Source organism: Macaca fascicularis, chromosome 16 (genome assembly GCF_037993035.2).
Source record: "Macaca fascicularis isolate 582-1 chromosome 16, T2T-MFA8v1.1".
NCBI classification, from domain to species: domain Eukaryota; kingdom Metazoa; phylum Chordata; class Mammalia; order Primates; family Cercopithecidae; genus Macaca; species Macaca fascicularis.
The window spans coordinates 42,634,668-42,706,104 of record NC_088390.1 but is presented as its reverse complement, the minus strand read 5'-3'; the positions used below and the strand labels follow the sequence as shown (position 1 = coordinate 42,706,104).

At 44.7% G+C, this 71,437-nt stretch overlaps 1 protein-coding gene across 2 annotated transcripts; it reads right to left on the bottom strand.

The window, feature by feature from the left end:
* Positions 1-40,571: 40,571 nt before the first annotated feature.
* LOC135967638 (TBC1 domain family member 3G-like) lies at positions 40,572-49,399 on the bottom strand. 2 transcript variants are annotated; one of them, XM_065531244.1, is made up of 13 exons: positions 49,328-49,399; positions 49,083-49,165; positions 47,750-47,789; positions 47,185-47,265; positions 46,625-46,732; positions 46,186-46,295; positions 44,901-44,949; positions 44,499-44,619; positions 43,692-43,786; positions 43,277-43,342; positions 42,707-42,806; positions 42,190-42,342; positions 40,572-41,213 (listed from the first exon to the last, which is right to left on the bottom strand). In XM_065531244.1, exons 1-13 carry the CDS (start codon positions 49,397-49,399, stop codon positions 40,798-40,800), a joined length of 1,494 nt encoding a protein of 497 aa, XP_065387316.1. In that variant the 3' UTR covers positions 40,572-40,797. The 2 variants fall into 2 exon arrangements, with proteins under 2 accessions (XP_065387316.1, XP_073877254.1); XM_074021153.1 differs by lacking the exon at positions 43,277-43,342.
* Positions 49,400-71,437: the final 22,038 nt, after the last annotated feature.

The window sequence follows — 71,437 nt, the reverse complement described above, 5'->3', positions numbered from 1 at the left end:
GCTCAGAAATCCAAGTCTTACTGGTTTAACTGGTTATTCTTTACTGGTTATGCCTCCCTGTGTGAAATCCAAAACCGGTGTATGTGAACAGCAAGCAGCTTTTCTCCAAGTGGTGATTCCGGGACCAGGCTCCTTCCATCTTGTAGTCTTCACCAGCTTCAACGCGTGGCTTCCAAGACAGCTTGCTTATGTGCTTCATGCCAGCAATAGGAAGGAGAGAGTGGAAGGCTGTGCATGGGCAGCAGGGGAGTTCGGGGTCTCACCCTGGAAGTGGGGTGCATCACTTCTGCTTATATTCCATTAGCTAGAACTCAATTGCATGGCCATGGCAAAGCAACGGCAAAGAAAGCTAGGAAATGTAAGCTGCTGTGTCCTCAGAAAGAAGAAATGAGTCTGCTAAACAGCCAGCCAGCCTCTGCCACTCATATAGAGGCTTGCCTCCCCAGCTGCGGCTAAAGTGAAAAAGACTGACCAGCTAGTTACCAAACTTAGCGGTCAAGCACTCCACAGAGTCATCCTCGTAATGAGAATGTTCTTCTGAACATTCACAGCCTGCGGAGCAGCACAGCTGGTATTTGGAGCAGCTTTTGCAAAAGGAGAAATAAAAACTTAGATATAAAAGATGGATCCACGTTTCTGAGAACCTATAATACAAGAAGACTTAAGTTTTTTTCAAGTTGGAAAGACGAGGTAAAATGTTATTATAATCAAATACGGGATTCTCCCTACATCTGAACATGCCAGGAGGCTTTTTAACCTAGGAAGTCTCTACTTGTTAACGTTTCAGATACTGTGATTGAATGAGGAATTCTAGATAGTTCTGTGAAGATTGGGAGAAGAAGAAAACAGGATACCAGTCCTTGTTCCTAGGCCAAGACCTGAGCCCTGTACAATTTTTTTTTTTTTTCTTTTTTATATGGAGTCTCGCTATGTCGCCCAGGCTGGAGTGCAATGGCTCGCCCAGGCTGGATCTAGGCTCGCTGAAAGCGCCGCCTCCCAGGTTCACGCCATTCTCCTGCCTCAGCCTCCCGAGTAGCTAAGACTACAGGCGCCCACCACCACGCCTGGTTAATTTTTTGTATTTTTTAATAGAGACAGGGTTTCACTGTGTTAGCCACGATGGTCTCGATCTCCTGACCTTGTGATCCACCCGCCTCGGGCTCTCAAAGTGCTAGGATTACAGGCATGAGTCACCGCGTCCATCTGAGCACTGTAATATTAATATTTGCATCTAAAATCAGGTAAACGGCAGTGTGTAAGGAAAAGTAATAAATAGTGTCATGTGAAGGAGAGAAGTTGGGATTTGAAATCGAAAGAATTGGGGAACTAAGTTGTGTAAACCTGGGCAAACTATTGTCTCTTCATGTGTGAAATGAAGACAACCTCTGATAATGTTTTTGATCTTTAAAGGGGGTGGAGATAGGAGATGTGGGGGAGGGGGATAAAATCTGGCATAGAGACGTGTCCAGTATATGCCAGTTTCTTTCTCCCTGTCCCATTTCTCTGTCATTCAATGTGGCCACCATCTTTAGCTGTCTTTATTATTAGGCGGAAGAAGCTGTTTCCCTTGGCTTAGAAAGCTTGTTTGAAAATACTTAATGCTAAACACAGGTCTATAGAATCCAGAAAGGTCAGCTTCCTACTGGGACTTAAGCTTCCAAATACCTGTGTCATGAGCCAGGACGCACATGCTGGGAGGGAAGATGTAAATCTCAGCCCATCTCTGCCCATCTGTGTTGTCATTAGAGGAAACTTCCCCTAGCAACATGATGCTGGGGTTAAATAACGTGTCCTCGGTCACGCAGCTGCTAAGTTGGAGTCAGGATCTGAGTCCAGGTGATCTGGTCCTGAGCTCAGATTCTTAGGCTGACTCGCTACACTCTCTAGGTCTGGTACAAGCTGAAGAGGTGTAGGTGGAAGGACGCATGCTTATTGTGGGGTCCAGCTGTCTCCTGCAGGCCCCTCCCAGCAACCCAGGCCTTGGTCTCATGCTCTAGTTTTGGAGCATGGGGAGCAGCAGAGCTGATATTTGGAAGAGCTGGGTACTCACAAGCCATTGCTGATAATGACCCTCTTATGTTGTAAAGGCTCTCACTGGGAGCAGGAGCCCTTTGGGTGTCGACTGTCTGCTGTAGACAATCGTGATGCTCTTTGTCACCTTGTGAGGAACTTATTTAAGAGAGTGATTTTATTGCCCCTCCCCTGGCTAATGACTCTTGAGGCAGAATTGGTCACATACGAAGCTTCCTGATCTCCATACGGGAATCATGAGCCCACACAGAGCTATGGAAGTGACAGTAATACTAGCTTCAGCCTTGGAGTCTCTTCATGGTTCAGTTTACAATATCCAGCAGAATAAAATAGGGACAGTTTCTGAATTTTCTTTATCTTGAAATATTTCCTTAATGAAATGATACAGTTTGCATGAGCTGTCTGTAGGTACCCCGCTCTAGGGAATAGAAAGACATGCATCCCCTTTCACAGAAATCCACAAGAATAGTAGCTGCCAGTGTTGAGGGCTCTGTGCCAGGAGTATGTACGTGTACATAGATTGTAATTTGGTCTGTCCAACACTGAAGTAGGAATTATACTCCCCACTTTACAGAAAAGAGAAGTGAGGCTCAGAAAGGGAAGTTAATTTTCCCAAGGTCACACAGCGCAAGTAGTGGAGCCAGATGAAAACCAGACCTGTTACACTCTGGGGTCCTCACTCTCAGCCACTGTGCTATACTTCGATCAGGCTTCTTTTCACAAGCTCGAAACGGCTTTAGTAAACAGCCAGCAATAAAGGCCATATGCTGTTCTTCAACTCACTGAAATCCAAAGTAACAGTTTTGGGTGGATGGCACCTATTTTTAATCTGATTGAGCACTCAGAAGCCTCTAGAGTGAGTTGCTTTGCTCAAAGCAGTTATCCTATGCTAATGAAATCGTGATGATGAGTGCCTCACTCGATAAAGCAGAATTCTCTGACCTCAAAAGCTCGTTTATCTGTATCCAGAGATGAGTCCAAATTATTTTCTCAGAATTTGGATGTAGCCTCACAGTCATGTGGACTAGTTTAGACCACTGTCTTTGGAGTTTGATTGTGGTTCTGCATTTAACTATTACTTCGGGCTACTAAAACTCTCCGTGGCTTAGTCTCCTCAACTGTAACATGGCAATAATAATGCCTATCTGTACTGGAAGCCATGTGAGGTGTCTTCCTAATTACAACGGCTCTCTGAATTCTCCTCATCCTCCCAAAACACACATTAGTGAGGACAATAAGTGCCCATGATTGAGCGCTGAGGACGAAAGATCAGTAAGACCCCATGCTAGCCATCAAGATACAGGAGAGAAATGTCAAATCATCACAATAATTAATTACAATAGAGTCTGATAAGCCCTATGACAAGATAAGTACCAAGAGAATGTTACTCTCCTGGGGTGGAGGTTGAGGAAAGTTTTGGAGGTGACATTTAGGCTGGGTCTTGTTAGATAAGAAGGATTTGCAGAAAAGGTCAGCTGTTTGCCCAAAGGACCTCTAACTAATAGCATTTCAGGAACTGTGATACATGAAGTAGAACAGAGGGGGTCTCTTCCTGTAGACCCAGAATTAGGAACCAGAAGTGAAACATCAAGTAGTCTACTTTCTAAAGTGAAGTCAACTTTATCTCAGAGATGGCAATAGCCATCTCTGTCCTTCCTGCTGAGAGGGCAGGCCACCAAAGCTTACGTGAAAGCAGCTGTGGAAACAGTCCCAGTCCATAGGCTTGGCTCCCTGGCCTTAGTTTACCCAGTGATAATGACACCGCCAGTATATTCCCCTCAATGCAGTGGCCATAGTCAGAAAGTGGGTTCAGCTGTGTGCAGTGGCTCACACCTGTAATCCCAGCAGTTTAAGAGGCCAAGGTGGGTGGATCACCTGAGGTCAGGAGCTCGAGAACAGCTTGGCTAACATGGTGAAACTCTGTCTCTACTAAAATTGCAAAACAAATTAGTCGGGCATGGTGGCACACGCCTATAATCTGAGTCACTCGGGAGGCTGAGGCACAGGATTACAGCCACTGACATGCCCGGCTAAGTTTTGTATTTTCAGTAGAGATGGGGTTTCACCATGTTGGCCAGGCTGGTCTTGAACTCCTGACCTCAAGTGATCCACGCACCTCGGCCTCCCAAAATGCTGGGATTATAGGCCTGGGCCACTGCATCTGGCCATCTCTGCATATTTAAAAAGTAATGAATATCCTTAATATCTTTTAAAAATACAATGGTACAAAAATAAGGGAAAACGTTTAAAGATGATTTTGTTCTTTACAATTCTCTTGCTCTTTTTTGATTAGTTTAGGAATTAAATTTTTGGGGAGAGCTCCAAAATGATGAAATTGGAAAATAAACTCTATTAGGTGCACTATTAAGTAGAAAGAGCCTCTCAAGTTTTCTCCTAGGCTATTTGAAGTTATTTTATTTGGGAATTTTTTCTTCCTAATTCTGCCTCATAAGACAAAGTACTAGGAGATACAAAGGATAGTGATGTAATGGCTCTGTTTCCCTAGCACTGAATTATTTTCATTTGAAAGAAGTTGGTCACTTTTCAGAAAAGTAATTATAAAGTTATTTTTACCTTTGGTTAATTTGATTTCTTAAATAGCACTTTCCTTGACAGAAATTTACAGTGTAAAGACAATACGTAACTGGTTCAGTCAGATGAAAATCCAATAATTAGCTTATGTTGAAACTAGATGTTGATTTACTACAGGATTATACACGTGGATTCCATAAAACCAAAGCAAACTTTATGGCAATACGGGAAAGGCAGAATCTCATGGGATCAGTATGAAAAGATATTGAGTAAGTTGCCTTTTATATTATTTTGTAGAATATTCATTCAGATTTGGCTTTAGGATATGTTCACGGTTAATTGCAAATTGAGTGGCAGAACCGTGGTGGCGATTTCACAGTTTCCAATTCCCATTTCACTGTCTTTGAACATCGCTGCTACAGCGTCATCCTAATCTACTTTTCCGTTTTTATCTCATGCTTCCTCTTATTTTACCATTGGCTGCTGCCAACCTTGACTTTCCTGTCTTAATTCAAAGTGCAGCTTAGATGGTATCTTCACGGTATTTTGATCTCTTACCACCCACCCTAAGAATTACAACATTATTTTTATGGTCCTCTGCAGATGTGCTAAAGAAAATAAAATTTTTAAAATTATAGCATTATCAGTTACTGAAGTTCTCCATGTTTGTCTTCCTGTTTATCCACTATCTCTGCCCCCTCCCTTGTCCCAACAATTGTATATTACATTTGTATGTATTACAACAATAATACATAGAAACTCATAGCCTTAATGTTACATTATTTAAGGACCCTCAATGTTTTTATGCTGATCTCAATCTATCATTTTAAATATTTTTTAAGGTGAAGTCATTTCGCCTCTCCTTTAATGATCTATTCTAGCATTTGATACACAATTTGGGAAATTTTTTCACAACTGAACACGACTGACAATGTTAAGTCCCGTGGGCATCTCATTGAAGCTGAAGACTTTCCAGTCTGGAGCCATCGAATGATACCTGTCATCGTGTCACTGGTGATAGATTATGCGATAAGTTTCATAAACTGTGATATACACGATTATCAACTATACATTATGTGTACTCTCAGAAACACTTTCCTAGAGATCCTTTATTTTGTTGTGACAGTTTCAACAGTAAGACAGTTGTCAGATTTCTAGTCCTTCAGGACATGTAAGCCTTTTGTTTAATTTCCGTTCAGTGTATTTACATACACATTTTGAGGAATACACTGGAACCTGTGTACGGGATGCCTTTAATGTACAGACACCGAGCACCCCTCAGGCAATGTGTGGGAATCACTAGAATGCAACCCATTGTAATCACTTGGTTTTTGAAAAATGGGCAGAAAAGATATATTCATCTATTCCTTCAACTAGCTCCTGAGGACCAACTCTGAGTTAGTCACAGTAGCAGGTAGAAATGTAAAGACCAACGTGGCCCTGCAGGAGTTTATAATCCAGGTGCTGGAGGAAAGTAAGGCAGGTACTCAAGTTAGTATAATCCAAGGCAGAATATGATTAGTGAAATGTGATATAGTAATGATACCTGACATTGTGTGTGTGTGTGTGTGTGTGGGTGGGTGGATGGGTGTGTGTATAGTAACTTACACAGTATTTTTTCATGTATTTTTTTTTTTTGGCTCCATAAGGATCTTTCGGTTAAGATAGAAATAATCAGTCTCATTTTACAAATGTAGACATTGACACACTTGTCTAAGGTGAAGCCCCTATGAAAGGATGGAGTGTAGATTTAAATCCAAGTCATCAGTCTCCCGAGTCCAGTGTGTTCTTGCTTATATCATTCTGCCTTCCTCGGTGGTGTTTTCTCCTGTGTTTTGCACGGTAGCCCTGCGTGTCAGCCAGTATTTCCATTTTAACAGCATGACTCTCTTTGGTCTTACTGTAGTATTTGTACAGTTAACTTGAATTTTAAAAATTTGGAGCCAGGCATGGTGGTTCACACCTGTAATCCTAGTACTCTGGGAGGCCGAGGCGAGCGGATTGCTTGATCTCAGGAGTTTGAGACCAGACTGGGGAACATGACGAAACCCCATCTCTACCCAAAATACAAAAATTAGCTGGGCATGGTGGCGTGCTCCTGTACTCCCAGCTACTTGCGGGCCTGAGGCAGGAGGACCACTTGAACCTGGGAGGTTGAGAAGGCTGCAGTGAGCTGAGACTGTGCCACTGCACTCCAGCCTAAGTGACAAAGAGACCATGTCTCAAAAAAAAAAAATTGTTGGTTTCCTAAGCTTTCCGTTGGTGGACCGCATGTATTACTGTTATGGAAAACATTCCATTTCAACGGCTTTCCCTCCCCATATGCTACATACTAAATCAGTGCTACGGTTTACTTCCGCTTGGACAAAATGAAGATAGCAGAGAAGGAAAGGAAAGTAAAAGTAAGATATTTTGTTTGTTTGTTTCTGAATGTTGAGTTATTTTCGTGAAAAACATAGTAAACTGTTAGGCCTAAAATAGAGAGGCGTTAATACTTATCTGTTTATACTAGATTCCATTTTTGGGGGTGAAAGGGAAAGGATGACGCACTTTTGTTGTTCATTCAAAACTATGAAGAGACTCCATGCATCTACTTTCAACATCACTGCGGTCACTCAGTTCCTCAGATTTTGTATCCTCTGCCAAAAATGTTTATAAATGTTCTCTTTTGTCCCAGATCATATAAAAGTGGGTCTGGAGTAAACAACAGACGAACTGAGCTATTTTTGAAAGAACATGACCACCTTCAAAAGTAGCTATTATTGAATGTACGTGCATGATGTGGTTTTCCGTGTTTATTGATTCATTGACTTATGTAACAAACATTTTATGATGTTTATTTTAGTAAGTGCTTTATCCATGCTAATTCATTCTACTCTCCTAATGACTCTTTTCCATAGAAAAGGAATTGCAACTCTTCCGACCATAATGAGAAAAGATCCTGTGCCAATCACTTAATTGTTACCTTAACATGTTTTTTTATTGCCTTAATGTGCTCTTTTCCTTAGCAAGTCTTGCTCTAAAGCTTTTGTCCAATACTACAGGTTATTAGTTAAAAAATCATGCTGATAATGAATTATGTTTGAATGGCCTGTTACCTCTTTTTTTTTTTTTTTTTTTTGAGACGGAGTCTGGCTCTGTTGCTCAGGCTGGAGTGCAGTGGCCGGATCTCAGCTCACTGCAAGCCCCGCCTCCCGGGTTCACGCCATTCTCCTGCCTCAGCCTCCCGAGTAGCTGGGACTACAGGCGCCCGCCACCTTGCCTGGCTAATTTTTTTTGTATTTTAGTAGAGACGGGGTTTCACTGTGTTAGCCAGGATGGTCTCGATCTCCTGACCTCGTGATCCACCTGTCTCGCCCTCCCAAAGTGCTGGGATTACAGCTTGAGCCACCGTGCCCGGCCTGTGATTGTTTCATAGAAGTACTGTCTGATTTATGGGCATGTCATTGATCACAACTAGAATTACAGATTGGGTACATTAAGCACATCAGCGTAAAAATCCTTGACATTTTGGCCGGGCGCGGTGGCTCACACCTGTAATCCCAGCACTTGGGGATGCCAAGGTGGGTGGATCACGAGGTCAGGAGTTCGAGATCAGCCTGACCAACATGGTGAAACCCCGTCTCTATTAAAAATACAAAAATTAGCCGGGTTTGGTGGCACGTGCCTGCAATCCCAGTTACTCGGGAAGCTGAGGTAGGAGAATGGCTTGAACCCGGGAGGCAGAGGTTGCAGTGAGCCAAGATCTGGCTGTTGCACTCTAGCCTGGCGACAGAGGGAGTCTCCGTCTTAAAAAAAAAAAAAAAAAAAAAAAAAGCCTTGACATTTAAAAAATACCTCTGGCAGGGTTTCAGTGTAGTCATAATATTTAAAATATTACCATGATTTTTCAGTTTCTTACACATAATTTTGTTTAGTCACATGAGTGATAAGAACATATAGACTTCTTGCTGGGGCATTGGCTCATGCCTGTAATGCCTGTAATCCCCTCTACTCAGGAGGCTGAGTTGGGAGGATTGCTTGAGGTCAGGACTTTGAGACTAGCCTGGACAATATAGCAAGACTCTGTCTCCTACAAAATACATAGCCATAAATAGATTTCTTGGTTTGTAGGGTTAACTTTTAATATTTTCCTACCATTAATTGCCCCCCACTTTTTTTTTTTTTTTTTTTTTTTTGAGATGGAGTCTCGCTCTTTCACCCAGGCTGGAGTGCAGTGGCATGATCTCGGCTCACTGCAACCTTTGCCTCTCGGGTTCAAGTGATTCTCCTGACTCAGCCTCCTGAGTAGCTGGGACTACAGGCATGTGTCACCACGCTGACTAATTTTTCGTATTTTTTTAGTAGAGTTGGGGTTTCATCATGTTAGTCAGGATGGTCTCGATCTCTTGACCTCGTGATCTGCCCGCCTCGGCCTTCCTAAGTGCTGGGATCACAGGCCTGAGCCACCGCGCTCGGTCTAATTTGCCACTTTTATCTGACTAAGATACCTTAACTTTTTCCTTGGATTGGTGATATAGTGAAATGATTAGGGCAGGGTTTTGAAGCCAGAGAGATTTGGGTTCCTACCCTGCTGTGGGCTGTAGATTTTGGGGGCAGTGGACTTTTTGAGATGGAGTCTCCCTCTGCCATTCGGGCTGGAGTGCAGCCGCGCGATCTAGGCTCCCTGCAAGCTCCGCCCCTCGGGTTCACGCCATTCTCCTGCCTCAGGCTCCCGAGTAGCTGGGACTACAGGCGCCCGCCACCATGCCTGGCTAATTCATTTTTGTATTTTTAGTAGAGACGGGGTTTCACCGTGTTAGCCAGGGTGATCTTGATCTCCTGACCTCGCGATCCGCCCGCCTCAGCCTCCCAAAGTGCTGGGATTACAGGCCTGAGCCACCGCCCCCGGCATCCAGTGACTTTTAAGTGGGTAAAATAACCCTTACTTTGTAGAATGTTGCAAAGATTAGAAAGGATGTATGTAAAATGTTTACCTATTCCAGTGCTTGGTATGTAGTAGACGAATTCTAAAATTACACTGAGCCCTTTTGCCCACTGTGGCTTTAGAATAGAAAAGTATACTCATACATTAGAATTGTGCACCTAGAGCTAAGTGACTCCAGCCCTGGGGAACCCTTCAATGCCAAAATGGCATGTAGGACTAGATAGACGAATGTCACCTGTCCCTGTCTATTAAAACTCGCTGTATTGGGCCGAGGACATCGCTTGGCGGATGAGTAAGCCTCACCCATCTGGACAGCAGCATTTATACTTCAACGTTACTTTTATCTTCATATTTGCTGCTTGTTGTTATTTATGTGGTAACTAGCATGAATGATTCACATACACACATACATATTCTCTGTCTTGTTGTGAAATATTACACCAAGGAGAAAACACCATTGTGCAGTTAGTGACAGTGAAGTAGCCCCAGACACAGCGCTCTTCAGTGGAAACATGAGAAGTTTACGGAAGAAGCTCTGTGTCATAGTGATAGCCGTAAACTTTGGAATATGCAAAGATCTTGAAGTGTATCTCTCACCTATACCAGGGATTTTGGTACAGTAGAGAATTGCATTTTGAGCTTATGAGAACTGGTAGCATTGGATTATTTCACTTTATGTCTATCACTCCGTTCATGGGGTATTTTCAGATTTCATGTCAAGGCTCCATTTGGCTCAGATGGTACAATTGTCTGCCATGTTGAAATAGGTGGCAATGCAAATTAATATTACCCTGAAACAAGACTTTATTTTTTTTTATTTTCAAAATTTTTAAAAATTATAGTTTAAGTTCCGAGATACATGTGCAGAACATGCAGGTTTGTTACACAGGTATACATGTGCCATGGTGGTTTGCTGTACCTATCAACCTGCCATCTAGGTTTTAAGCCCTTCATGCATTAAGTATTTGTCCTAATGCTATCCCTCCCCTTGCCCGCCGTCCCCTGACAGGCCCTGGTATGTGATGTTTCCCTCCCTGTGTCCATGTGTTCTCATTGTTCAACTCCCACTCATGAGTGAGAACAGGCGGTGTTTGGTTTTCTGTTCCTGTGTTAGTTTGCCGAGATGATGGTTTACAGCATCATCCATGTCCCTGAAAATGACATGAACTCATTCGTTTTTATGGCTGCCTAGTATTCCATGGGGTACATGTGCCATGTTTTCTTTATCCAGTCTATCCTTGATGGGCATTTGGGTTGGTTCCAAGTCTTTGCTGTTGTAAATAGTGCTGCAGTAAACATATGTGTACATGTGTCTTTAGAGTAGAATGATTTACAATCCTTTGGGTATATACCCAGTAATGGGATTGCTGGGTCTAATGGTATTTCTGGTTCTAAAAGTCTTAAAATATCCTCTAAAGCAGATTTCAAAATACAACATCCATGAGTCCACAAGAGACCTGCTCACAGACGGCATCTGTAATTTACAGGAAGATGACGCTGACACTGGCTTAACCATGCACTTAGCACACCACAGTTACAATGAAAATCCAATTTTGTGCCAAAAGTGGGAAATAAATGGAGGTGTAAGTGTTTGCTTTAGGAGACTTTGATCCATGTAAATAGAAAATGGTTTTATTACATGTAAAATAAGATTTAAAGTGGTCACTGTGAGGAATCGCCATACTGTCTTCCACAATGATTGAACTAATTTACACTCCCACCAACGGTGTAAAAGCATGCCTGTATCTCCACATCCTTTCCAGCATCTGTTGTTTCCTGACTTTTTAATGATCGCCATTTTAACTGGCATGAGATGGAATCTCATTGTGGTTTTGATTTGCATTTCTCTAATGAGCAGTGATGATGAGCTTTATTTCATATGTTTGTTGACCGCATAAATATCTTCTTTTGAGAAGTGTCTGTTCATATCTTTCACCCTCTTTTTGATGGGGTTTTCTTTCTTGTAAATTTGTTTAAATTCCTTGAGGATTCTGGATATTAAATCTTTGTCAGATGGATAGATTGCAAACATTTTCTCCCATTCTGTAGGTTGCCTGTTCACTCTGATGATAGTTTTTTTGCTGTGCAGAAGCCCTTTAGTTTAAGTGTTTATTTTAATATTTGTGTAATAATGTCCAGTTTTATCAAGCAGAATGATCTACATAGGAGCTTTTATACAGAACTCATTGTTCTTCACTTAGAGCTTGTTAGTCCCATAGTGAAGTCAAATCCATCTTCAGTTGCTACGTGCCTTTGTTACACAGTTAAACTTGAGTTGGAGATGCTCTGCCATAGGGAGGAATTTTCACCCCCCAGATGTGTTTGTGTAATATAATGTATTTTTCCCCTTTCTCCTGTGGAAACTTTGTGGAGGATTATTTCAGTGTTAACCCTGATGGATAGTTTAGTAATCGAACAAGTGTCTGTTACTCCTTTATTCATTGATTTATCAAGCACTTAATGTGTGTCTTCTGGGTGCCAGACACTGCACTAGACTCTGGGGAGTCAAAGGTGAATCACACTTAGTCTCTACCCCCTGGGAATTCATTGTGGTGAGAGAAATTGCAAACAAACCATTATGATCCTATGGGATATTTTTTAAAGTACGAAATGAGATAACGTGTGTGAAAAACTTTGTAAGCTTTACACATTTAAGATTTTTTTCTCCAGTGCATAGCATGATGCCTGACATATTTTAATTGCTCTTTATACCCTTGAATGAACTGGTGAAGGGCCAAGAGTTATGAGAGCATAATACTAGAGTGGAGACGGATTCGTTCCGCCTGATGGACAGGTGGGATGCGGAGGCTTCTAAGAATATCACTTTTGAACCGGACTTGGAAATATAAATTATTTATTTTAAGAATGGAGAAAAGAGATTCTGGGGGGGCAGCTGTCAGTCGTTAAAGTGCCTTGATTAAGATGAACCACATATCTACAGGCTTATACAGTTTACAGGACGCTTTGTTTACAGTATCTCTTTTGAGCCTTATGACAGGTGCATGAGGTGAGTTCATACAACCAAGAGAAGCCTTGACCAGACCTGGGTTCTAGTGTGTAAGAGACAGCATCTGGCCAGTTTATTCTCTTCAGTTTCACGGATGCTATGATTGCTAATATTATTGTATTTCAATTTGTGAAAGCATGATTTTCTGAGTTACAAGTATATGAAAGACAAATGTATACATGTAATAAAATGTATAGTTTTCTTTTTCTTTTTTTTTTTTTTTTTTTTTTGAGGCAGAGTCTCGCTCGGTCCCAGGCTGAGTGCAGTGGTGCGATCTTGGCACACTGCAAACTCTGCCTCTGAGGTTCAAGCTATTTTCCTGCCTCAGCCTCCCAAGGAGCTGGGATTGCAGGTGTGCACCACCATGCCTGCCTAATTTTTGTATTTTTAGTAGAGAGGGGGTTTCACCATGTTGGCCAGGCTGGCTTCGAACTGCTGACCTCATGATCTGCCTGCCTCGACCTCCAAAAGTGATGGGATTTTAGACCTGAGCCACCGCACCCATAGTTTTCTTTTTATTTCTGTGTAGCAGTTTAGCTTGTATTGATACATGAGGAGGTTTTTTTCAGAGGTTTCAAAAACAAGCTAGAAAATGCTTCCATAATATTTCATAGATTCTTTATGATTCAAGCAGTTTTTCAGGATTTTCAGTCCATTTAAAGCATTTCTCTAATGAACACTAAAAATTATGAGCTCTACATTCTCTTGTAAGCTTTCTTTTTCTGTTATAGTTGAGCAACTTTGTTGACATTTTTACTTTTATTTTTATTTTTTATTATTTTTTTGAGACGGAGTCTCCCTCTGTCACCCAGGCTGGAGTGCAGTGGTGCGATCTCAGCTCACTGCAAGCTCCACCTCCTGGGTTCACGCCATTCTCCTGCCTCAGCCTCCCAAGTAGCCGGGACTACAGGCGCCCGCTGCCACGCCTGGATAGTTTTTTGTAGTTTTAGTAGAGAGGGTGTTTCACCGTGTTAGCCAGGATGGTCTCGATCACCTGATCTCATGATCCACCTGCCTCAACCTCCAAAAGTGCTGGGATTACAGGTGTGACCCACCATGCCTGGCCCAGTTGTAGCTCTTATGTTTAGATCTTCGATCCATTTTGAGTCAATTTTTGTGTGTGGTGTAAAGTAAGTGTCCACCTACATTCTTTTGCATGTAGATAATCCAGTTTTCCCAGCATTATTTGTTGAAAAGACTCTTTCCCACGGAATGATCCTGGCACTTTGTTGCAAATCACTTCCCCATATAAGGGAGAGTTTATTTCTGAACTCTCTATTCTCTTTCAGTGCTCTGTTTTTATGCCAGTACAACACTGTTTTTTATTTTATTTATTTATCTTTTTGAGGTGAAGTTTCACTCTTGTTGCCCAAGCTGGAGTGTAGTGGCCTGATCTTTGCTCACTGCAACCTCTGCCTCCTGGGTTCAAGCGATTCTCCTTCCTCAGACTCCCGAGTAGCTAAGATTACAGGCATGCACCACCACGCCTGGCTAATTTTTGTAGTTTTAGCAGAGACAAGATTTCTCCATGTTGGTTAGGCTGGTCTGAAACTCCCGACCTCAGGTGATCCACCCACCTCGGCCTCCCAAAGTGCTGGGATTACAGGCATGAGCCACCACAGCTGGCAACACTATTTTGATTACTGTAGCTTTGTAGTAAGTTTTGAAATCAGGAAGTGTGATGTCTTCCAATTTATTCTTCCTTTTCAAGATTGTTTTGACTATTTGAGGTCCCTTGAGATTCTATGTGAGTTTTGGAATGTATTTTTTTTTTATTTCTGCAAAAAAGCATTCTTGGGATTTTGACAGGGATTTGATTAAATGCGTAGATTGCTTTGGAGTAGGAACTCTTAGCAACACTGAGGTGTTGCAGTCCAAGAACATGAAATGTCTTTCCATTTATTATGTTGTCTTCAGTTTATTTCAGAAAAGTTTTCTGATTTTTCTGTGTAGAAGTCCTGCATCGTCTTCATTGCTGACTTATATATATACTTGGTTTATTTGTTTTTTCTTTCTTTTTTCTTTTTTTTTGAGGTGGAGTTTCGCTCTTGTTGCCCAGACTGGAGTGCAATGGCAGAATCTTGGCGCACTGCAACCTCCGCCTCCTGGGTTCAAACAGTTCTCCCACCTCAGCCTCCCAAGTAATTGGGACCACACATGTGCACCATCACACCTGGCTAATTTTTTATTATTTGTAGGGACGAGGTCTTGTTATGTTGCCCAGCCTGGTCTCGAACTCCTGGGCTCAAGAGACCCTCCTGTGATGGCCTCCCAAAGCTCTGGCATTATAGGTGTGAGCCACCATGCTTGGCTTTAGGTTAGTTTTTAAAATCCAGTTTGTCAATCTGTCTTTTTTTTTGAGACGGAGTATCGCTCTGTCACCCAGGGTGGAGTGCAGTGGTATGACCTTGGCTCACTACAACCTCCACCTAGTGGGTTCAAATGATTCTCCTGCCTCAGCCTCCGGAGTAGCTATTACAAGTGCCTACCACTACGCCTGGCTAAATTTTTTCTTTTTTTTTTTTGTATTTTTACTAGAGACGGGTTTTCACCATGTTGGCCAGGTTGGTCTCGAACACCAAACCTCAAGTGATCTGCTGTCCTCGGCCTCCCAAAGTGCTGGGATTACGGTCGTGAGCCACTGTACCTGGCCAGTTTTTGTCTTTTATTTGCTGTATTTAGGTATTTGGGGCATTTACATAGTTACAGATGTTGTCAGAGTCCCATTTATTTGCGGGGGACGTGGGGGGACAAAGTCTTACTCTTGCCCAGGCCGGAGTGTAGTGGCTCAGTCTTGGCCTATTGCAACCTCTGCCTCCCGGATTCAAGCAATTCTTGTGCTTCAGTCTCCCAAGTAACTGGGATTACAGGCATGTGCCACCATGCCCAGCTAATTTTTGTATTTTTAGCTAGAATTACAGGCCTCAGCCACCATGCCTCTTTTAAGTTTTTGTTTTTTGATTGCTCTTTTTCCTGCTTTCTTTTGGGTTACTTGAACATTTTTGGAATTCCATTTTTCTTGTATTTTTTTTTCTACCCCAATTCACTATGCCAAAACCATTTTTCTTTATTGTGTTTTATATCTGTTTATTTTAGTTCGTTGATATTGTTTGGATATTTGTTCCATTGAATTATTTTTTCTTCTTTTTTGAGACAAAGTTTTGCTCTTGTTGCCCAGGCTGAAGTGCAGTGGCATGATCTCGGCTCATCGCAAACTCCGCCTCCCAGGTTCAAGCGATTCTCCTGCCTCAGCCTCCTAAGTAGCTGGGATTACAGGCATGTGCCACCACACCGGCTAATTTTAGTAGAGATGGAGTTTGTCCATGTTGGTCAGGCTGCTCTCGAACTCCCGACCTAAGGTAATCCACCCACCTCAGCCTCCCAAAGTGATGGGATTACAGGTATGAGCCACCGTGTCCGGCATTATTTTGGGGAGGCCAAGATGGGTTAGTCACCTGGGGTCAGGGTTTGAAATCAGCCTGGCCAACATGGCAAAAGCCCGTCTCTACTAAAAACACAAACATTAGCCAGGCGAGATAGCGGCACCTGTAATCCCAGCTACTCAGGAGACTGTGGCAGGAAAATCGCTTGAATTTGGGAGGTGAGCTGAGATCATGCCAGTGCGCTCCCGCTTAGGCAACAGAACAAGACTCCATCTCCAAAAACAAACAAAAAACAACCACAAACAAACAAAAAAAGTTTTTTTCAGTTAATTCTGATTCTTATTTCTAATATCTGTGAGATATTTGAAATAAGATATATCGATGTTTGCATTTGTTTATTGCCTTTTTCCATTCAATTTGAAATCTTCCCAATTCTTGGTGTCTTTTTGGTATCACAAATAACTTTTGATTGAAACCTGCACATTTTTGTGTTGTCATGAGACTATGCAGCTTAAACAACTGTTTTAACTCTTACACTGATCTAACAGGGGTAGAGTGTTGGTGCCACCTTGTTAAGCCACGTAGGGGATGAAGTTCAGGTTCTCTACCTTGTCTATGTTGACGTTTGAGGTAAACTCCCTTTTAGTTCCTTTTTTTTTTTTTTTTTGAGACAGAGTCTCCCTCTGTCACCCAGCCTGGAGTACAGTGACCCGATCTCGGCTCACTGCAAGCTTGGCCTCCTGGGTTCACGCCATTCTCCTGCCTTAGCCTCCCGAGTAGCTGGGACTACAGGCGCCCGCCGCCACGCCCAGCTAATTTTTTTGTATTTTTCTTAGAGATGGGGTTTCACCATGTTAGCCAGGATGGTCTCGATCTCCTGACCTCGTGATCCGCCCGCCTCGGCCTCCCAAGTGCTGGGATTACAGGCGTGAGCCACCGCGCCCGGCCTCCCTTTTAGTTCTTTGCAGAGGTGGAAGTCGTGGCTCCCCACCTGCCTGATCTCCGTGGTGGATGTGGCCTCATTTGTTACTGTGTGTGGGTGAAAGTTCTGACTCTCTCCTAGGTCTTCTCTGCTACCGCTCCAGTGGGAACAAGGAGGGATGTCTTATTACTGGCAGATGGTGGTGAAGGCCAGGCTTCCCCACGTTTCTCCACTGACACGGTGGGGAGAGGATGCTCATTAACTAGCATTTGGCATGAAAGTTCCAGTGCCCTGCTTAATTGGCTCTGACACCACCTGTGGGAATCTTGGATTGTTTTCATGACAGTCTCACGAGGGTGGATATCTAGGTTCCCCGTGTGATCATTGCTGGTATGGGTGGGGCTAGGTTTTCTGTGGTGTGATGCTGGATTAGAGCAGTTCTTCTTCAAAAGTTTTCTTTCTGGTGAACATACCACTTCACTGGTAATTTGGTCCGGAGAGAGAAGGTTTTCGTTGGGGCTTCTTTTTTTTTTTTGGAAACAATCTCTTTCACCCAGACTGGAGTGCAGCGGCGCGATCTCTGCTCACTGCAACCTCCACCTCCCGAGTTCAAGCGGTTCTCGTGCCTCAGCCTCCGGGGTAGCTGGGATTACAGGCGCCGGCCAACACGCCTGGCTAATTTTTATTTTTAGTGGAGACGGGATTTTGCCATGTTGGCCAGGCTGGTCTCCAACTCCTGACCTCAGGTGATCCACCCGCCTCGGCCTCCCGAAGTGCTGGGAGTATAGGCGTGAGCCACCGCGCCCCGCCCTGTTGGGGATTGTTTTGGTCTGTGCCCATCGGTGTTCCTGATGTACTCACTTCTTGCATTCCAGGAGTAGGATACATTAGTCAAGAAGAATACCCAGGGAATTTACTGCTATACTGTGCCTTGTGTCTTGTGATCCTGAACTAATTTGCCTTCTCTCCACCTTTCAGAGAATATTCGTTTCATTTATAATATTCACTTTTTAAATTTGTACTTAGTGGGAGGAATAGGGAAAAGTATGTCCGTTCCATCCTCCCAGAAGTGTAAGTCTAACCTTTGATTTCATTGAGTGTGCCCTATTTTTCTGTTTCTGTTTCATTGACTTCTGCTCCATCTTTCTTTTGCTCTTCTCGTTTCTTAAGGAAAAGATGAAGTCACTGATTTGTTTCTTTTCTAATACAGTCGTGTAATTGTATAAATTTCTCTCTCAATTACTGCTTTAGCTGTCTTAAAAATACTTGATATTTTTGTCTTTTTTTTTTTACCCGTTGGTTATTTTATTTAATTAATTAATTTATTTATTTTATATTTTGAGACAGATTCTTGCTCTGTCGCTCAGGCTGGAGTGCAGCGGCTGTGATGTTGGCTCACTGCAAACGCCACCTCCTGGGTTCAAGCCATTCTCTGCCTCAGCCTCCTGAGTAGCTACGGTTACAGGTGCCTGCTACCATGCCCGGCTAACTTTCGTATTTTTAGTAGAGACGGAGTTTCCCCATCTTGGCCACACTGGTCTTGAACTCCTGACCTTGTGATCCACCTGCCTCGATCTCCCAAAGTGATGGAATTACAGGCGTGAACCACCGCTCCCGGTCCCCATTGGTTATTTTAAAAGTATGTTTTGATTCCAAATATCGGGATTGTCGATTGATTTTTTTTTCTGTCACTGATTGCTAAATTAATAACACAGTGGTAAGAAAAAAACTCGTGATAAGACCTGAAACCTTTTAAATTTACCAAGAGTTGTTTTTCTGGTTCTAATATAGTATATCTTGGTAAGTGTTCCAAATGCACTTGAACAGAATTTTTATTCTGGTAGTTTGTGCAGAGTATTCTATAGTTAGGTCAGTTTGCTTAATGATGTTATTCAAGCTTCTGTATCCTTACTCATTCTCTGTCTACTGGTCCTGTTATTATGATTATCATTCCTTTGTTTTGAACATGATGTCGCTCTGTCACCTAGGCTGGAGTGCAGTGACATGCACAATCATAGCTCACTGAGCCTCCACCCCCTGGGCTCAAGTGATCCTCCCACCTCAGCCTCCCCAGTAGCTGGGTCTACAGGCATATGCTACTACACCTAGCAAAAATTTTTTTTTTTTTTTTTGAGATGGAATCTCGCTCTGTCGCCCAGGCTGGAGTGCAATGGTGCGATCTCTGCTCACTGCAACCTCCGCCTCCTGGGTTCAAGTGATTCTCCTACCTCAGCCTCCCGAGTAGCAGGATTACTGTTGTACGCCACCACGCCCAGCTAATTTTTGTATTTTTAGTAGAGACGGGGTTTCACCATTTTGGCCATGCTGGACTCAAATTCCTGACCTCAGGTGATCCGCCTGCCTCAGGCTCCCAAAGTGCTGAGATTACAGGTGTGAGCCAACATGCCCGGCTCACCCACTTAGCTTTTTAAAATCTTTTTGTAGAGACAGGGTCTCCCTTGTTGCTCAGGTGGGTCTTGAACTCCTGTGCTCAAGCAATCCTGTCTCAGGCTCCCAAAGTTCAGGGATAACAGGTGTGAATCGCCACGCCTGACCTGGTTCTATCACATAGAGAGGTTTGCTGAAATTTTAAAATATAATTGTAGACTCTGGCCGGGAGCGGTGGGTCAAGCCTGTAATCCCAGCACTCTGGGAGGCGGAGACGGGTGGATCACAAGGTCAGGAGATGAAGACCATCCTGGCTAACACGGTGAAACCCTGTCTCTACTAAAAAATACAAAAAACTAGCCGGGCGAGGTGGCGGGCGCCTGTAGTCCCAGCTACTCGGGAGGCTGAGGCAGGAGAATGACGTAAACCCGGGAGGCAGAGCTTGCAGTGAGCTGAGATCCGGCCACTGCAATCCAGCCTGGGCGACACAGTGAGACTCCATCTCAAAAAAAAAAATAAAAAAATAAAAAAAAATTGTAGATTATTTCATTTCTTCTTACAGTTCGTACTTTCATTTTTGCTTTATTTATTTTGAAGCTCTGTTATTAATAGGTAAATAAATGTTCAGGATTTGCATGTGTTCTTGATGAATTAAACCCTTAATGTTTATAAAATGATGCTCTTTTTTCCTCATAAAATTTTTATTTTTGTCTACTTTACATGATAGTATTATAACGATTTCAACTTTCTTTTGATTTTTTAGTGTGTAATAAGATCTTTTTCTTTGGCTGCATTAGAATTTTAATTTCTGATTTTAGTCATTTTGGTCGTGGTTTACCTTATTTTTTGGAGATACACTTTTACTCTATCGCCTGGGCTGGAGTGCAGGGTCACAATCATGGCTCACTATGGCCTCAACCTCCTCCTGCCTTAGCTGGAAGGACCACAAGTGTGTGCCACTACCTGTGGCTAATTTTTGTGTGTGTGGTTTTTGTTTTTTTGTTTTTTTTTTTTTTTTTGAGACGGAGTTTCCCTCTTGTTGCCCAGGCTGGAGTGCAGTGGCACAATCTCGGCTCACTGCAATCTCCGTCTCCATGGTTCAAGCAATTCTCCTGCCTCAGTTTCCCAAGTAGCTGGGATTACTGGCATGCACCACGATGCCTATCTATATTTGTATTTTTAGTAGAGACAGGGTTTGTCCATGTTGGTCAGGCTGGTCTCGAACTCCTGACCTCAGGTGACCTGCTGGCCTCGGCCTCCCAAAGTGCTGGGATTACAGGTGTGAGCCACAGGGCCAGGCCATTTTTCGTGTGTGTGTGTGTGTGTGTGTGTGTGTGTGTGTGTGTGTTTTGTTTTGTTTTGTTTTGTTTTTTTAAGAGACGGTGTTCTGCAGTGTTGCCCACACTGGTCTCAAACTCCTGGCCTGAAGAGATTTTCCCATCTCGGCCTCCCAGAGTGCTGGGATTACAGGCGTGAGCCACTGCACTCAGCCACTTTTCTTCATGTTTCTAATGACTGATAGTTGATTAATAGAGTACTGTGTTATATATGCTTATAATTTCCATCAAACGTGAAAGTTTTTGGCCATGATTTCTAAAGTTTTTTTTTCTATATTATCTCCTGTTTTGTGGCTCTGGTTACAAGTATGTTTGGCCTCTTGAAGTTATTTCAATTATCACATATTACATTTTTTAGTGTGTTTTTTTCTGTTTCATTTAGGTTAGCAAGTTTGGTTTCACGGGTTGTAAATTTCAAAGTGTATTTTTCATCTTAGACTTTGTAATTTTTCATCTTTAGAAGTTCAAATTTTAAAAATATTTCATATTTTTACTTGTTTGTTCTAACCTTCTGATCACATGAAATAGCATCATAATTGTTTTAAAGGACTTGTGTACTAATTCTATTTTCTGTTTCATTTCAAAATTGGTTTGTTTTTTTGTTTCATTGTGGGGTGTAATTTCCTGCTTCTATGTAAGTCTTATAAATTTTGATTGACTTTTTAACCAGTGGGAATTTTACCTTGTTTTCTCGTTTCTTTAGTTTTGCTCGCCTTTTAAAAATATTTGTGGACTTTGTTCTGTAGTATTATTCAGTTGCTTGAAAACAGTTTCTTTCTGTTGGGTCTTTTATGTTTTCTTTGACTGGACCAGGGCTGTGTTTAGGGTTAATTTTTTCCTCCTTCTGAAGCCTTTTCTTTCCTAGTACTCCGATGTCATATCTCCAATGTGATATAAATTACATCACATCATTTGCTTTTGGATTTTGGGTACGGGTACTATTCACATCCTTATGTCAGTTCTGGATGCTATTACTTCTAATTCTTTCGGTGATTTCTCACCTTGCCCTTGGATAGTTCCTTTACATTGCAAGTGCTGATTTGTCATTCAACCAAAAGTTCTAGGGTGAGCCTTTGTAGATCTCTTCATTTCTCTCTCTCTCTCCAGCTGTCTACTCAGTGCTGGTCTCCCTTGTGAGCTCTAGGCACCTTGGTCTCCTTGGACTTCCAGCTTCATTTCCTCAACTTGGGGAGACCACATGCTCTGCCTGGGTTCCTCCTCCCTGTTCCACGACCTGGAAACTCTCGAGGCAGTAAGCTGGGCACGCCTGCAGCCCGTTTGTTTTTGTCTTCCAGGGATCACTGTCTTTTGTTACTTGTCCAATATCTTCAGTGTTGTTGTTTCATTCATTTTATTAGATTTTTATTATTTCATGCAAGGAGGCTAAATCTGGTCCCCTTATTCATGCCGTCTTGACCGGAAGTAGTATCATTGTGGTTTCAATCTACCTTTTCATGAGAACTGGTGATATTGAGCACATTTTAGCTTGTGTGTTGACGATTTGTGTGCTCTCATTGGTGATGAGTTTGTTCATTTAGCCTTTAGTGTTCTTTGTTTTCTTTTTTTCATCTGTTTGAGTTGCAGAAGGTGTTTTCTATGTCCTAAATACTCATCCTTTGTTAGATAAATGTTTTGTAAATACTTTCCCCAAGTCTATGTGGTTTACCTATTTATTTTAACTGTACCTTTTGATGAGCAGAAATATTTATATCTGATAAATTTAATTTATCCATGTTTTCTTTTGTAGTTATTGCTTACTGTGAGCTAAGACACTTTTGCCTAACCTCGAAGTCATGAAGGTAGTTTCCTTGATTTCCTCTAAAGGTTTTGCTTTTGCTAATTTGTATTAGGTCTGTGATGCATCTGCAGTTATTTTTGTAGGTTTGAGTTTTTTGCATATGGCTGTCCAGTTGTTTTTCACCATTGGTTGAAAAGAGTCTCCTTTTCTCGCTGGGTTGCTTTGGGAACATCCTGTGGCTGCATAAGTGGGATCTCTTTCAGAAATCTTCCTTCTGCTCCAAAAATCTGTTTGTCTAGCTCAGTTAGAGTATTCTGATTATTTTGTAACTTTATATTGTCTTGAAGTCAGAATTGCAAGTCCTTAAACCTTTTTCTTCTTTTTCGAAGTTCTGCATATTCTACGTCCTTCACATTTCCGTATCAATTTTAATAATCTCTTTTCTCTCTTCTCCAAAACAGGCTGATGGGATCATGATTGTAATTGTCTTGAATCTGCTGATCAGTTTAAGGAGAACTGACATCTTAACAACCATTGAGTCTTAATCATTAGTATAGTATATCTCTCCATTTATTAGGTCTTTTTTGTTTTGCCTGAGCAGTTGTTTGTTGCTTTTAGCCTTTGGTCTGTTTTTAAAATTACTTATTTTTTTTCCTTTTGTTGAGACGGAGTCTCACTCTGTTGCCTAAATGGAGTGCAGTGGCACAGTCTTGGCTCACTACATCTCCTGGGTTCAAATAATTCTCCTGCCTCAGCCTCCCAAGCAGCTGGGATTACAGGCATGTACCGCTAAGCCCAGCTAATTTTTATAATTTCAGTAGAGATGGGATTTCACCGTGTTGGCCAGGCTGGTCAACTCCTGACCTCAAATGATCTACCTGCTTTAGCCTCCCAAAGTGCTGGGATTACAGGCATGAGTCACCACGCCTGGCCTAAAATTATTTTTATTTTTAAGTATTTTGTCCCTTTTTGATGCTATTTGTATTTTAAAATATTAAATACATTTTTCAGCAATTATAAATTTTTGTATATTAACCTGTTTCTTACAACCTTACTTAAGTCCTATTAATTCTACTAGTTTTTTAGGTAGATTTCTTAGATTTTCTAATAGATGATTGTCATAAAACAGTTTTCTCTCTTTTTTCCCATTGTAATTCCTTTTCTTCTCTTCCCTTAGAGAATGGACTTAATCTTGTTTTCATTCTTCAAGGATAGCATTCAGTGTTACACCATTAATTATAAGTCAGCTGTAGGGGTTTTATTGATGAACTTTATCAGATTGTTTTCAAATATAGGTTTTATTACTATTTAGATATGACAAGGCCAACAGAAGCCACTGTGACTCCTATTGAAAAGATAGTTACAGTCACAGACCCCAAGAGGAATAGTCATGCCATGCCATGGAGAATACACAGTTGAGTAAGGTCTAGCCCTCGCTTCCTGAGGGTTTATGTCATGAATGCATATTGAGTTTTCTCAAAAGCTTTTTCTGTATCTATTGAGATAATGCTATATATTTAAAGATATTAATGTAAATTTCATTGTTTTATTTTCAAATGTTATATACTAAATGCCATTTGGTGTCATGGTGTATTATTATTATTATTATTTTTTTTGGAGATGGGTACAGTGGTGCAATCTCTGCTCACTATAACCTCCGCCTCTTAGGTTCAAGTGATTCTCCTGCCTCAGCCTCCCAAGTAGCTGGGATTACAGGCACATGCCACCCTGCTCAGTTAGTTTTCTTTTTTGGAGACAGGGTTTCACCATGTTGGCCAGGCAGGTCTCCTGACCTCAAATGATCCTCCCTCCTTGGCCTCCTAAAGTGCTGGGATTACTTTCGTAATCCATGTGGGCCTCCGCAACTGGCCTATTCTTCTTATATATTGTTGGATTTAAATTGCTAATAGTAAATACGTCCAGTGAATTTTTTGTATTTTTAGTAGAGATGGGGTTTTACCTTGTTGCCTAGGCTGTTCTTGAACTCCTAACCTCAAGTGATCCACCCGCCTCAGCCTCCCAAAGTGCTGGGATTACAAGTGAGAGCCACTGCAGCGGCCAGACTTTTATAAAAGTTTTATGGTTATAAATGGTTATATAAAATATCTTTGTACATATATTTTCGTGTCTTGAAGATAAAGTATATAAATGTTAAAAGACACAAAGGTAATTTATAAATGCTGTATCTTGTATTATTTGCTTTGGCTCTCTATAAGTTTTTCTCAATTCTTATTGCTTAATTGCTGTCCAAAAGAATAGGATTATGGTGTCATCGAAATTATATAAAAATGAATGTTGAGTTTTTTTTTTTTTTTTTTTTTGACAGAGTCTCTCTTTGTCACCCAGGCTGGAGTGCAGTGGCGTGAGATCTCGCCTCACTGCATCCTCCACCTCCCAGGTTGAAGTGATTCTCGTGGCTCAGCCTCCTGAGTAGCTGGGATTACAGGTGCCTGCCACCACGCCTGGCTAAATTCTTTCTTTTTTTTTTTTTTTTTTGAGATGGAGTCTTGCACTGTCACCAGGCTGGAGTGCAGTGGTGTAATCTCAGCTCACTACAACCTCCGCCTCCTAGGTTCAAGTGATTCTCCTGCCTCAGCCTCCTAGTAGCTGGGACTACAGGCATGCACCACCATACCCAGCTAATTTTTGTATTTTTTATAGAGATGGGGTTTCACCATGTTGGCCAGGATGGTCTCGATCTCTTGACCTTGTGATCTACCTGCCTTGGCCTCCCAAACTGCTGGGATTATAGGTATGAGCCACTGTGCCCAGCCTAGGTTTTGTATTTTTAGTAGTGATGGGGTTTCGCCATGTTCGCCAGGCTTGTTTTGAACTTCTGACCTTACGTCGCCCGCCTGCCTTGGCCTCCCAGAATGCTGGAATTACAGGCATGAGCCATCGAATCTGGCCTATTTTTGAAAATTAAAATTTTTCTTTCTTTTTTCTTTCTTTGTTATAGCAGCGATGGGATGTTTGTAGTTTTGTTCCTTTTATCCCTTCATCATGTAGTTTCTGAGTTACTGTGCCTGGAGACTGTGCCTGATGTTAGGGGTAGCTACAGCCATAAAATGGAGCTTATAATCTAGCAGAGGAGTTAACTTAATTGCATAAATAGTTAATTGTAATTGTAATATATCCCAAGAAGGAAGCATAGTTAAATCATCATATGGCACCTGACCTCATCTGGAGATTCAGAGACATTGTCTTTCATGAAGTGACTTTAAGCAAGGACCAGAGGGATGCACAGAAGTTATCCAGCTGCAAAAGAGGGTACAGTGAATAATAATATTCCGTTTAGAGTAAAAACAACCCGTTAAAAGCCTTTGAAGTGGGAATGAGCTCTGTAGAATTTATAGAATTGAAAGAAGAAAAAGCCAGTGTTGCCCATAAAGTGAAATGTTGGAAGGAGGGAAGGTTGTGGAGGTAAGAAAGGGTTATATGATATAGGGAAACTATCGAAGTGGTTTTCTTGTTTTGTTTTCTTTTTGTTTTTGTTTTTGAGACAGTGTCTCACTCTGTTGCCAGGCTGGAGTGCAGTGGTGTAATCTCGGCTCAGTGCAACGTCCTCCACCTGGGTTCACGCCATCCTCCTGCCACAGCCTCCCGAGTAGCTGGGACTACAGGTGCACACCACCACACCCAGATGATTTTTGTATTTTTAGTAGAGATGGGTTTTCACCATGTTGGCCACGATGGTCTCGATCTCTTGACCTCGTGATCCGCCCGCCTCAGCCTCCAAAAATGCTGGGACTACAGGTTTGAGCCACAGTGGCCGGCCTATTGAAGTGTTTTTAAGTGGGCAGTGGTGCATTTGGATTTCCATTTCTGAAGTTCATTTTCTTGTGAAAATTTCATTCTGCAGATTGGTGATAGTTGGTTAAGAGTGAATATTAAGAGACTACAGTCATTTTCCATTATCTGTTGTGTTTCTTTCCTTGATTTTAGTTCCCCATGATCAACACCTCTGAAAATAGGTGAGTAGAATACAGTGAGGTAGAATCATGTGTTGTGTCATGCAGGAAGCAGGTATTTTCTTAGAAATACCTCATTAGGTGATTCTGTCATTGCACAATCATCTTAGAATGTTCTTAAACAAAGCTATATCGAGGCCGGGCGCGGTGGCTCAAGCCTGTAATCCCAGCACTTTGGGAGGCCGAGGCGGGCGGATCACAAGGTCAGGAGATCGAGACCACAGTGAAACCCCGTCTCTACTAAAAATAAATACAAAAAATTAGCCGGGCGCGGTGGCGGGCGCCTGTAGTCCCAGCTACTCAGGAGGCTGAGGCAGGAGAATGGCGTGAACCCAGGAGGCGGAGCTTGCAGTGAGCCGAGATCGCGCCACTGCACTCCAGCCTGGGCAACAGCGTGAGACTCCGTCTCAAAAAAAAAAAAAAAAAAAAAAACAAAAAAAACAAAGCTATATTGTATAGCCTACTACACACCTAGGCTACAAGGTATAGCCTATTAAGTATTTGTGTTTTTAAACATAGAAAAGGGACAGCTAAAATAATGATATGAAAGAAAAAAAAAAACGCACTTGTATAGGACTTTACCATGAATGAAGCTTGCAGGACTAGAAGTTGCTCTGGGTGAGTGAGTTAGTAAGTGGTGAGTGAATGTGAAAGCCTGGGACATTATTGTACATTACTGGTAGGGTTTGGCTGTGTATCCCCACCCAAATCTCATCTGGAATTGTAATCCCAATGTGTTGAAGGAGGGAGGTGACTGGATAATGGGGGCAGTTTCCCCCATCCTGTTCTCGTGACAGTGAATGAATTCTCTTGAGATCTGATGGTTTTGAAAGTGGCAGTGTTTTCCTACGTACAGATTCTCTTTCTCTTGCTTGCTGCCATGTAAGACATGCTTGCTTCCCCTCCCACCGTGATTGAAAGTTTCCTGAGGCCTTTTCAGCCATGTGCAACTGTGAGTCAATTAAACCTCTTATCTTTATAAATTGCCCAGTCTTGGGTAGTTCTTTATAGCAGTGAGAGAACGGACTGCTACAACTACAATAGACTTTATAAACATTGTGCACTTAATGTACACTACATTTAGTTTAAAATTTGCTCTGTCATGTTACTATGGCTATTACATCACTATGTCACTAGGCAATAGGAATTGTTCAGTTCCATTTAATCTCACGGGACCACCACTGTGTGTATGGTTGTTGTTATGCAGACTGTATTTTGAGAGAGACCACATTCACGTAACTTTTCCATAGTAAATTGTTATAATTTTTTTTTTTAATTTTTAAATTTTTTTGAGGTGGAGTCTCTCTTTGTCGCCCAGACTGGAGTACAGTGGGACGATCTCAGCTCACTGCAACCTCCCGGGTTCAATTGATTTTTTGTGCCTTAGCCTCCTGCTTAGGTGGGACTGCAGGTGTGCACCACCACACTCAGCTGATTTTTTTGTCTTTTTAGTAGAAATGGGGTTTCACCATTTTGGCCAGGCTGGTCTCGATCTCCTGACCTGAGGTGATCTGCCCCCCTTGGCCTCCCAAAGTCCTGGGATTATAGGCGTGAGCCACTACAGCCGGCCTGTTCTATTTTATTATTGTTGTTAATCTGTTACTGTGCCTAATTTGTAAATTAAACTTTTTTATAGGTATGTATGTATAGCAAAAAAACAGAATCAAGTGCTCAGTACCATTTGTCATTTCAGATATCCACTGGGGTTCTTAGAACGTTTCTCCCATGGATAACTGGGCAACTGCTGCATTTAGGAGGTGACTGAAGTGGTCCTGATGAAAGGCGATGCTGGCTTTAAGTAGGGTAATAGTGGAGATGGAGGGAGATAGGCAGATCTCACCAGAATTGAGGAAGAGGAAGGGCACAATAGAGTTATGGATTAAAAGTGAGGTTAGGGCCGGGCGTGGTGGCTCACACCTGTAATCCCAGCACTTTGGGAGGCCAAGGCGGGCGGATCACAAGATCAGGAGATCGAGACCATCCTGGCTAACACGGTGAAACCCCGTCTCTACTAAAAATGCAAAAAATTAGCCGGGCATGGTGGCGGGTGCCTATAGTCCCAGCTACTCGGGAGGCTGAGGCAGGAGAATGGTGTGAACCCGGGAGGCGGAGCTTGCAGTAAGCCAAGATTTAAGCCAAGATCGTGCCACTGTACTCCAGCCTGGGCGATAGAGCAAGACTCCATCTCAAAAAAAAAAAAAATAATAAGGTTAGGGAGTAAGGTTTGAAGTGGTCAAAGATTATGTATACTAGGTGTGTTGCATGAGCCATGTGTCATTGAAAATATCATTACCAATATATGGAAAGAGCAGGAAGAGCAGGTTTTGTCATAAATTGTGGAGCGTTTCAAGTGTCTATGTAGGCTGCGTGCAGTGGCTCACACTTGTAATCCTAGCACTTTAGGAGGCTGAGGTCGGTGGATCACTTGAGGCCAGGAGTTTGAGACCAACCTGGGCAACATGACGAAACCCCATCTCTACTAAAAATAGAAAAAGTTAGATGGAAGTGGTGGCACACACCTGTAATCCCAGCTCCTTGGAAGGCTGAGGCAGGAGAATTGCTTGAACCCTGGAGGTGGAGGTTGCAGTGAGCCGAGATCGAGCCACTGCACTCCAGCCTGGGCAACAGAGCGAGACTCTACCTCAAAATAAAATAAAATAAAGTGTTTAAGTAGCATATAGAGTTTTATACTTGAACCTGAGGACAGATACAAATGGATAAAATTTGGGATTCTCTGTTTTATTTTTATAATTTAGTTAGTAATGGAAATTTGGACAATGAATAAGATTGCCTAGTATTTCACGTGAAATAAGATGACATCTTAGGCCAGAGACTTGAAGAACTTCACCATTTAAAGGTTTGATAGGGTGATCAGAAAGGTGCTGCCAAAGAGGTAATAGGAAAATCAGGAGAGTGAAATACTGAAAGGCAAGAAATATAGCGGTATTAGTCTGTTTTGTGTTGCTATAAAGGAATACCTGAAACTAGGTAGATTATTAATATAAAGAAAAGAGATTTATTTGGTTCACAGTTCTGTCGGCTGTACAAGCATAACACCAACACCGTTGGGCTGAGGAAACTTTTACTCATGGGGGAGTGGGAATGGGGACCAGGAGTGTCACGTGGTGAGAGAAGGGAGCAAGATGGCCGGCTCTTTTTACCAATCAGATCTCACGTGAACTAACACCAGCAAGAAACTCACTCATTACCACGAGGAAAACACCAAGACATTCATGAGGGATCTGCCCCCATTACCCAAACACCTTTTGCTAGACTCCACCTTCAACATTGGGAGTATATTTTTACACGAGATTTGGAGGCACAAATATCCAAACTTTATCAATACGCTCTGTAATTTCTTTTTCTTTCTTTCTTTTTTTTTTTTTTTTTTTTGAGAAGTTTAGCTCTTGTTGCCCAGGCTGGAGTGCAGTGGCGCGATCTGGGCTCACTGCAACCTCTGCCTTCCAGTTTCAAGTGATTCTCCTGCCTCAGCCTCCCAAGAAGCTGGGACTACAGGCACGTGCCACCACACCCAGCTAATTTTTTGTATTTTTAGTAGAGACGGGGTTTCACCATGTTGGCCAGGATGGTCTCGATCTCTTGACCTTGTGATCTGCTTGCCTCGACCTCTCAAAGTACTGGAATTCCAGCCATGAGCCACTGCACCTTACCAATAGACTCTATTTCTTAAAAAAATTATTTTTTGTGGAGATGAGGTCTCACTTTGTTGCTTAGGCTGATCTTGAACTCCTGACCTTAAGTGGTCCTTCCATTTTGGCCTCCCAAAGTGCTGTGATTATATGTGTGAGGCACTGCACCCGACCTCAGTAGGCTTTTATGGCTTATGCCTTCTGTCCTTTTAAAACTATTTCAACTTAATTTTCTACTCTAATTGTTTGTTGTAGTTCATATATGTATGTAAGTGTATATATATATGTAGGGTGTGCAAATATAGTGTGTATATATATGTAGTATCTGTGTGTATGTGTGTATATATAGTGTGTGTGTGTGTGTATATATATATACATTTTTTGTTTATTTCGAGATAGGGTCCACTCTCTTATCCAGGCTGGAGTGCAGTGGTGCAATCATGGCTCACTGGAGCCTTGACCTTCTGGGCTCAATTGATCTGCCCGCCTCAGCCTGCTGAGCAGCTGGGACTACAGGTGCGCCACCACCACATCCAACTAATTTTTTTTTTTTTTTTTTTTTTGTAGAGGTGGGATTTTACCATATTGCCCAGGCTGGTCTCGAACCCCTGGGCTCAAGCGATCTGCCTACCTCAGCCTCCCAAGTGTTGGGATTACAGGTGTGATCCGCTGTGCCCGGCCTATATTACTATGTCGTATGCTGCAGAACCTCTTTTGGAAACAAACTGGGATATAAAAAATACTCAAGTGCGACTTTCAGGAACTTATTCTTCATAGTAAGACAATGCCATTGAAACTTACTGTGTTTCATAAGAAGCAGAAGTACTGGCTCTACATTTATTTTTGCTTTTCCATTCTGAGGATGGGAGGCAGAGGGATCTAAAATAAATTTTGAGTACCATTGCGTTTGAACAATAATAGCTGATTAGCCTAATTCCTTTCAGAAGGGAAATCAGCATGCATGAGATCATTTCTTGCCATGTAAATTAAAATTCTAAATTCGTGAGTTTGGCTCTTTAAGAGAAACCAGACCTACTTGACTGCAGTCGTCCTAGATGGCCATAAGACAGGAAGTAAAGGGCCAGGCGCGGTGACTCACACCTGTAATCCCAGCACTCTGGGAGGCTGAGGCGGGCGGATCACAAGGTCAGGAGAAGGAGACCATCCTGGCTAACACGGTGAAACCCCGTCTCTACTAAAAATACAAAAGACTTAGCTGGGCGTGGTGGCGGGCACCTGTAGTCCCAGCTACTCGGGAGGCTGAGGCAGGAGAATGAACCCGGGAGGCGGAGCTTGCAGTGAGCCGAGATCGCCCCACTGTGCTCCAGCCTGGGCAACAGAGCGAGACTCCGTCACAAAAAAAAAAAACAAAGAAAAGGACAGGAAGTAAACAGGTAACAGGCAGATGTTAAAAGCTTTGCTTCATTCTTGTGTCGAGAGGACCTTTTTGATTTTTTCTCCCTCTCCCCAGGTAAATAATCCCAGCATCCTTGTGTTTTCATTAATGTGAGATTTAAAAAATTGTGGCAGGAGTTTTTTGTTTTGTTTTGTTTCTTTTAGGTGGAGTTTCGCTCTTGTTGCCCAGACTGGAGTGCAATGGCACGATTTTGGTTCACCGCAACCTCTGCCTTCCGGGTTCAAGCAATTCTCCTGCCTCAGCCTCCCCAGTAGCTGGGATTACAGGCATGCTCCGCCACTCCTGGCTAATTTTTTATTTTTAGTAGAGACGGGTTTTCTTCATGTTGGTCAGGCTGGTCTCAAACTCCCGACCTCAGGTAATCCACCCGCCTCGGCCTCCCAGAGCTCTGGAATTGCAGGCATGAGCCACTGAGCCTGGCCTGTGGCAGGAGTTTAAAAGTTAAAATGTACTTTATTTATTTGTTTATTTTATTTTTTTTGAGATGGAGTCTCGCTCTGTTGCCCAATCTCAACTCACTGCAAGCTCCACCTCCCAGGTTGTTGCCCTTCTCCTGCCTCAGCCTCCCGAGTAGCTGGGACTACAGTCGCCCGCCACCATGCCCAGCTAATTTTTTATTATTTTAGTAGAGATGGGGTTTCACCATGTTAGCCAGGATGGTCTCGATCTCCTGACCTCGTGATCCGTCTGCCTCGGCCTCCCAACGTGCTGGGATTACAGGCGTAAGCCACTGCGCCCAGCCTAAAATGTACTTTAAAAAAATAGCTTGTCCTCTGAAGAAGATCACATGTCGTCGGGAACAACTGTTTGTGAAGAAAGTTCTGAAATATTCTTGGGGGGCAGCTAGTACAAATGCTGCTCTCCCATTTTCAGGAGTTTTGAAGTTGTAGGGAAGATACTACGTTTTTGATCGTCTGAAATGTTTCTTCATTACCTGTTTCTTTTTTTTTCTTTTTCATAGAGATATGAACTGTGTCCCCATCAGGATGGAGCCTAAAATAGAATAGATAATGGGGGTAAGTGCAGAGATTTCTTGAAAAAAGTTTTATTGAAAACTGGGCCGGTGGAGTATCTTCAAATACCTGGCAGTTTATTTTATTTCATCAAATTAAACAGCGTTTTCTACTCATGTTTAACAGTAGTGGCTATAATTTATGAATCCTTATTGTATTGACTCACAATTTTTCTACTTTGTGTACAAACAAGCATTGGATATTTTATGCAGAATGATCTATTAAATACATACTTCTAATTAAAATTCTTATTTTTTTGTCTGGGCAAGGTAGCTCACACCTGTAATCCTAGCACTTTGGAAGGCTGAGGGAGGCAGATCACCTGAGGTCAGGAGTTCGAATCCAGCCTGGCCAACATAGTGAAACCTGGTTTCTACTAAAAATAGAAAAATTAGCCGGGTGTGATGGTGCGTGCCTGTAGTCCCAGCTACTTGGGAGGCTGAGGCAGGAGAGTCGCTTGAAGTCGGGGAGTGGAGGTTGCAGTGAGCCAAGATTGCACCATTGCCCATTAGCCTGCTATCTCAAAAAAAAAAAAAAAAAAAAAAGTATTTTTGAAAATGGATATAGCTTCTTGTGTTAGGAATTTTTTTTTGAAAAATGAGCCACATTTTGTTGTTGTTAGACCTAAAATCTGTTGTTTTAGATTATTTTTTCTCTTTTGTACATCTCTAGACAGATGATGTTCCTAGTGAATATTAATTTTATTTAACTCTGAGGATCTTTGTTGCTTGAATATAAGGAAATGTTGACTTTTAGGCGGGGTGTGCTGCCCGACATCTGTAATCCCAGCTCTTTGAGAGGCCAAGGTAGGAGGCTCACTGGAGCATAGGAGTATGAGACCAGCCTGGGCAACATAGGGAGACCTTGGTCTCCGCAAAAGTAAATATAAAAAATAAAAATAAAAAGACTTAGTTACACATGGTGGCAAGCGCCTGTAGTTCCAGCTACTTGGGAAGCTGAGTCAGTAGGATGACTTGAGCCTGGGAGGTCGAGGCTGCAGTGAGCCATGGTCATACCACTGTACTTCAGTCCCTGGGACTGGTGAGAGTGACACTCTGTTTCAAGAAAACAAACAAAAAAAAGAACGAAAGAAAGAAAGAAATGCTGACTTCTGTATCACGTTTTGGTGTGCTTTCCTATGGACTCTTGTGTATTCCTCATTTTCTTCTCCACTTTTAGTTATCTTTGCCAGATAAATCATATTTTTGTACAACTCAGTACTATTCTGAAATGCGTACATGTGAATTTATTAGACCCTGGCATATGTGATGAGGCAGCTAAAAAAAGGAGAGGTTTAGCTATTATTACTATACTCTTCTCCAGTTTGGGTAGCCACCTCTAAAGTAGTTTTGCCATTGACTAGAGTAATGGTGTGAGTAGATAAAAGGGAAAAATACAATGATTTTGGCTAGCTATATATATTTTATGGTTTAATTTTCAGACTATGTTATAGAGTCAGATTGTACAAAATTTGAAAATATATTCAAAATCCTTCCTGTTACTCCTCTTCCTCATCTGCCCAGTTTATCAATAGCATTCCTGCTACCATGTAATTATTACTTTCTTGCATGTCTTTCTAGGTTTCTTTTGCATATTCAAATGTGAATAGACAAATGTTTACTCCCTCCATCTTTATACAAATGGGTTAATATTATATACTCTTCTGCATCTTAACTTATTTCACTGAACAATTTACCTTGTTTTGTTTTGTTTTGTTTTTGGAGATTTTTCTTTTCTTTTTTCTTGAATTTTCTTTTTTTATTTGAAGCTTCGCTCATTCGCCCAGGCTGGAATGCAGTAGTGCAGTCTCAGCTCACTGCAACCACCACCTTCTGGGCTCAAGCGATTCTCCTGCCTCAGCCTCCCAAGTTGCTGGGATTACAGGTATGCGCCACCACGCCCAGCCAATTTTTATATTTGTAGTAGAGATGGGGTTTCCTGATGTTGGCCAGGCTGGTGTTGAACTCCTGACCTCAAATGATCCTACTGCCTCGGCCTTCCAAAGTACTGAGATTACAGGCGTCAGCCTCCGCACCCAGCATGAACAATTTATCCTGTTATCAGTATAGAGCTTTCTTTTCCTTTTTAAGCATGTTATCTAATTGATCAGTTGTTGATGCACTTTCTGATCTTCTACTTTGATGACTAACTCTTGTATATGTTTCATTTGCTTATATACAAGCATATCTATAGGATTATTAATTTCCATAGGTGGAAACATTGGGTCAAAGGAGTGTTGCAATTAATTTTGATAGATAGTGCCAAATTATTCTCCCTATAGTTTTACGAATATGTTTTCCCAGTTTTACCAATATATGAATAAAAAAGCTGTTCTTCATACCTTTGGTAATCTAACAACAGGTAAAAGTTTGTATATCCAACAGTAGTTTTGCATTTCTGTTAGTATTAGTGAAGGTGACATTTTTTAATAGTTTGAAGAGCAATTTGTTCTTTTCTGTGGTCTGCTTTTTGACTTGGTTGTTGATTTTTTTTTTTTTTTTTTTTTGAGACAGGGTCTCCCTCTGTCACGTAGGCTGGAATGTAGTGGCTTGATCTTGGCTCACTGCAGCCTCTGCCTCCCCCGTTCAAGGGACTGCCCTGTCTCACTCACCCGAATAGCTGGGAATATAGGCGCAGGCCACCATGCCCAGCTGATTTTTTTATTTTTAGTAGAGACGGGATCCACCCACCTCAGCCTCCCAAAGTGGTGGGACTACAGGTGTGAGCACCGTGCCCAGCCACAGTTGTTGATTTTTTTAGTGTGATTTATTGGAACGTTCATAAGGAGCCCCTCATATATTATTATGCTGTTTTCATATGAGTTGGACTAATTTTTGCCCATCTGGCTAGTCTTTATTTATATTGTGCTTTTGAAAAAAACTTTTTTTTTTTTTTTTTTTTTTACTATGCATGGGTTTTTTACTTCATTTTGTTCAATTTATTAATCTTTCACGGTGTCTGTATTTTGAGTTATTAGTTAGAAAGGCCTTCACTATTCCAAACTTCTGTTTTGTTTTGTTTTTAAATGACAGGTTTTCATTCTGTTGTTCGGGCTGGAGTACAAGTAGCAGGATCCTAGCTCACTGTAGCTTTGTAGTCCCGGGCTCAAGTGATCTTCCTGCCTCAGCTTTGAGAGTGTTGGGATGACAGGAATGAGCCACTGCACCTGGTGTAAACCTTCCATCTTATTACATGTTTTGCATTTGTCTTTCCTATTCTGGTTTGTTTCACTCATTCCATTCTACCCTCTCTATTAGCTTAAAAAAAAGTTAATGTTGCTATATACTTTTTTCCTCCTTCTGAATCCTCTGAAACTCTTAGGATACTGTAAATTCACTTGTCCATCTCCTGACACGTATTTTATTTTTGTCATGTACTTTCATTCTCTGTTTCTTTAAGAATTATAGTGGTTTTGTCTGGTGTTTGTTGAGGATTATGCTTGTCACTTAAAATGAAACAGTTTGTGTAAATTTGATGTCATTTTTCTTTGAATTCTATATAGAACTTCGTGAGAAACTGAAACTTTTCTGGGAAAATTTCTGATAAATTTGTTTTTTGGCAAAATTATAGGGACATTCCTTTTTCTCTCCTTTCTCTTTTCTGTCCTCCCTCCCTCCCTTCCTCTCTTTCTCTCTTTCTTTTTTTTTTTTTTTTTTTTTTTAGCAGTGTATCACTTTGTTGCCCAGTGAGCTAGGATCAATAGGCAAGATGGCAGTGATGTGGTCATAGCTCACTGCAGCTTCAAACTCCCGGGTTCAAATGCTCCTCCTGCCTCAGCCTCCTGAACAGGTGGGACCACAGGCACACCATGCCTGCCTAATATTTTTTTCTTTTTCTATTTTTTGTAGAGACAAGCAGTCTCGCTTTGTTGCCGAGGCTGGTCTCGAACATCTAGGCTCAAGCTATCCTCCTGCCTCATCCTCCCAAAGTGTTGGGATTACAGGCGTGAGCCCTTGGGCCCAGCCTATTTTTATATACTTAAGTCAATTTTGGTGCGCTCTATTTTTCCAAGACTACTTTGTACAAGTTGCTGAAACTGTTGGACTAACATTGCCAATAGTATTTGTTTGTTTATTTATTTATTTATTTATTTATTTTTGAGATGGAGTCTTGCTCTGTCACCCAAGCTGGAGTGCAGTGGCACGATCTCGGCTCACTGCAGACTCCACCTCACAGGTTCAAGTGATTTTCTGCCTCAGCCTCCCAAGTAGCTGGGATTACAGGCAGGCACCACCACGCCCAGCTAATTTTTTTATTTTTAGTAGAGAGAGGATCTTGCCATGTTGGCCAGTCTGGTCTTGAACTCCTGTCCTCAGGTGAACCACCCGCCTTGGCCTCCCAGAGTGCTGGGATTACAGGCGCACACCACTGCACACGGCCGCCAATAGTATTTTATTATTATTTTGTTAATTTTGCTGGCATTGGTGGTTGTTACCCCATTGTTATTCCTGATGTTGGTGAATTTTTTTTTAACTTAATTTTTTTTTTTTTTTTTTTTTTTTTTTTGGAGATGGAGCCTTGCTCTTGTTACCCAGGCTGGAGTGCAGTGGCAGGATGTCGGCTCACTGCAACCTCCGCCTCCCTGGTTCAAGTGATTCTCCTGCCTCAGCCTCCCGAGTAACTGGGAGTACAGGTGCACGCCACCACACATAGCTAATTTTTTGTATTTTTAGTAGAGACGGGGTTTCACCATGTTGGCCAAGCTGGTCATGAACTCTGGACCTCACGTGATCCACCTGCCTCGGCCTCCCAACGTGCTGGGATTACAGGCGTGAGCCACCACACCCGGCCAGATGTTGGTGATTTGTGTTCTGGATTTTTCTGTTTTAATTTTTATTTTTATTTTTTTGACCAGTCCAAATAGAATTGCTCAGTTTTGTTGACCTTTTTAAAGAAAGTTTTGGGCTTGTTAATTTTTTATGCCATCTCCCTGTTTTCTATTTTGTTAAACTTCTGCTCTTTATTATTTCCTTCCTACTACTTACTATGTGTTATATTTTCCTCTTCTAACTTATAAAGGTGGAAACTTAAGTCTTTTCTTTTAGATATTCTTTTCTAATGAAAATATATATGCTGGAAATTCCTCTCTGTTGCTTTTATTGAATCCCACAAGTTGTGTTTTTTTGTTTTTGTTTTTGCCACTGTTGTTGTTGTTTTGAGACAGGGTCTCAATTTGTCACCCAGGCCGGAGGGCAGTGGTGTGATCTCGGCTCACTGAAGCCCCAACCTCCTGGGTTCAAGCGATCCTCCTGTCTTAGCCCCTCAGGTAGCTGGGACTGCAGGTGCACACCACCTTATCTGGCTAATGTTTTGTATTTCTCGTAGAGTCAGGGTTGCACCATGTTGCCCAGGCTGGTCTCAAGCTCCTGAGCTCAAGCCATTAACAGGCGTCAGCCACCACTGCCCCAGCCTACATCTCAAGTTTTGATAAATTTCATATTTGTTGCCATTCCGTTCAAGACATTTTCCACTTTCCCTTGTGCCTTTCTCTTCACTATCTTGGTCTGTCTTGGACAGAAGTAGAAGTCTTCTGCTGTTTGTTCTTAACATTGATTTTCCCTCTTACTTCTCTTCTGTTTTTTTGTGATTATTTTTTAGTGCTGTATTTTAATCAGTTTAACAATGCAGCAGTTAGTATTGCATTTAAATTTAATTAATTACATTAAATTGCCTTAAATTGCCTTTTGGCCATATCTCTTCCTATATAGATAAGTATTTATATTTATATAGTGGTTGCTGTAGGGATTATAATTTTCTTATCAGTAAATTGAGTCTACTGAGTGTGTCCCTTTTTTGTTTTTTTTTCTTTTTGAGACAGAGTCTTGCTGTGTTGCCCAGGCTGGACTGCAGTGGCAGTATCTTGGCTCACTGCAAGCTCCACCTCCCAGGTTCAAGCAGTCCTCCTGCCTCAGCCTCCTGCGTGGCTGGGACTACAGGCACACACCACTGCACTCAGCTAATTTTTGTATTTTTAGTGGAGACACGGTTTCGCTGTATTGGCCAGGCTGCTCTGAAACTCCTGACCTCAAGTGATCTGCCCGCCTTGGCTATCCAAAGTGTTGGGATCACAGGCGTGAGCCGCCGCACCCGGCCTGTGTGTACCACTGAACACGAAATGTAGAATGAAACCCTAGAGACTTCTTTCACCTGTTGCGTTTCCAGTCTTTGTTATAGTTTTATCAGAAAGCTACACACATTCACAAACCAATCAGTGTTTTAATCTTTAATGTAAATGGTCATTTGCGTTGTAAATGAGTGGGAAGGCATTAACGTTTTATATGTTCATTATATATTCAGTGTGCCTACGTGTTTATCGCTCTTCATGTTTTTCTTCAGTCCTGAGCTTCCTTCTGGAATCATTTTCCTATTACCCAAGGAAAATTGTTTGGTGTTCCCTTTAATGGAAATCTTTTAAAAAATGTTTTCTATCTTTAGTTATCTACTTTTTCGTTTGATAACTTGCCTTTTGTTTTTAAAATTTGCATTTCTTTCTCTTAGTTTTCTGTAGTTTTATTAATGTCCCTTGGTGTATATCTTTCTTTACTTTGATTTATAGTGGTTCTTCAGTCAGTGGCTTTGGGTTTTCTGTTCTGGAAAATTTTTAGGTATTATCAATATATAAAAGAATATTAATATTGATAGTGAATCTTGGTATACATTTAGTGAATAAAATTAATCTGTAGGAAACTCTTTATATTTTTAACACCTTTAGTTAGTTGGATTTTGGCCCCAATTATACATTTTGTGATGATGACTTTGTTTCTCATATTCTGCTGAATTCCTATCACCCATTTATTTATTTTCATTTTTATTTACTGGGAAACAGTAAAATTGAAGTAAGGCTGTTTTGTAACTCGCTTAAAAACCTTCAGAAAAATATATTTCAATACAACTTTGGGAATTCTTTAGATTTGGTCACTATTTGCTGTCACACAGGATCCTGGTGTTGGTACCATTTGATTGGGTGTTACATATTTGTATCCATGTTCCTTTGAAGGGTCAGTATGTCTGATGTCCCGAGTGTCTATTTCTCATTCTGTTTAATGGTAGATATTCATACACTGAAGCTTTAAGGCTTATTTTTCTTTTAGTTTCTAATTTTTAAATTATGATCTTTCCCTTGTTGAATGGGGCTATTTCTTTTTAAAATAAATACTACAAGGGTCCCCTGTCTTACAAAATGAGCAGCTTAGGCCTCTAATACTCTGGTCCTTGTATATGAATTACTTAAGAGTGTGTATCTGTATATCCTTTGATGCTGAATGCTTTGATTTATTTTAATGACTAGCAAAAATTTTGAGATTATAAAATTGAACATTTTTCTTCCTAGGTGTAATAAGCATATTGAAATGTTCATTTTCTAAATGAGAGATGATGTGTATAAAATTTTAAAAATGGACTTTGAAGAGTGTGCAAATAGAATTTTCTTATTGCTAATTATAGACATGATGTTATCCCATTTGGTAGTTGAGAAAAAATGTCTAACAATTTAATAAGATTGTATAATCTTTACATTTGCATGGAATTTGAATTTTTTATAGTGATTTTTATCTAGTTTACACCAGTTAGATGTGGCACCACCAACTTTTAAACACCTCAAATAACTCTCATCTTCATACTTAATTATGCAATGGTACAAATGTTTTAAACAGAAATGTGAGATGCTCTTTAGTAATGCTTTGAAAAGTGCATGAGTCTAATACTGACATTTCCTTTAATGTTTTAATTTTTTTCTTTGTTTGCTCTATCAAATATAATGTGCAGGAATTTTTTCTTATTGAACTGCAGAGATAAATTTTTAGAAAACTGTATACCTTAATACTGATGGTATAAAAGTCTTGCTTCCCCTAGTGGCATAAAGTAACACTTCAAATATTTACCTTTCTATTCTTCACTGGTACAATCATGGCTCACTGCTTCCTGGAAGTCATGGGCTGCAGCAGTCCTTCTGCCTCAACTTCCTCAATAGGTGGGACCATAGACACATGCCACCAGGCCTGGCTAATTTCTTTGACTTTTCTCTAGAGACAGGGTTCACCTGTGTTTCCCAGCCTGGTCTCAGACTTCTAGACTCAAGTGAACCTGAACCTCCCGCTTTGACCTCTCAAATTGCTGAGATTACACGTATTAGTCACCACATCCGGCCTAAATTTCTTATGTGCCATGGTACTGCAAAACGCCATAATTAGGGGCAGCTGGATGGAAGGTGTAGGAGGACACTGTAGTGCCTTTTCAATATTTCTGTATATCTAAAATAATTTAAACAGAAAACATTTATTTTAAAACATGAAGGGGGTTATCCTTCCATAAGGGTAGAGTACAAAGGTAGGCTCACGGTGTTGTTGGAATTCAGAATGCTGGTGGCAGGACTGGGGGTGCTGGGAGGGGCTGGACATGGTTGACTTTGTGATCTGGGGACTAGTGTGTTCCATCCGTGAATGTCTTTCGAGGTGCACACTTTCTTAATAAATTTTCATAAGTTTAACAAAAAATAAAATGAGAATGTGAAGCTGGCTCGGGTTGTTCAGAAGGGACGCGGACCCAGCAGCTCTGTTCGAAATCATAATGGGGGAACCAAGGGCCCCCTATATCCAAGTCCGTCGGGAGCCGGGGCATCGAGTTCCACTCCAGGAATCTCCAGGAACCCTGAGGTCTTCCCTGAGCCGGGGCCGGGCTGGGCACACCCTGAGTGTCCACAGGGTAGGTGTCTTCCCAGACAGCTCCACCAGGACAGGATGTGGAAGAACGAGGTGCCCACGGTGGGGAAACTAACCAAATGGGCCGCTGGAACCGGGCTGGTGGGCCTGGAGGGGCCTGCCTGTCCCCCTTGCAGAGGGTCATCCTGCCACTTGAAGCCAGCACAGGCCTAGGTACCGAGAACCCTTGCTCCGGTTTGGCTGAAAGGAAAACAGTCGTGGTCAGCGTCTCCACTGAGCCCATGCAGGCCTTTCCCGGCCAGGCCCCACCTGCCTAGGTCTCTGGAGTCCTCAGGGTCTCTGTGTGGCCCCGTGGTCTGACAATGAGGACGCACCTGTAGTCTGCTGATCCCAGGGGAGAGGTGTGTGCCACCTGGCGTGGGGAAGCTGTGGGGGGATGGCAGGTGGCTCCTGGGACTGCCCCCAGGGTTCAGAATGGCCGGGGGCTTCCTACCACACACCCTCGTCCCAGGACTATTGGGCCAGGGATACAGCCCCCAGTGAGAACTCAGGTGGGAAGGGACTTGGATGTCACCCAGCCCTTTGCCACCTCACATGGGGACCCATCTCCACAGTGGGTGATTGGACCCGGACATGGGTCACCCTCTGCCCTCCTGGGCTGCCCAGTCCATGCCAGGACTGACCGTTCCCACATCTGGCTGAATTCTTGGCTCTAGCTCTCACCCGGGGTCCCGCTTGTGCCCTCTCCCTGAGTGCTCTGGGGTCAGGGACACCCGATTCCCTTGTCTCCCTGGCTCAAGGCTGGTTGTCCTGGCAACCTTGGAGGAGCGTGCAGCAGTGAGGGGCCTCTGCTGCTCTCTGAGGCTGTGGGTGCTTGCAGGGAGGGGTGGGGTTTCCCACAAATGGGTCTGGCTCATCTAGTGCCCTAGAGGGTCCTGTGATGGGGAGACAGAGACACTGTGGAATGTGGGAGGGGGCTTGTTTGAGGGTCATGCCCACATCCCCGTCCTGTGGGCACAACACATCCAGTACACACGCACTGAGCGCCTGCCCTGAGGACCGGTGGGCCTCCTGTGCTTTCTTAGAGTCCAGGAGGAAGAGGAGAAAAAAAGGTGAAGAGGAAGGCCCAGGTAGTAGGGTTGCGGGTCTCAGGCACTCCCCCACTATTGACTGCCCCAGAGGGTGACATGGGAGGGGACATGGCACTGGCGCCCACCTGGGGGTGGCAGGTCCCCTTGCTTCCTTGTTAGTTTCTTCATAGAGGCCCTAAGATGCTTGAGCACAGCGTCATCATCCAACTCCCAAGTATGGAAGAACTGGTTCCGAAAACGTGCCCACAGGCCAGACCTGGATGTCTTTGTGAGGCGCTCTAGGGACAGGGTGGACATCAGGCCAGGAGAGTTCCCTGGGAGGGGGCACAGCCCTGTGACCACTTCAGTCTCCCACTGGGCCGTGCCAGAACCTTCTGTGGCCACCCCAGGGGTCCAGATGTGCACAGGAGCCTGTGGCTGGGGGACAACCTGGGCAGGGAAGTGCTCAGGACACTCCTGACTTTCATCTGGGCCATGTGGGGGACGGGCTCGGTGTCACTGTGCCCTGCCCAGCCCACCTGGTCAGACCTCCCTCTGCGCCAGAACAGAGGATCATGAGGACAGTGTGAGGAAGCTGCCCTCGGGTAAATCGGGGTCTGACCCCAGGGCTCCCCACGCCCCACCGGGCACACGGAGACTTACTCCTCTGAACTTTAAAGGCAATGCTTGTCATCGGCATCAACACCTGTTCTCCTTCCAGCAAATACACGTCCCACAGGCGCAGGATGAGCCCAAGAGAGATCTGTGGGGATAGCAGGTGTGGGAGACTGTAGCCCTTCCAGGCTGGGGCTGGTGGCTCGAGCTGAGCCCACTGGGGCTTCAGTCCCCAGAGTCAGTGATCTTCCCCATGAGGGTTTCCTGAGTCCTCCAGGGAGCTGGGTCAGACAAGGTCTTGCAGCTCCTCATTGGGGGCACTCATTGGAGTGGGGGTGTGGCTCCTGGAGAGAGGGGCTTGCCCAGGGCTTGAGGCATCCCTGATCCCTGCCAAGTTGGTTCCTGGCCCAGTCTGCCTGTAAGGCGGGGTCTGAGTCCCAGTTATTGCCCTGGGATGACCCCCCTTGGGCAGAGGGTTTTGTTTGGGTGTCCTGTGGGGACCCCCCTGTGGGCGGAGCCTCCTGTGGGCTGTGGGTGAGCCAGACCCCCGGGCTGGGGAAGCAGGGCACTGCAGGGCAAGGAGGGTCCCTGAGCCAGGGTCTCCCTGTGCCTTCTTACCCCGTCATTCAACATCTGGAGAAGCCAGCCTAACGAGGAACCCTGTGCGCAAAGACCTTCCTTGTCCTGACGGGAGGAACAGAGGTGCTCAGGGCCCCCTGGGCTGCCCTAAAAACCTCCCTCTTCCAGGGCCTCTGAAGACCCTTCCCCTAGTGCAGAACACTGGGCGGCGTCCAGGGCTCCCCACAACACCGTCCCCTTCCCACACTCCCAGTGGACACACTGCCCTTTGCCCTGCTCTGCGGGAGCTGGGCCCCCATCCCTGTGCCTCTGTCCTATAGACCAACTCCCGGCCCATGGAGAACCCGACATCCCAGGTCAGCCAGTGGCTGGGACTCAGCCAGTCACCAGCGCCACGGGATGCAGGGCCTCTGGAGAAGAGCCCAAGCTTGCTCACCAGACGCCATAAACTCACCAGACGCCACATGGTCTTGGGCTGTGACGTGGGGACCACATGCTCCTGATGGTCTTGGAGCCCCTGGACTGTCCCGCCATTTGGGCTGTGGAATCCTGAGAATCCCCCAGCCCATCAGGAAATTAGACCCTTTCCCCAAGATGTGGAGTCATCAGCTGGAAGAGCTGGGCAGCTGGAGAGGCCCCCAAACCGCAAGGCCTCCCACCCTCCCATCTGATGACCCAACCATGCAGCCTTTGCCCTGGGGAGGTGGGGCAGGAACATCCCCTGGAGTCTGGCTGCAGGTTTCCCTGGAGGCCTCCTGGACCAGGGTGCAAAAAGGGCAAGCCTGACTTGAGGCCACCACATGGCGGCCAGAACAGGGCGGGTTCTGGGTTTCCTGATCGTCTCCTGGAAGTGGGGTCGGGCCAGGGGACATGGGATGGGGAGATGCTGCCACCTGGGCTTGGTCTGCCCATTCGTGGGCACCAAGGGCAGCAGGAGCCTAGGCAGCTGGAGAGCAGGAGGACTCTCAGTGAGGGGAGAGTGAGCTGCACAGAATCAGAGCCAGAGCTCGTGGCAGCAGGACACAGAGGGTGGCCACGGGGAGGATGAGATGCCCTCCGCTGATGGGGATGAAAGGCGTCTGACTTGGGCTTTGGGGGTCAGCCGCGGACTCCTGTGGGACCCTCAGCAGAGACACCCTGAAGACTCCCAAGGAGCTGGCTACACAAGGAAGGTGCCTTGGCTGAAAGCCGAGATCAGCTGGCCAGGGTGGCTGTCTCTGGGTCTGGCTGCATGAGGTCCCTTGGGCAGCTGTCCACCTACCCTGCAGGGAGTGCCTCTCACTGGCCAGCAGCTGCACCAGTGCCCAGAATGCATCCTCCTCAGGCAGATACAGGAGAAACAAGGCCGCGATGGGGCTCAGGTCCCTGCAGTAGCCCACCTCCTGCAAGAGCCAGAGTCACCGTGAAAGGACATCACCTGGGAGGACTGAGGTCACCTGGGAGGACTCATGGCATTGGAGAGGGCAGAGGTGACTGGGGAGGCTTCCTCTGAAGAAGAGGCTTCCTCAGGGTGCAAATTCGTTTCATGACAAGAGCCAAGTCCATCAGGCACTTCAGCACCTTGTCCATACTAACCTTAAAAGAAGCGATGGCACCCCACCAGACACCCACTCCTGTGAATAGGGAAGTACTGCCCGGGAACGTCACTGCCGGGAATACTCACCGGGTTATACTCCGAATATGCCAGGAGGATGTAGAATAGTTCCCGCTGCCTAGGAGACAGAGAAAGGAGGCTTTTGTTTGTTTTGTGCAGATGCCGTTGGTTTCACTTTGTCCACAAAGCCTAACAACGAATCCCATTTCAGGTTCAGATGATTCACCAGATAAGCAGTGAGGTTCTCAGGGCCTTTGAAGAAATATTTCAGTAAAATCCACATCTGTGACATGCAGATAGCCCAGTCGTACAGTGGCTTGCCTGATCCTTTTCACTCTGAATGATTTTCTTCATTTTTTTTTCAGTTTGCACACACACCAGTTCAGTCTTTGGATGTACAGTTCCTCCACGGTTCTAAACCAATGGGCAGAGTCTCCCGGCCACCGCTCCAGCCCCTCCTGGAGTGACTCCTTCATCTTCCAAGTCTCCAGGGTGGCCCCTATGCACCCAGCCTCTCCCCAGTCTGTCAACCCTTGGCCACCCAGACTACTTCTCAGTCCCTATGATTTGGTCTTTTCCAGAATGACCCAGGAAGGGGAATCCTATGTGGTAGCTTATTGGGGCTGGCTTCTTTCCCTCAGCAAAATGCATCTAGGATCCACCCACATTCATCCAGCCATCACTGGCTCGATCCCTTTTCTCACTGGGTCTTCCGTTTGGAGGGAGGACCGGTCTTGCTCTCCCCATTCCCATGTTGAAGGCCATCCCCGATGTCTCCGTGTATGAGTGACAATGAATTAATCAGTGAACATCTTATGTGGATGTCAGTTTTCAAATCAGTGGGTTCAATATCTGAGACACTTTGGGGACACGTGGTTGAAGTCCATTGAGCTTTATGAGCCACTGCCCAACTGGCTGCCAAAGTGGCTGTGCCATATTACGTTCCCAGCAGACAAGGATGACAGTTTCCAGGACCCCTAATTGCCCCAGCATTTGGTGATGTCAGTGTTACCTCGGGAGGCTCAAGGGCCCTCTGTCCTGCCACCCTCCTGTGAGTCCTACCGTGGGTCCCCGTGGGTCAGGGAGAGCACCTTTCACCATTGTGCATGATATTGTTTGCTGCCTTCTGTCTCCTCAGGATCCTCCTGGGTTCTCGCCCCACGTGTTCCAGTCTGGCCCAGGGCTTGGAACCAGGGAGGTGCTTGTTTCATGGTGCCAGCTGTTCCCTGGGCCAGGAGAGCTCTTGGCAGCTCTGTCATCCCTCCTAGGTGACCCTGGCTTCTGCTCTGGGGAATCTCCCATCCCTTTCATTCACTCCATGTCTGCTGTGATCCTGTGGCTCCCATAGGCTTACTTGGCTCCGTATCGATCCCTGAAGAAGATGTGAGTCCTTAGTGTCTTGCTTATGTCCACGTTGATCTGGTGGATGTGTTCAGATGACCTCTTGCCCTTCTCCTTCATGACCTGTAGGGCAGGGCCAAAAGGAGGAAGCAGCCTCAGAACAGATGGAAGACTCCCTGCCCCAAATGGCAGTCCGCCCACAGTCAGCACTCCGGGAAGGTAGGAAAGCAGGAAGGTTTCCTTCTGCACAAAGCTGCTTTTTGGCTTGTTACTAAAGCCGGGGAGGGTCACCAGAGCTGAGTTTGTCTGTGGTGACTATGTCACCGTCCGTGCCCAGGATGTGCATCTGACCATCCCACCCACCCCCCAGGCTGGGCTTGATGCTCCCTCCAGCTGGAGACCTGGGCCCCTGACATGGCCTGTCCTGTTTGTTGTGCTCTGCCTGAGCGTACCTTGTATGTTCTGGGGTTTTTCGACTTGACTTCCTGTATGTTCAGCAGGACTGACCACACTTGGCCCCGGATGTTCATGGGAATGCCCTTATATACTCGATCTATCAGCTGTGGGCACAAAACAACCTGGTGTCACAGGCCACGGGGCGACCCCAGTGAGGACCAGAGCCCGAGGATTCTGGAAATGGTTGGTTTTGACACTGTGATTCCTCGTTAGAGGTGACATTAAGCTGGGACACAGTCTCCCTTCCCAGGATTGAAAAAGTGGATGGACACTCAGAGTCGGGACTCTGATCTGAACATTTTCCTTCCTTTGGGTCACCAGGACATCTCTAGCCTTGAGCTCCGGGTAGTCCCAGCCCTAGATTCAGATTCCCTCCCAGCAAAGTGATGCTTGCACGAATAGGCAGGCAAACTACCGACCAGGCCTGCAGTCCTCTGGGTGAGGACAGTGTGCCACCCGCCCTCTGAGAGGCTGATGGCGCCAGGCCATCGCCATGGGTGCCTGTCCCCTGTCCCTGCAGAAAGTGGTTCCGGGGGCCTCTCCCTCCACACATTACTTTTGTACTGTTCTTGTATGTCTCCCATTGTCGCAGTATTTCCATCCACTTGCTCTTTCGTGTTATCTCCCGCCGCATTTGCTGTCAAATGAGGAATGTTGGTGTTAGGGGAGCTGCCAGGCTTCCCAGAGCCGCCTGTGGATGCTGGATCTTGGGCTCTGGAGCCCTGGTGGACCCAGCTGGAGGGAACCAGGGAAGGGCAGACCCTAAGGTTTGAGAGCCTTTGAGCAAATGAGCACCAGTGGGCTGGCTTTGGGACCCCGGGACGTGCAGTCCTCAGGCCACAGACACAGCAGTCGTAGGTCAGGTCCCAGCCTCTGGGTGGGGTCCTGATACAGGCGGCAGCCACCCCCAAACCACAACTGTGGTTCTCACTTTGGAATTTTATCAAACTGCCCAAGTTACAGCAACTTGGGGTCAGATCCAGCAGGGACTGCTGCCCCTCCCAGTGATAGCGTGTTGCCCTCACCCGCCACTGCCCTGGCCAGCGGCCTCCTCTGCCTCACCGACCACCCTCCCAGTCCCCACGCCCCTGGACCAGCCCCCCCATGCATCAGGCTCTTACCTTCTCCTCCCGAGCAGTGGCAGGAGGCAGCTCTGTCTCACTGTAAGACAACCCAGGCAGAACTGAGGACCTGCACAGGGCCTGGAGCTGCCCTAGACTGGGAGCCAACCCCCCAGAAAGGACAGGCTCTGTCCGTATCCAGCTCAAGGCTCAGCCCAGGAGAAGACACAGGGAAGGGAGGACAAGGGCCTTCCTGTGGGGCTGACTCCCAGGAGGGGCAGGACCTGGGAGAAGAAGGAGTGTGGGGCCAGCCTGGGTGGGGTTAGTGGGGCCCCTGGCATGGGGTGCGGTCAGGCTGCATAATGGGGCTGCTTGTCCTGGACTGGAGGTGGTGCTTTCTGCTGGAGCTGAGAAAGGTCAGGCCTGAGACGGGATGGGGGCCGCCCAGGGTGGGCGACAGGGCCCTCACAGGAGTCCCTCAGGGAGTGACCACATCACCCCACCAGGTTCAAGGGAGCCTGCCCTGAGACATGCCCGGTGTACTCCTGGTGTACCAGGGGCCCATCCCACTTGACAGCCCCAAGGCCCTTGCAAGTTCTGACCTCCCAGCATCCACCTGCCTCTCCCTGCACCTGACCCACACACCCTGCGTTTCAGAAGTGGCACCGCTCATCAGCTCCCTCCCACCCTACCTCCCCCGGGATCCTCTGTCTCTGCATCCTATGATCCCTAAGGGATGGACTCCTGTCTGGGCTCCTCTTACCTGGACCCAGATCCCTTCCCCAGCACCAGACCCAGGGTCTTTAGCCACAAGCCCTGCCACCTCCCTGACCTTAATATGAGATGCCCAGAACAGGGCCCTGCCCGTCTTCTCCCCTGTTCCTCTAGGGCCACAGCCCCCACTGTCTCCATGCCTTTCCATCTTCCTGATGGGGGCAGTGAGGGCTGTAGCTCTAGGGAAATGAGGGAGGACAGGGGCAGGTGGACCCTCAGAGACCCGCTGGACAACAGCCCTGAGGCTAAGCCAGGCGTCCCCTCACCCTGTAGCCACAACACATGGATCTCACTGGGGTTGTCTCCAAGTAGAGAGGGCCAGACCCTCAGGCTGCCCCGCTCCTCTTGTGCTGACTTGTGGACAGAACTGCTGAGAGTCCAGGGGCCTGACCTAGCCCAGTCTCCATTCCCACCCGCTCCCTAGATGGGCCCCGCACCTCTGGCCTAACAGCAACCTCGGGCTGGACCTGCAGGGGAGCCAGGGAGGAGTTCTGACCCTGGAAAGGAGGTTGGCCTGACCCGGCGAGACAGTCCTGCCTCAGAAAGGCCTTTCTGAAAGCAAACCCATCCCTGAGCTGAGACAGGTGCTTTAGGGGTAAGGGGAGCACAGAGGACTCACTGCACAATCCCGAAGCGATCAATGTTGCTGTAGATTCCAACAGGCTCAGGCCCCATGTCCTCTGGCAGCCCAGCTCGGTATCCCTGTAACCCAGAGGGAGGCTTGGTGAGGGGTCCAAGGTAAAAAGTACACGGGCCTGGAGGTAGTGGCCACCCGTGCCCACCCTGTGCTCCTAGGGAGCCCAGGACCCTTTGACCAGGGTGCACTGGAAGAGGCCTCCCTCCAAGAAGCAGAGCAACCTGTACCTTCTCATAGTTCATAATGATGTTCTCTCGCTCCTGTGCCCGCAAACTATCTGCATCCTCTGCGATTTCCATCCTGTGAGCCAAAAATCATCTAAAAGTTACATTGTACCCGAGAGCCTCAGAGAAAACCTGAACCGCTCCCACCGGGCTCCCAGATGCTGGCTGGCTGCGTAACCCCCATTCCACCACCGTCCCCAGGTAAAAAGGGCCCAGACTCAGTGGCCCACACCTGCATGAGTCTCTGGAGTGTCAAGCCCCAAGCAGGGGTGGGCATCATCCCAAGGACTTAAGGACAGTGGGACCTGGACAGAGAGTCTCGTTGTCCTTAAATGCCATGAAATGGGGACACATCCGCCCCAGCAGGTTGAATGGTGTCCACCTGCCAAGGGCGAAGGGCCCATGATGGGCTATTCCAGGGATGTGGAGGGAGACTGAGGTCAGCGACCAGAGGTCTCTGTACAATCGGCCTCCTGGGATGCTCAGGGACCACAGAGATGCCCAGTTTTCTACAGGGATCAAGATCTCTCCTGACTGCTCTGTTCTTCTCCGCTCATCACTTTGTCTCCCGTGGCCCTTCAGTCTGAACAGAGAAGCCACTTTAGGAATAATGCCAGTTGAGCAGGAGGGTGTTCGGTTTGGGGGATGAAAATGATCTATTGTGCTAATGGAAACCCTCACTCGGGGAGAGACTGTGGACTCCACCATTCTGAGCTGTCCCTACAGAAGGGGCTTCATTTTCCTGGGTCACTGAGGAAGGACTGTGGGTCCTTGGTCCTGGAGAACACCTGGATGGACAATTCCTCCTGGGAACACTCGGGGCAAAAGGAGGGCGAGGCCTCGAGAGGACCAGACAGAGCAAGAAATACTTGGAGGGAACCCCAGTGCCTGGACCCCTTTGAACAGAAGGGAAGATGGTCTCCCCCCAGCCAGCCCTCCAGGGCTCCTTCATTTTCCACAGTTACCCAAGGACAGAAGGTTCCCCCGGACAAGGGCCATGTGTGTTCAGTGAGGCCCACAGCCACCATCAGGACCCAACATAGAGCACAGAGGTGTTCTGAGGACCCTCCTATCTACCACACCTACAGTGGATCCATCCCAGTGACTCTGCCAGGACCAGGCTCTGCCCCGTCGGGATGGGAAAACTGGGAAGACTTGGGATCTAAGGCAGGGAGGTCACAGGGTTCAGGCCTGAATTCCAGCACAGTACACAGCAAGGCTGAGAGCAAAACCCAGGGTCCTGTCTGGATTCTCAGGCCGGTTACTGACAGTGTAGAACGGGCGACCGGTGAGTGCTCAGGGATGACCCTCCTCAGTAGCTGCCCAGAGGCCAGCACCACCCACAGCATAGCCACTGTCCCCAAGTCAGCCTGGAGGGAAGAGAGCAGGTCGCACTCACCTGATTCTGACGAATCAGCTGGCCTGCGTTATGCTTCTCAGGTAGAAAACCTTTGAGTCCACAAAAGTGTTCACAGATACCACTGTGCGTGTGTAGCTGATACCACTGTGCGTGGGTAACTGCCGTAGAACACAGAGGCAGGCCTGAGAGCGGATTGGTGCTAAGCACCAGTGACATTCTGAGGTCATGGCACGCATCACAATGGGGACTTGCCCGGGTCAGCAGGGCCCAGAGTCAGGGTCCACCACTGCCTGAGGCGGCTACATGCCTGCCTGCAATGTGTTTGCACACGTGCGTGCACACGTGTATGTGGGTAAACAGTTCTGTGCACACATGTGTTGCTTCTCTGGCCAGGCCTGGCTTCCCCACTCATGTGTGCCCCCAAATTCCTCATCACTGTCAGTCCCGAGACCCAGGACCAGCATCAGAGCATCCATGGGTTTTCCCTGACCTCAGCCCTCCCCGCCCAGGGTGGTCTGGGACACACATAGGGGTGGAGGAAATTGACTGCTGCTGTTGAATTTCAGAATACAAATGCTTATACTATTATCTTTTTATTTATTATCTTTTTATTGTCTTTTTAGTGTCTCTAATGGTATCTGTTTTTTCATTTCTGATATTTTATCTGGGTATTTCTCTCCATGACCCTTGGATATTCTAGCTAGAGGATCCTGTGGGGAAAGTGCTGGGCACACAGTAGGGCCTCACTCTATTCTAGATATGTTATCTCAAATCTGGTTCATCAGTCCTTCCACCCAGGGCCTAGAGGGGATGCCAAATTCCAGGCTCCAGAAAGAGCTTGGGATAAAATGAACCTTCAAGGGGAGGGCTATGACCTGGGCTGAGTCTGCTGTGCCTTCCAAACGGAGTCTCAAGTCCTGAGACACGGTGTCCAGATGTCCCAATGCAGGGCCCTCCTGATCGACACCTGTTCCCCTGTACTCATTCACAAACTCTCCCACCCTACTCTCAAAGCACACTTGGTCCTCGTATCTGGGAGCTCTGCATCTGTGGATTCAGCAACAGCAGATAGAAAATACTCAGAAAATAAATTGCATGGTTATGTCTCTACTGAACATGTGCAGACTTTGTTCTTGTCATCATTCCCTAAAGAATACAGTATCCCAACCGTTTATGTGGCATCTGCATTGCATTACGTGTCATAAATAATCTAGTAATGGTCTAATGTCTATGGGAGGATGTGCATAGCTTATATGTAAATACTAGGCCATGTTATATCAGAGATTTGAGCATCCATGGATTTTGGCATCCCCGGGACCCTAGAACTCATCCTTCATGGATACCAAGGGATGACTGTATAAACTCACTCAGGAAGGCTTCTTATTGGAGGAAGGGCCCAGTTCAGTACAGACAGGGACATCGTCCCTGGACTACTGTCCATTCGTTCATCCATTTATCCATTGGCACCACTCTCTAGGACTGTCCTAGTGACAGCCCTAGCAAGTGAAGACATTAAAAAAGACTGACTCACGTTATCCTGCTTTGAGGTCTTGGAAGAAGTTGCACCAGTGTGAAAATAGGGGGTCAGTTTCCTCCTGGATCCAAAGAGCATATCAGGCCCCCTCGGGGTGAGGAAAGGAGCGCGGCCTCTCCAGCAGCCACACCAGTGTGCAGTAGGATGGGGCTGGGGCTGGCCATGTGGATCACCTGGGCCTCATGAGGGCAAAAGAAAGACCAGGGAGTAGAACAGGAGCATGGGGTAGCTGGATGCCTAAGGAGAAAGCACCTCAGGGAAGGGGTATTAGTTTGTTTTCACACTGCTGTAAAGAAATACTCGAGACTGAGTAGTTTACAAAGCCAAGAGTTTTAATTGACTCGCAGTTCAGGGAACTTACAATCATGGCGGAAGGCGAAGGGGAACAGGCATCTTCCTCACAAGGTGGCAGGAAGGAGTGAGTGGAGAACGAGGAAGTTCCACACTTTGAAACCATCAGCTCTCCTGAGGACTCCCTCACTCTCAGGGGAGCAGCACGGGGGGAAACTGTCCCCAGATCCAATCCCCTCCCACCAGGTTCCTCCCTTGACACAGGAGCGATGGATTTGGGACACGGATCCAAACCTATCAGGGTCTCAGCATGTCTTGCAGGTCCCCAGGGCTGAGGCTGAGTACAGATCTGCTGGCCCTGCCCTGCAGCACCGGGGGCTCTGCCTGTGCGCCCCCATCTGCTGCTTCCTGGGGTGGTGGCTGCTTCCTCAAGAGGAAGTTGGATCTGCTCTCCTACCCACCCCTCTCCAGGGCCTTGTGGTGCCCTGGCCACATCCTCCCAGGGTAAGGGCAGGAAACTGGGCTCCTTGCCCTTCTTGCTGCTTGGGTGACCATCCTGGGGTCTTTCTTAGGCCCCATTACTGTTCCTGCTTCTAAATAGAGAGTACTTTGGCAAATCTTCCTGGCAGAGGCCAGAGGCTCATCCCTGTTATTTGTTGTAGCTTGGTAAAGCCAGGTGAAGACATCTGGACAAGCAGATAGTAGAGTGGCCCCCAGGAAGGGTGGGTGGAGGGTGCTGGCCTTTGGGCTTGCCTGGACCAGGCTGGGAGGGGGCAAGGTTACTAGGAAGCAGGGTTGTGAGGGCTAAAATCAGGAGGCGGGAATAATGCTGGTGGAGGATGGGGTGTGTCGTGGCTTGGGGTGGGGCATGAGAGCCAAGGTTTGTCAGCACACAGAGGGGTGGCTGACTCATGGACTAGAGGCTGTGGAACCCAGTGGTTGCCCTTAGTTCCTGGATCCTGGGAGACCTCTGGAGCCTGGGGCTGGGGCAGCCTAGGGGTGGAGGTGGTGGGAGACAGGGGCAGGTGTGGGACAGGCCTTGCATGGTAGAGTGAAGGGTAGGAAACCAGACAGGGGCCAGTTTGCATTGGCGGCTCCATCCCTACCCCCAACCCCAAGCCCACCCCTACCCCCACCCTGCTGCAGAGACCGGCCTGGGCTGCTGTCCTCTGCTTTGGCCTCAGCAGATGGCACGATGGAAACTGGCAGCCCCATGGGTGCGCCACTCAAGCCAGCTGTGACTTGCAGTTTCTGCTTCCTGGAGTGTGGGGCACCCACCCAGGAGAGCACGGGCACACCCCACACCCCTCATTTTGAGGATGCTGGGAGGTGGGGGACCAAGGGCCTGCAGCCCTGTGCTTGCGCTGTGACGGGTAGCCTAGGAGTCCTGTGTCCGCCCATCCACGTGGGGCCCCAGGAGCCCGAACAGTGGCAGGCAGAGAGATGAGGAGGGAGAGAGAAGTGCAAAAGAAGGAGAGAGAAAGAGAGATGGGGAGAAGGGAGTGAGAGAGAGAGAGGAAGAGAGATAGGGAGAGAGACAGAGGAGGTTGAGAGGAAAAGGAGCAAGAGAGATAGGGAGAGAGACACAAAAGGCAAAGAGAGAGACAGAGAGAGACGAGCATGAGTAGGGGGTCAGGTCACTGTTGATCTCAGTTCCCAGTGAAAACTGGAGCTCGCCGTCACCTCACTGCGCATGCAATGACGTCTTCCGCCTGCTGCTTATAGCCCGAGAACCCCTTCTCCAGGAGAGTCAAATCTTTGACCCTTGCCCTTTCTCACTGGAGTTTGCTTGTGTCTTCTGATGAACTGTGATGTCTCACCTATCGCCTTCCTGGGCTCAAGGATCCAGGAAAAGCCGACACCTCTTTTAGGGAGGCTGTGCAGTGCCTTCATCTCACGAGGCTCCCCAGGAAGCTTGCGAACTTGGCTTGAGCCCTAAGCAGCCGAGTATGTGCCAGGCCTCTGCTTCTGTCTTTCAGTAAGAGGGAGAACCAAGAAAGACACTGAAGGATGGTCTGCAGAGAAGGCACTTGTGCAAACACCAGGAGAGTGAGGGGCCTGAGTTGTCTTCATTCCTCCTAAAAACACGCATTCCCTCCCTGGCCACCCTAGTGAGGGCATGAAGCACAGCATGTGTGTGTGTCTGTGTCTGTGTGTGTGCACGCGCATATGTATGCAGGTATATGCATGTGTATGTATGTATGTTCGTGTGTGTGTGTGCAGGTATGTACATGTGAATATACTTATGTCTGTGCATCTGTGTGTGTGCGTGTGTGTGTGTGCCTGTGTGTGCGTGTGTGTGTGCAGGTATGTACATTTGAATGTATTTATGTATGTGCATCTGTGTGCATGTGTGTGGGGGGGGCACGTGTGTGTGTGTTGCAGGGCTTTACAGTGGACAGGATGTGGGAGGGCAGCTGCAGCTCCAAGCAGCAAGTCTTTCTGATAGAATGGTTAAGATTCCCTAGACCACAGAAAGAGTGGTTTCATTTGCACCCATTTTTATTAGTATTTAAACCTGTATTTTTTGAGCATGTAAAGCTTAAGTTGCTTAACTATTCTTACAAACATTTAAATCATTGGTCCTGAAACTTTTTGGCACCAGAGACCAGTTATCTTGAAGACAACTCTTCCACGGACCTGGGAGAAGGAGAAGGGATAATGCGGAGGTGATTCAAACCCATTACATTTATTGTGTGCTTTATTTCTATTATTATTTCACTGTAATATATAATGAAATAATTACACGACTCACCATAATATAGAATCAGTGGGAGCCCTGAGCTTGTTTTCCTTTAACTACATGGTCCCATCTGGGGGTGATGGGAGATGGTCACAGATCATCAGGCATTAGGTTCTCATAAGGAACACGCAGTCTAGATCCCTGGCATGCGCAGTTCACAGTAGGGTTCATGTTCCGATGAGAATCTAATCCACTCATCTCACATGAGGCAGAGCTCATGGGGTAATGCGAGGGATGGGAAGCAGCTGTTTCTACAGATGAAGCTTTGCTCACTGGCTGACTGCTCACCTCCTGCTGTGTAGCCTGGTTCCTAATAGGTCAGGACCTCTGATTTACCCAGCAAGATACACACATTTTTATGTCAATTGGGATTATTCATCCTGCACCACCGAAAATTGTCTTGCATACCTACACCCACCCGAGGGTCCCATAGTGCACTTTGGGAGCTGTAGACAGTAAGCCTGGAGCTCCATTGCACGTTCCATCTCTCCACCATCTGTGGGCTAACAGGCTGTGTTAGTTTCCTAGGGCTGTTTTACAGGACCACAGACTGGGCACCCTCAGCAACAGAATCTTACTGTCTCGCAGTCCTGGAGGCCATGAGTCCGAGATCAAGCAGGATGGGTCCCTCTGAGGCGGTGCAGGAAGGCTGTGTTCCAGGCCTGTCTCTTGGCGTGTGGGTGGCCGTCTTCTCCCTGTGACTCTTGGTTAAGGGTGACTCTGGTGAGGGCTCAGAAGAGGACAGCTGGACAGAATGTCGGTAGCATATGGAGGGGTTCGTGCATGGTGTCTCATGCCTGGAATCTTAGCAGTTTGGGAGGCTGAAATGGCAGGATTGCTTGAGGATGAGACTTCAAGACCAACCTGGCCAACATAGGGACACCCAGTCTCTTAAAAAAATAAAAACATGGAAGGGAAAAATCATCCAGATGAAGTCTCAGATGGCAATGAAGAACATGTTATTGGAAACTGGAGGAAAGGTGACACTTGTCTTAAAGTGACAAAGAACTTGGCTGCATTGTGCTCCTAGTGTTTTCTGGAAGGCAGAGCTTGAGAGTGATGAACCTGAAATTTGGCAGAAGAAATATCTAAGCAAAGTATTGAAGGAGCAGCTTCATTCCCTTGAATGTTTCTAGGAAAATGAAAGAAAAGAGGAATGATTTAGAGACAGAACTTATAATCAAAAGGGAAGCAGAACTTAAAAACTTGGGAAGGTTCTAGCCTTCTCAGCCTGTCCATATTGAACAGATAAGAAAGTGTGTTTGGGAGAGAACACGAGGGTGTGGGTCAGGAGGCCTGCATGGATCAGGGCTGTGCTCTTCACCAGGACAACGGAAGAGAGACCCTGAAGGCAGTTTGTAGATCGCTCAGGCTGCACTCTCATCACAGGCCCAGTTGCCAGGGCACTGATGGCCTCCCAGAGTGCTGGGATTACAGGCATGAGCCACCACACCCAGCCTATTTTTTGTTTTTTTAGACAGAGTCTAGCCCTATCACCCAGGCTGGAGTGCAGTGGCCCTATCTCAGCTCACTGCAGTCTCTGCCTTCCAGGTTCAAGCAGTTCTCATGCCTCAGCCCCCTGATGGCTGGGATTACAGGGGCGTGCCACCGTATCTGGTTAATTTTTGCATTTTTAATAGAGATGGAGTTTCACCATGTTGGCTCGGCTGGTCTTGAATTCCTGGCCTCAAGAGATCCACCTACCTCGGTCTCCCGAAGTGCTGGATTATACATGTGGGCCAAGGCACGTGGCCCAACTCCGCTGTTTGAGCGAGGCTTCCGTACCCTAGGTCATCCCTGACTTCCCAGTTGCTGAATCCAGTTATCTTTATGGAGTTCGTCCTTAATTTAACTTTCTTTTGCATTGAAGCTACTGACCACAGCATTTTGAAACTCTGTTCCTTTTATTACTGTGATTCTACTTTACTTATTTTTCATCTTATCTCAGTCTGTGGCTTCTCAGACTTCCTCACGATGGATTGCTTATTTCAAAAACTCAAAAACTTAAACCTCCTGAGTAGTTCAAAAGTAATATACCTTTGACATTTTTTAAACTTTTCAAATAGTTGCAATAGTTAGTGATCACCAGTTGTTACCATTTTGCCATATTTTCTTTGTCTGTGTGTCCCTCCCTTTCTACCTGTTCCCACATATATGTGTATCTATGAATATTCACGTTTTTTAACTTTAATAAATTTTCTTCCTGTACAATTTGAGAGTTAAGTGCAGATTTCATAGCACTTCACCCCTAATTTCTTCTATATATGTCTTAACAGTAAGGGAATTTTTTTTTTTTTTTGAGAAGGAGTGTCAGTCTGTCACCCAGGCTGGAGTGCAGTGGCGCAATCTTGGCTCACTGCAACCTCCATCTCCTGGGTTCAAGCAATTCTCCTGCCTCAGCACCCCAAGTAGCTGGAATTACAGGTGCCTGCTACCATGCCTGCCTAATTTTTGTAATTGTAGTAGAGATGGGGTTTCGCCATGTTGGCCAGGCTGGCCTCAAACTCCTGACCTCAGGTGATCTGCCCTCCTTGGCCTCCCAAAGTGTTGGGATTACAGACGTGAGCCTCCATTCCCGGCCTCTTTTTCCTTTTGTAATGAACAAGTGATCTATGGAATGATAGAAACATTGTGAATATTCTGTTCCATAATAATCTTTACTTAATGGTTTCATCTGGATTGCTTCTTGCCCAAATCAAATATTACTATAGTGATTATAAAATGGAGACTTTTCTATTTTTTCTGTATTTTTTCTATGTTGTCATTCTTCTGTAAAGATTTTTTATACTCTTTTTTTTTTTTTTTTTTTTTTTGAGATGAAGTCTTGTTTGTCGCCAGGCTGGAGTGCAGTGGTGTGATCTCAGCTCACTGCAACTTCTGCCTCCCGGGTTCAAGCAATCCTCCTGTCTCAGCCTCCAGAATAGCTGGGACTACAGGCATGTGCCACGTAGGCATGTGTATTTTTAGTAGAGATGAAGTTTCACCATGTTGGCTAGAATGGTCTCGATCTCTTGACCCGGTGATCCAGCCACCTCGGCCTCCCAAAGTGCTGAGATTACAGGCATGAGCCACTGCACCTGGCCCTATACTCCCTTTTTAATTTTTTTTTTTTTTTTTAGTTGGAGGTTCACTCACCAGGCTGCCTCAGTTCACTGCAACTTAGGCCTCCTGGGTTTCAGTGATTCTCATGCCTCAGCCTCTGGAGTAACTGGGAGGACAGGTGTGTACCACCAAACCTGGCTGATTCTTGTATTTTTAGTAGAGATGAGGTTTCACCATGTTGGGCAGGCTGGTCTCAAACTCCTGGCCAACATGGTGATCCGCCTGCCTTGGCTTCCCAAAGTGCTTCGTATTATTAGCCCTAATTCTAGCCCAATTCCATAGCATTCGTCTTCTTTATTTATTTATTTATTTATTTATTTATTTATTTATTTTATTTTTTAATTTTTGAGATGGAGTCTTCATCTGTCCCCCAAGCTGGAGTGCAGTGGTGTGATCTCGGATCACTGCAGCCTCCACCTCCCGGGTTCAAGCAAGTCTCTGCCTCCGCCTTCTGAGGAGCTGGGATTACAGGTGCCTGCCACCATGCCCAGCTAATTTTTGTATTTTTAGTAGACATGGGGTTTCATCATCTTGGCCAGGCTGGTCTTGAACTCTTCACCTTGTGATCCACCCGCCTCGGCCTCCCAAAGTGCTGGGATTACAGGCGTGAGCCACTGCGCTGGCCACATTCTTCTTTCAGTTCATATTTGGATCTCCTTTTTTTCTACAGTGAGAACTCTGGTAACAACATAAATGAATGCCCTCATTTGTTCAGTTGTACAGTATATGCATAATGAAAATTTTAATACCAATAGTATTTCCAGCTACAAACCTACTAAGTTTGATTTAATATTTCTTTGCAATTTCTTGTGTGCTTACACATAGGCCACTAAGGGCGTGCAGTCTAAAATTACTTAAGCATCTTTTTCTCACCAAGCACAGTGGCTCACACCTGTAATCCCAGCACTTTGGGAGTCCAAGGCGGGTGGATCATGAGGTCAAGAGTTCGAAACCAGCCTGGCCAACATGGTGAAACCCTATCTCTACTAAATATACAAAAATTAGCCGGGTGCGGTGGTGGGCACCTGTAGTCCCAGCTACTTGGGAGGCTGAGGCAGGAGAATCACTTGAACCTGGGAGGCGGAGGTTGCAGTGAGCCAAGACCATGCCACTGCACTCTAGCCTGGTTGACAGCGTGAGACTTCATCTAAAAAATATATATATATCTTTTTCTCTTATGTATTTTTTCTCTTTTTCTGTGGTAAAGCTATTGGTGTAATAGTCAATTAAACTGATGTATTCCTACTGTATTTAGTTGTACTTCTCACCCTTCATCCTTGTAGATTTTATTTTATTTTTGGAATATATTAAACATTAATACGGTTCAAAAAGAAAAATCTACATTTTATAATTGCAGTAATATTTGATTTAGGAAAGAAAAAAGTGGATGATAAAACATTTTACTCAGAAGTCATACTCAAAAGTCTTATTTCTTCTCCTTCCCTTCCATTATCATTAGCTTTTAGTTTATCTTAGTTGTCTTCGTTTTTGCAGGTATAAGCAGATACATATTTTATATATGTATTATATATTTTCTTTTCCCCTTTCTTGTACAAAAGATAGTGTAGTATCCATGCTGTTGTACTTTTAAATATTCTTTTGCATCTTGTTTTTATAGAGATTTTTCTTATTTTTATAGCTTTGTTACATGTTGTGTAGATTCCATAGGTTTTCAGCCAATATCCTGTGTCTGAGTATTTAGGCTGTTTCCAGTGTTTCACTTTCACAGATAATATTGCAACCAATAACCTGTGTATTTGCTTTCCATGTTACTTATGAAGATGTACGATTGGGGGAACTTCCTGGAACTGACACCTGGCATGTCTAAAACAGAGCATCGTTCTCCCAAAACTTTTTCACTTTCATTTGCCGATATTAAGTGGCACCATTATCTATCCTATTACTTATGCAGAAATAAAGGATCACCATTTCCTCTCATATGTAGTTTCTCAGCAAATGCAAATTATGCATTCTTAGCCTTTCATTTTTTTCTACCTTCATTTTCTTATAGATCTTCTTAGTTGGTTTATTATACTAGTCTCCTAACTAGTCTCATTTCTTTCCTAATACTCCCTACTGCTGCTAGATGTGTCTTTTGTAAAGCCAAAGGTTTGTTCATTTCACCCAGACCTTCCTTCTTCCAGACCTTCCATTTCCTGGCCTCTACCTACTTCTCTAGCCTAATCTCTAACTACTTCCAACCATACTGAACTACTTGCAGATTCCCCAGACATATCCTGTTCTATCAAGCCTCTTTTGCACCGGAATGCCTCTTTTTTTTACCTTCTACATTTCTTTCTTTCTTTGTTTCTTTTTTTCTTTCTTTCATTCTTTTTTTTTTTTTTTTTTTTTTTTTTTTTTTTTTTTTACCATTTGTGTGGACAATGGAGTCACGCTTGTTACCAGGCAGATCTTGAACTCCTGGGCTCAAGCGATCCTCCTGCCTCTGCCCACCTAAGTGCTGGGATTACAGACATGAGCCACCGCATCCAGGCCACATTTCATTTTAATAAGTTTCAAGCAAGACTTTTTGCTAGGTCAGATGTAGTTCCCCTGTTTACCCTTACCATCCTGCACTTACCTACATTGACTTGTCTTTTTTTCCCTGAGACTTTGGGCTCCTATAGACTTTTGGGCTCCTGTGGACAGGGTGTTCCTTCTATTCTGCTTTCTTGGCACAGCCTGGAGCATAGCAGACTCAATAGTTTGTGAATATATGAATAAACTTGATCTGATTACAGATTTCTTTTTTAAAAGTCTCTTTAGGTAGTCATTTACATGTTCACTGCAAAAAATCCAAACTGCTCAGAGGCATATATAAAATGAACATTTTCCATTACCCCATCTCTCTTTCTAGTGGGAACTATGTTAATAGTTCAATATTGGCAAGAAAAGCACAAAATAGATTTTCCAGTTACTATACAATGAAAGTATTCACTATTTTATTCTTATGGATTATCTCTTTTCCTTTAGGCAATGATAGTAAGAAATGCCAAAGACAGAGCTCTCACAAAAACAGAACAGAATATTCTGGAGGAAGTAAAGTGGATTTAATATATGCCTTTCAGACTGGTGGAAAACTCTATCTCATCCTTGAGTATCTCAGTGGTCAGTACACAGAGTTTGGTGTAATTATTTGCATTTGCTCCAGAAACTGGGTCAAAAAGTTATTTTTCAATGGAAAAATACTTTTTCCCATTATGAGCAAATAGTGCTTAAAATGAATGAGTACACTGAAGGACAAAATTCAGATGTGACCATATGTTTCTATTGGCAGACAAATATGGAGGAAACTAAAGATTTTTCTCCCCTCATCTGTAAAATTTTATTTTAATTCCTTTATAATCATTCACTTAACAGAAAGACAAATACCTAAGTGATGCAGAGCCATCAAATTGTACTGGGGTAAGATACTGTAATTTAAATCATTGGGAGGATGATTTAACATACTGACTATTTTTGGAATTGGATCTTTAAACAACGCTTTTTAGTTTAATGTAGCCTTAGTGATGGGGTATGTAGCTTACAATGGAGATCATCCACATTTCCCAGGGCCTACCACCTCGTAGGAACTTGTTGCTTCCGTATCATTTCTAGATCACAGGTATCTATTTCTTTCTTTCTTTTTTTTTTTTTTTGAGATGGAGTTTTGGCTCACTGCAACCTCTGCCTCCCAGGTTCAAGCAATTCTCCTGCCTCAGCCTCCCAAGTAGCTGGGATTACAAGCATGCGCCACCACACCTGGCTAATTTTTGTATTTTTAGTAAAGATGGGGTTTTGCCATGTTAGTCTGGCTGGTCTCGAACTCCTGACCTCAAATGATCCGCCTGACTCGGTCTCCCAAAGTGCTGGGATTACAGGTGTGAGCCACTGTGCCCGGCCACAAGTATCTATTTCTACCAAACACAGTTCAGTTCTCTGAGAAAGATTTTGCAGTAACATGTAACATGGAACAGAAAGGTGCAGAATGTAGCCACTTTTTTATGACTATTGACGTTAGAAAAACTTTTTTTTTTGAAGATGGAGTTTCGCTCTTCTCGCCCAGGCTGGAGTGCAGAGGTGTAATCTCGGCTCACCACAACCTCTGCCTCCCAGGTTCAAGCGATTCTCCTGCCTTAGCTTCCCATTTAGCTGGGACTACAGGTATGCGCCACCACACCGGGGTATTGTTTTGTATTTTTAGTAGAGCTGGGCTTTCATCATGTTGGCCAGGCTGGTCGAGAACTCCTGACCTCAGGTGATCTGCCCGCCTCGGCCTTCCAAAGTGCTGGTATTACAGGTGTGAGCCACTGTGCCCGCCCCGAAAAACTTTATTTTGACATAATTTCATACTTTAAAAGTTTCAAGAGTAGTATAAAGAACTCCTATGCCAGGCTCAGTGGCTCATGCCTATAATCCCAGCACTTCGGGAGGCCAAGGCGGGTGGATCATGAGGTCAGGAGTTTGAGACCAGTCTGGCCAACATAGTGAAACTCCGTCTCTATTAAAAATAGAAAAATTAGCCGAGCATGGTGGTGTGCTCCTGTAATCCCAGCTACTTGGGAGGCTGAGGCAGGAGAACTGCTTGAACCTGGGAGGTGGAGGTTGTGGTGAGCCAAGATGGAGCCACTAGACTCCAACCTGGGCAACAGAGTGAGACTCAGTCACACACACAAAAAATAAAATAAAGTAAATTGCTATATATTTCTCACCTGGATTCCCCAAATGTTGCCATTTCACCACATTTATTTTGTTTTATCCTTCTATGTATATGTGTATACATATATATACGCATGCATACATAATTTTTTTTTTTTTTTTTTTTTTTTTTGGTACTGTCGCCCAGACTGGAGTAGGTGGCCCAATCTTGGCTCACTGCAATCTCCGCCTCCCAGGTACACGCCATTCTCCTGCCTCAGCCTCCCAAGTAGCTGGGACTACAGGAGCACACCCACATGCCCAGCTAATTTTTTTGTATTTTTAGTAGAGACGGGGTTTCACCATGTTAGCCAGGATGGTCTCGATCTCCTGACCTCATGATCTGCCTGCCTCGGCCTCCCAAAGTGCTGGGATTACAGGCATGAGCCACCACGCCTGGCCAATTTTTTTGAACTGTTTAAGAGAGTGTTACAGACGTGATTTCCCTTTACCCCTAAAATTTCAGTATATGTTTTCTTTCTTTCCTTTTTTTTTTTTTTTTTTTTTTTTTGAGATGGAGTCTCACTCTGTCGCCCAGAATGGAGTGCAGTGGCGCAATCTCGGGCTCACTACAACCTCTGCCTCCCGAGTAGCTGGGATTACAGACACTCACCACCATACCCAGCTAAGTTTTGTATTTTTAGTAGAGATAGAGTTTCACCACATTGGCCAGGTTGGTCTCAAACTCCTGACCTTAGGCGATCAGCCCACCTCGGCCTCCCAAAGTGCTGGGATTACAGGCATGAGCCACTGCGCCTAGCCTATTCAGTGTATATTTTCTAAAATCAAGGACAGTCTCTTACATAACTATACTAAAATGATCAGAAATAGGAAATTAACATTGACGCAATTATAACTCTCCTTAGTTTCCTTTAATCTGGAATATTTCCTGTTTTTCTTTAACTGTCATGATCTTGACATTTTTGATTGGTACAGGCCAGTTTGTTTGTAGAATGCTTTGGGTGTAGCTGATGTTTCCCTAGTACTAGATTCAGGTTATGCAATTTTCGCAGGACCCTTGAAGTGACATTGGTCTGCCCACCTTAGCTTCCCAAATTGCTGGGATTACAGGCATAACTCACCTTCATCCCCCTCCCCCGCCAGAATCAGTGTATTCTTGCTGTTTGTTTGCAACAACAAACATAAACATCAGAGAGACTGATAATCTCTACAACTACAGATCCAGCACAGTGAGCCTTGACTACAACTGCATGCTGCTACAGACAGCTCAATTTACGCTAATCTGGGCCGTGGGTAGACTTGGCAATTCACACCCTAGAGGAGCAACCAGCTGACCCAGGGTATCTAGAAGGTGGTAGCAGCTGCTAATCCTTAGATGTCTGCAGAATAATCCATGAGGTAGTTAATTGCTTCAAAGTCTTAGAAAATGAGGTATGAACAATTGAGGCTCATAGAAACATTCCAGATTATACTCCTCCACCCACCTTTTTTTTTAAGGCGAAATTATATACTTAACTGAATATATCATAGGAATCAGTGTCTCTTCCTTCCTCTCATCAACACCTTTCTCACTCCCCAAAACCTGGATTCTGATCTGAATTCTAAGTCACAGGATAGAAAAGGGGAGCGACAGAATAGTTAACTTCTTTGATTTATAAGGTTGAGTGTATCAGACGGTTCTGTGAAAATAAAGGCCATACTTTTTCTGTATCAGAGTGTAATATTTATTTCCATTTGAATCAATAGGTCATTATGCCTTTTCTGTGAAATGAACCTCAAATGCTAGAGTCCCTGAGGTTGTTGAACCACTCGTTATGACAGTCCAATAAAGAAAGCTAAACTTGAACTGAAATGATCTTTGTATAAGGTGGTAAGTTTTTTACTTTCTGGATCAGCGATGATTGATTCATACTGTCTGGCAATTTTATTTCTTTCCTCTAATTGGTAGCATTGGGCAGAATGAGTTACCTTGTTATAGTGACTTTCTGAGACTATTTTCAGAACTCTTCACAGTTCACTGTGATAAAAGCTAGATATTTGGGCCGAGCGTGGTGCCTTACGCCTGTAATCCCAGCACTTTGGGAGGCCGAGACGGGCGGATCACAAGGTCAGGAGATCGAGACCATCCTGGCTAACCCGGTGAAACCCCGTCTCTACTAAAAAATACAAAAAAAAAAAACTAGCCGGGTGTGGTGGCGGGCGCCTGTAGTCCCAGCTGCTCGGGAGGCTGAGGCAGGAGAATGGCGTGAACCCGGGAGGCGGAGCTTGCAGTGAGCTGAGATCTGGCCACTGCACTCCAGCCTGGGCGACAGAGCGAGACTCCGTCTCAAAAAAAAATAAAAAAAGGTACAGAATATGTTTATTAGCGTCTGTGTACTTAAACTAGACTTCATAAAACAGTTTTTCCAGGATTTTTCTTTTTCAGGATGGTAGAGGATTCTGTGTATACTTAAAGCTAGAGCCTTAGACAGGTTATTTCACTTTTTTCTCTATCTTTATTTTCTCTTTACTAAATAGATTATATCATTGGCAAAATGTGACTTCGCCCTAACCTTAAACAGTCAGTGTCCCATTTTATGGATGGTACCTTGTTCTTGACATCTGCGAGAAAAGTTTGAGGCAAGAAAAGTTAAATGGAAGGATAGATTAAGGTGTTATATGACATGTCCAAACACTGCACGAACTTGGAATTCTGAGAATAATCATGCTGTAATCTTTCATTGTAGGTTATGTGAAACTAACAGACTTCGGACTATGCAAAGAATCTGTTCATGATGGAACAGTCACACATACATTTTGTGGAACAATAGAAGACATGTGAGCTGCATGTTAAGCATAATTGGTTTGGGGGTAACAGCTAATTTTACCTCTTTTAAGGAATAGTATCTGTTTTCTGTACCCTCATTGACTCTGTGTATTGGTTTTAAAATTCTAATTCAGATGATATGCAAATGGGTGAAGTTTTAAGCATATTATTTTTCTCACTGTAGGGCCCCTGAAATCTTGATGAGAAGCGGCCACAATCGTGCTGTGGATTGGTGGAGTTATTGTATTAATGTATGACATGCTGACTGGAGCCGTAGGTGCACAGTTAACAGCTGCACATATTATGGTCTGTGCTGAGTCACTGTAGCAAGAGACCTGTCCTGTGCTTTCTGAAAATGTTACCAGTGGAGTTTGCAAAGCCCAGAGATTTGTTATGAGCAGTTTAACACTAATAATGCTGTATGATTATATGGGATCCCATACTTTCAGAAACATTTTCATTTAAATGATCTATGTCATGGCAGGCCTGTGAAATAGATGTTGAACAGATAATGTCCTTATTTTATAAATGGAGAAACTGAAGCATAAAATCACATAGCTCACTTATTATCACACAGCAAGTTAATGGTGGAAACACAGGCTTCCTTCCAGGACACTGCTACTTCCTCTGTCCTGTTGCTTAAAACTGCGCGCCTGCCGGGCACAGTGGTGCGTGCCTGTAGCCCAAGCTACTCAGGAGGCTGAGGCGGGAGGATCATTTGAGCCAAGGATTATTAATAGAATCTAGCCTTGACAACATAGCGAGACCCTGTCTCTAAAACAAAATAAAGGTCTTTAGCAGTTAGCCCATTTCACAGCATACATTTGTGATCTCCATGCATAACTAATTTAGGAAATGGATAATATTGTTATTTAAAATTTGTTTCTTATATGCTAATATTTTTCACTCCCTGCTAATATTTTTCACTTGTCTTCTACTCTTAGCCCCCATTCACTGGGGAGAATAGAAGGAAAACAACTGACAACATCCTCAAATGTAAACTCAGTTTGCCTCCCTACCTCACACAAGAAGCCAGAGATCTGCTTAAAAAGGTAAAGTTCTTAAATGGTCACCAACACTATAAGATTCAATGACTAGGATTTAACTAGATAGAATTTAATGTATATTTTGAATAATATATATTGAACAAAAAAAGTCTTCAGTTTTTGAAGGCGAAGTACAGATTTGTCTAACGACTTTCTTTTCATATTGTTTTTTGTAATTCTTTTTTTTTTTTTTTTTTGAGACAGAGTCTCGCTCTGTCACCCAGGCTGGAGTACAGTGGCACGATCTTGGCTCACTGCAACCTCAGTCCCCCAGGTTCAAGCGATTCTCCTGCCTCAGCCTCTCCAGTAGCCGGGATTACAGGCGACCGCCAGCACGCCTGGGTAATTTTTGTATTTTTAATAGAGACGGGGTTCCACCATGTTGGTCAGGCTGGTCTGGAATTCCTGACCACAGGTGATCCAGCTGTCTTGGCCTCCCAAAGTGCTGGGATTATAGACCCTTAAACAATTATTCAGTAGTAATTAGTAAACTATATTTTCTTTTCTTTCTGAGATGGAGTCTTGCCCTGTCATCCAGGCTGGAGTGCAATGGCATGATCTTGGCTCACTGCAACCTCCACCTCCCAGGTTCCAGTGGTTCTCCTGCCTCAGTCTCCCTAGTAACTGGGATTACAGGTGTGCACCACCATGCCAGGCTAATTTTTGTATTTTTAGTAGAGAAGGGGTTTCACCATGTTGGCCAGGCTGGTCTGGAACTCCCAACCTCAGTTGAACCACCTGCCTAGGCCTCCCAAAGTGCTGGGATTACAGGCACCGTGCCCGGCCAATAAACTATATTTTCTCAAGGCAAAGTAGACAAGCAAAGTCTAAAAAGGAAAAAAATCAGTTTGACTAAGGTTTTTTATCCAGGCTTTTTTTTTCCTCTTTCAAGCTGCTCCTCGTCTGGGAGCTGGGCCTGGGGACGCTGGAGAAGTTCAAGTAGGGATTGGCATGTTTGGTGTTTTGTGGGGAAGATAGTGCTAGTTTTATGTATTTCTCAGGGTTATATGTAGTTGCTTATAAGTTTAGCTTATTTTGTGACTTGTAACTTCAAAAAGGTGATTAATTTCTCAATCCAGCAAAGTCTATTCCCCTCAACTTTTCTTTCTGCTTTTTTTTCCCCCTAGGCTCATCCATTCTTTAGACACGTTAACTGGCAAGAACTTCTGGCTGGAAAGGTGGAGCCCCCCCCTTTAAACCTCTGTTGGTGTGTATACATGAAAGCATATAATTGGGTGCAAGGGCTCATACCTGTAATCCCAAAACTTTAAAGGGCCGAGGTGGGAGGATTGTTTGAAGCCAGGCGTTCAAGACCAGCATGGGCAACATAACAAGACTCCATCTCTACAAATCATTTAGAAGTTAGCTGGGCCGGGCGCGGTGGCTCACGCCTGTAATCCCAGCACTTTGGGAGGCTGAGGCGGGCGGATCACAAGGTCAGGAAATCAAGACCATCCTGGCAAACACTGTGAAACCCAGTCTCTATTAAAAATACAAAAAACTAGCCGGGCGTGGTGGCGGGCGCCTGTAGTCCCAGCTACTCGGGAGGCTGAGGCAGGAGAATGGCGCGAACCCGGGAGGCGGAGCTTGCAGTGAGCCGAGATCGGGCCACTGTACTCCAGCCTGGGCGACAGAGCGAGACTCCATCTCAAAAAAAAAAAAGTTAGCTGGGTGTGGTGGCATGTGCCTGTAAGTCCCAGCTACTTGAGAGGCTGAGGCAGGAGGATCGCTTGAGACATTTTTAGAATAAGAAAAATCGCGGCTGGGCGCGGTGGCTCACGCCTGTAATCCCGGCACTTGGGGAGGCCGAGGCAGGCGGATGACGAGGTCAGGAGATGGAGACCATCCTGGCTAACACGGTGAAACCCCGAATCTACTAAAAATACAAAAAATTAGCCGGGTGTGGTGGCGGGCGCCTGTAGTCCCAGCTACTCAGGAGACTGAGGCAGGAGAATGGCGTGAACCCGGGAGGCGGAGCTTGCAGTGAGCGGAGATGGGGCCACTGCACTCCAGCCTGGGCGACAGAGCGAGACTCTGTCTCAAAAAAAAAAAAAAAAAAAAAAAGAAAAGAAAAAAAAAGGAAAAATCTCAGAGCAGACAGAAACATTATTTTCATTAGCAGTTCAGAGATCTCTGGTTTATCCTTTCTTCAGCATCTTTGTTTTTATTTTTTATTTATTTTATTTTATTTTGAGACGGGGTCTCACTCTGTCATCCAGGAACCCAGCATGGAGTGCAGTAGCACGATCACAGTTCAAAACAGCCTCGACCTCCCCAGAATCAGGTGATTCTCTCACCTTAACTTCCAGAATAGCTGCGACTACAGAAACGTGTCACCATGCCTGGCTAATTTTTTGCAGAAACAGGCTTTCACCATGTCACCCAGGCTGGTCTCGAACTCCTGGACTCAAGTGATCCACCCACCTCAGCCTGTCAAAGTGCTGAGATTACAGGTGTGAGCTGCTGCACCCAGCCAAGCATCTTTTATTTTTGTACTGTTTTTTAAAGAACTAAAGCCAGTGGCAGTTGACTGTATGAGCTATTTTTAAGTCAGTTTTCTAAGACAATTAAATATTTCAGGTAGTTGGGACTTTTCTTTTATTGGTTTATTTTATTTTGCTTAATTTAACCATTTTAAATATGATTTTCTGGGAATTCTTTCTTCAAACTATAGAATATATGTGCATTCGTTTGCTAGGCTTGCTGCAACAAAGTACCACAAACCGGGTGGCTGAGACAACAGAAATTTATTATCTCATAGATCTGGAGACTAGAAGTTCTACGTCATGTTGTTAGAGTTGGTTTCTTTGATGACTGTGAGGAACTGTATGTTCCTTGCCTCTCCCCTGGCTTCTGGTGGTTTGCTGTAATCTCTGTCATTCTTTGGCCTGTAGGTGCATCACCCGGATCTCTGTCTTCATGTTCACATGGTGTTCTACCTGTGTGCGTATCTGTGGCCAAATTTCCCCTTTTTGTAAGGATACCAGGCATACTGGATTAGGGTTCCTCTCTACTCCAGTAGGACCTCATCTTCACTAATTACCTCTGCAATAACCCTTTCCAAATAAGGTCACATTCTGAGGAGCTAGAGGTTAGAATTTCAACATATGAATTTTTTGGGGGGTGGGTAAGGCACATGCTTCAACCCATAGCAATATGTTTATGAGTAAATGAGTTAGTGTGTTAGTTATTGTCTTTCTCCCACCTCAGAATCTGAGAAAATACAGTTTCTTTTTCCATTCCTTGGGATGTAGGTGGAGAAGGAGGAGGATGATGATGGTGATTATTTTTTGGTCATGGAGCATAATGTGACCCACTTTAAAAAGCAACAGACAATTGTAAGGAGGAGAACTGTCATACACCTACCGCCCAGCTTAAAAAATGATTAGGTCATCTTGTTTAAACATAACTACCGTCCCAGCATCACACCTCAGAAGTTGACAGTTTGCCCAGTTTTTTTTTTTTTTTTTCTTTTTTTGAGATAGGATATTTCTCTGTTGCCCAGGCTGGAGTGCAGTGGCATGATCATGGCTCATGGCAGCCTCAATCTCCCAGGCTCAAGGGATCCTCCGGTATAGCTGGGACCACAGGGGTGTATCACCACACCCAGCTAGTTTTTTGAATTTTTCTAGAGATGAGGTTTCCCTGTGTTGCCCCACCTAATTTTGTTGTTGTTGTTCCATTCTTTTTTTTTCTCGTCCTGTTTGTAAGGATTTAATCAAGGTCTGTCTATAACTTGGTTACTATGTCTCTTAAGTCTTTTGTCATTTACAGATTCCCCTTGTGATTTACTGACGAAACCGGGTCATTTGTCCTGTAGAATTCTCAAATTTTGATTTTGCTGATATTATCCCCATAGTTTCACTGACCATGTTCATCTGTTCCCTGAATTTCCAAAAACTGGTAGTTAAATTTAGGTGGTTGATCTGATTCAGATTAAACTCTCAGTATTACATGCTTTGATCAGGAGGCATAATGTGTAGTTGTGTGTGTGTGTGTGTGTGTGTGTGTGTGTTTGTGATGTTAGTGGTCACTGATCATTGCCTGTGTCAGCATTTCACCACCAGGGTAATTTGGCAATGTCCGGAGACACACTGATTGTCACAGCGTGGGGGGGGGGAACGCCACAGGTACCTTCAGGGGTAAGAGTCGGCGCAGCACAGCCCCCTACAGCAAAGTATTAATAGGCCTAAAAAGTCAGTAGCACTGAGGTTGAGAAACTCTGGCCTACTTTTATAATTTCATCAGATGTTCATGAAATGGTCTTATTCTAACTGTTATTTCTTCTTTCTTTGTTAGCTGGAATTCTTTCATAAAGAGAAAGTCTTTGATCAGTCAGTTACTCAAGGTATACTTCACACAGGAAAGGCAGGATGTATGTTTGATTCTTTCCTAGTTTTCAGAATAATGAATTAGTTCCCTAGCATCTCCCAAAATTGACCATGAACTTTGTGTGTGTGATTTTTTCTTTTTTAGTACATTATAAACTTACACATTTGAACATATTTGTGTTTCATTTCATTGCAGTTGTTTTTATTTTATTTTTATTTATTCATTTATTGTTTTGAGGCAGGGTCTTCCTCTGTCACCCAA

What these genes read in the sequence shown, in the direction of transcription:
- LOC135967638 (XM_065531244.1), bottom strand. Translation starts at nt 49,399, where the DNA reads ATGGAAATCGCAGAGGATGCAGATAGTTTGCGGGCACAGGAGCGAGAG. An exon ending in TCATTATGAACTATGAGAAG is followed by an intron (nt 49,166 to 49,327) that starts GTACAGGTTGCT and finishes TCTGGGTTACAG; the next exon opens with GGATACCGAGCTGGGCTGCC. An exon ending in GATCGCTTCGGGATTGTGCA is followed by an intron (nt 47,790 to 49,082) that starts GTGAGTCCTCTG and finishes GTTGTCTTACAG; the next exon opens with TGAGACAGAGCTGCCTCCTG.